The following is a 69799-nucleotide window of genomic DNA, read 5'->3' as shown; positions in this document are numbered from 1 at the left end:
GAACCGGCTATCTGGGACAGCAGAGGTCAGGGCCTGGGGCTGCCAAGGTCAAGGACTGCGCCAGGTTGTGGCTGAGTTGGGAGGTCCGAGGCTGCCAGCCAGCCGGCCCGCACCACCTCGCGGCCCTGCTCTCAAGTCTGCACGCCAGGGAAGGGAAAGGAGCTGGGCCCCTGCAGCAGGGGGTCGTGGCTGAAGACAGAGTCGCTGGAGGAGCAGGTGCTGCTGACGTCCTCACCGGCAGGGGAGTAGGGCCCGAAGGTCAGGCGGAGGTCGAGATACTGCGGGGGGACAGGATGCCACAGGTCCAGGTGGTCAGATAGGCTGAGGCCGGGGGGGCTGGGCGGAGGAGGGCAGTTTCGGGGGAGGTCCTGGGACAGGAAGGGGAGCAGCACCTCCTCGGAGACGGCTAGCAGCACCTTGTCCAGCGCCTCCACCAGCTGCTTGAAAGTGGGCCTCTGGGAGGGCGCAGCGTGCCAGCACTCACGCATCAGCCCGTACCTGGGACAGGCGGGCGGAGGTCAGGAGGGGCTTTGGGCCGCGGGGGAGGCAGGGCTGTGGGGTCCCCAGGAGAGGAAGTCACGGCCCCCGGGTGGGGGTTAGAGGAGCGGGCTGGGGGGCCTTTGAGCGGATGTGTGCAGAAGCCAGGTCAAGGCCACCAGGCTAGGCTGAGAGGGTGGGGGCAGGGGCGGGGGTGAGTTTACTGCTCTCCTCCCAGCCAACATGACCTACCCCAGAGTCAAAACCAAAGGCTAAGGTCCAGGCGGAGGAGGACTGGGAAGTGGGGGTGGGGTAGGGCCTCACAGTTCTGGGGGGCACTGCGGGGGCCGGTCCATGCGGTGCCCCTCCCGCAGCAGAGAGAAGAGCTCCTCCACCGGGATGCCAGGGTATGGGGAGCCCCCGAGGGTGAAGATCTCCCACAGCAGGATCCCGAACGACCACCTGGGGGCAAGGCCAGACTCAGCAGGGGGCAACTGTGCTCCCTGCTCCCGGGGGGGGGCTGGGAGGGGACCCTGCTTCACCACGGGAGATGGGAGCACGGGTCCCAGGTCAGATCGGAAGGAGCCCTGGAGTACAGAGCACCCAGGGCTGTGTGACCCTGGGCCAGTGCCTTGCCCTCTCTGTGCCATTAAATAGAGCTGAAAGCCTGCCAACAGGCAGACACCCCAGTCCCCCAGCTTCCAGGACTCACACATCACTCTGGTGTGTGTAGACACGGTCGAACAAGGCTTCAGGCGCCATCCACTTGACCGGCAGGCGGCCCTGGAGGGGAGAGGAAGGGGCATCGGGGTAACTAGCTGCCCGCCACCCCCAGGCCCTGCCCTGTCCTTACGCCTCCCCTCCCCCGCCGGTCCCCCCCAGCTCTGCCCAGCCTCCCTCACGTTGCTGGTTTTCTTGTAGTAGTCGATGTGATGGACGCCACGGGCCAGCCCAAAGTCAGCAATTTTCATCACATTGTCCTCTGTCACCAGCACGTTGCGGGCAGCCAGGTCCCGGTGGATGCACTGGGGGCGGGGAGCGGGGGAGAGGACGGGGACTTAGGCTCACTGAGACCCAAAGCCAGGAGCTGTGCACATACCACCCCACCCGTCTCACAGAGGAGGAAGGTGAGGCTTCCGCCGCCCGGCCTCAGGGCCCGCACCCTCTGCCCTGCAGGGCGTCTCCAGCGCCCTGCTGACGGGTTAGGTACGGGGGACATCCCGTGCCAGCTGTGTCCAGAGCAGGGAGGGGAGGCCTTGGGGCCGTTTAGAGGGGGTGATGGAGAGGGAGAGAGAGGGAGGAGCTGGGGGGTGGCCTCCTGCCGGCTACCTTCCGCGACTCCAGGTACTGCATGCCGCGGGCCACCTGGTAGGCGCAGGAGACCAGGGCGGGGAAGGGGAGCGGCCCCTCGCTGCTCCGAGGCCCGTCGGGGCTGAGGTCGGGGCCGGGAGGGCGCCGGGCGCGCAGGAACTCCCGCAGGTTCCCCTTGGCGGCGCACTCCACGATCACGTACAAAGGCCCTGCGGGGGCAAGGCCAGGCGGCGAGGGGGGCGACTGCGGCCGCGCTCGGCGCCCCGGCGCCCCGGGCCCCTGGCCTGCGCCCGACCCACCTTCCTGGGTGCAGACGCCGAGCAGGTTGATGATGTTCTTGTGTCGGCCGATCAGCTTCATCACCTCCATCTCCGAGACCAGGTCGGCCAAGTCCTTGTCGGAGGCGTTATCTGCAAGGGGCGCCGTGGCGGTGAGGGAGCGGCTTTCCGATCACACAGGGAGGCAGCACGGGCCGGGTGAGGCCTGGGGCTGAATCCCTGAGAGGCTGTGTGGCCTTGAGAAAGTCTCCTAACCTCTCTGAGCCTCTTGTGGGAAATGGGACGGCGAACCGTGCCCTACCTCTCCCGGCAGTTCCAAGGATCTAAAAGAGGTGGGCCTTCCTGTGCGTAGGCCCAGAAAACAGGAGAGAGTGGGGAGCCCCAAACAGGAAGGCGGCTTCGTCGGGAGGAGTTGGCCTTGGTCCCTGAACGGGGCGAGAGCTCCTGGGGGCGGGAAGCAGGCTGGCGCCCTGAGGTCTGACCAGGCCCTGGCGTCCATCTGGCCTGCGAACTCAGGGAGCTGCCAGCGGGGGCCCGGCTCGGGGAGGCTGGGGAAAAGGCCGTGGACCGAGGGCCGGGGCCCTGGGCCAGACGTTTGCCTCCCCCTCCCCGGGGCTCGGACCTCGCTCTGCACATTTCTCAATCCCTGCCTCCCAGCGCGGGCCAGGTGGTCCCAGCTGTGCAGAGAGGACGGAGGGGGCAGGACAGCGGCCTGGAGCGCGCCTGCCAAGGGAGCCGGGGGACAAGAGGCCCCGAGGCGCAGGGCCCTTAGATTGTCCTGCGGAGTTCCCTGGGGCTTGCGGGGGTCTGAGATGGAATTTACGCAGCGGAGCTGTCCTCCCAGGGGGGCGGACACGGCGGACAGACTGAGGGTCCCCGGGGGATGAGGCGGAAGACTCGTGAGGCCGAAAGATGGGAGAATGGGGCCCATGTGGGGCCACAGCTGAGGGCGGCTAGAACCCGTCACCCCCAACCTTCTCAGTCCTCACCCCGTAATAGTCCAGGCAGGCTTCCCGAGCCCTGCCGACGCTCCGGGAGCCTCGGGCTGGGAGGTAGGGGCTATTAGCTATCCCAGGTCCCATGCGAGGAAACCGAGGCTCCGAAGGGACTTGGCCAGGGTCAGTAGCAGAGCTGGCCCCCACGTGTCGCCCTCACGCCCCCAAGTGTCAGCCGGTAGCCCCAGGAGCCCCTTCCGCCCGTCCTAGCGCCCGGCGCCCCCGCAGGCCGCCACACCCACCTTTGAGCATTTTGACGGCCACCGTGCTGGCGCGGTCAGGCTGGGCGGGGTCCACGCCGAAGGCCTCGGCCCGCACCACCTGCCCAAAGCAGCCCTCGCCCAGAGGCTTCCCCAGCACCAGCCTGGAGAGCAAGGAAGCCGAGACCTGAACGCAGACGCCTCCGCCTCCCGCCCGCACGGGGCCGGGTCCCCCCCGGGTGGAGCCCGCAACCCCAACCCCGCTCCCGCTCAGCCTACCTGTCTCGGGGAAACTCCCACAGCGGGTCCAGAGGGAGGTCCAGACTCACGAGACCAGCCAGCAAGGGGGGGCCGCTGGAGGACAGGCGGACGCCCCGCACCAGGGACGAGCTCGACTTGCCCGAGGAGCCGGACTCCAAGGAGAACTGCAAAAGGGGGCAGGCAGACCGCGCTCGCCGGCGTCGGGCTGCGGCGGGAAGGCAGGCTGAGGGTCCCTCGGGGGCACCGGGCACGGTACCTGTCGGGCCAGGGGGAAGCGGGACAGCTTCTGCACGGCGGCGGGCTGGCGCGGGGCCCGGCCGTGGAGCACCTGCCGGCGATAGAGCCCCGCCAGCAGCAGGAACACCGCCAGGGCCAGGGCGCCCGACACGTAGAGGATGACGTCCGTGTACCTGGCCTCGGGCGCCGCCGCCGTCCACACGAGGTCCTCCTCTGCCCCCGCGGGTGGACACGCACACAGACAGACAAACTGAGTGATCGGCGGCCAGACCAGCCTGCCCCATCCCTGTGAACCCAGACGCTCCCAGCTCCCAGCACACAGGCGCACGCGCACACAGCGAAAGCTACACCTCTACCCTGCGGGCACTGGACGTGCGCAGAGGGATCGCCACGGAGAGAATCCAACCCAAGATGACACACGCCGCGTCCGAAACCCAGACCCCACATGCCAGATCCCGCTGCCCTGCAGAGCAGCCTTTCCTTGCCCCCCACCCGCCAGCCCCCCAGGGGCCCACCTGGCAGCACCGTGAGCCAGGCCGACTGGTAGGACAGGCCGATGGAGTTGCCCGCCAGGCAGGTGTACTCGCCTGCGTCCTCGGCCGACACGTTCCGCAGGTACAGGACCTCCACCTCTGAGCTATTGATATCTGCCGTCTGGGAGCGGGGGACACACTTCAGGCGTGACCCCGTGGCCGGCAGGGGAGCCAGGGGCACGCCCAGGGTGGGGGGGGGGAGCTGGACCTTCAGGACTTGCACGTAGGGGAAGCCGTCTGCCCCGAAGCTGCTGCCGTTGATGACAATGTGTTTCAGCCACTGGATGTGGGGCTGCGCGTCGCTGTACACCTTGCACAGCAGTTCCACATCGCTGCCCGCGACGGCGGTGGTGTTGGCCGGGAGCCCTGCCTGCAGGATGGGCCGGTGCGGGGACCGCTCTGGGGGCCGGGCCGGGCCGTCAGCCCTGACCAGTGGCATCCACGGAGGCACCCGTTCCCCTCCCTCCAGCCTCCCCCGAATGACTGGAGGGACCTTTCCGGCAGGCAGCTCAGATCTCCTCCACCCCCTTGCTTAAAGCTTCCATGGCTCCCCAGTGCCCTGGAGGGAAAGGCCAACTTCTCCGCCTGGCATTTAAACCGCCCCCACCCCCCACGGCCTGGCTCCCCTCTTAGACACCATACCCCTCCTCGCCAATGCGCCGCGCTCTTCACGCTGGGTGCCTGCCCTCAGCCTGCGCCCGATACCTTTCTCAGCAGACTCCCGCTCCTCAAGCCCGCACTGCCCACTGCGCTTCCCTCTGACCCATCTGGCCACTCTCAGTTGCGTGAATCAGCGAAGGCTGAGTCCATCGCACCTGCCAAATTGGGTCCTACCTGAGGGCAGGACTGAGCCCGAGTCAGGCCTCCAGCCACTCTCGGCTGTCTCCCCTGCCCGTCCGCTCACCCAGCACATCCAGCAGGTAGCTGTAGCGGATGCTGCCCACGGAGTTCTCCACGAGGCAGGTGTACGTGCCGCGGTCTGAAGGCACCACGCTTTCCATCACCAGGCTCCAGTGCTGGTGGCGCAGCTGGGGGCAGGGGAAGTGTCCAGAGGGGCCACGGGACCAGGCACATCCGGGGCATGGGGAGGCTAGATCCTGCCCACCGGGCTCTTCTCTAGCTCTCCAGGCCCAGCCAGGCCAAGGCCAGGGACCTTGAAACAAAGGGGTCGGCTCCAAGAACTCAGGGCCCTGGGTTTGAGTCTTTTTGAGTTTTCTCTCTCCCTCACTGTGCAATCTTGAGCCAGTCTTTGACCTCTCTGATCCTCAGCTTCCTCACGAGAATCTGGAGCCAACCCTTCGGGGTCTCATTAAGAGAACGAGAGCTGGGAAAGCTTCTTGGTACCCATCAGTCAGTGCTTCTTTCCCTTTTACAAATGGAAGTCACCAAGGCTGAGAGGTTAAGCCACTCGCCAGTGAGTGGCAGAAGGGAAACTTGAATTCAGGGCTCCGGTCCACTGTCTTGGGCTCTTTCTGGGGCCCTGCAGCTGCCTTCGCCATTAGAGAAGGCACTGTAGGTGAGTTGTAGGTATGAGGGGTGCAGGCGGGGGGATGGAAATGAGGGCGCAGGTGCTCTTGGGAGGTGGAGGCTCACCCGAATGCCTCCAATGCGCTGCTCCCCATGGAAGTCCTCTCCATCCTTGAGCCAGCGGATGGTGGGCGTGGGGTTGCCCGCAGCCGGGCAGCGGAACTTGACAGTGTTCCCTGCTGGCACCGCGTGCAGTTTCTTCTCCATGCGCTGGGGATGCGTCCAGTAGGGCGCTGGAAGGGAGGGACGGGAGGGCATAGGGTCCCCAGGACGGCCACCTGCAGCCGCCCACACCGTGATCAGGTGGGGCGGGGGAGACCTAAGTCCTTGGGGTCTCGTACCAACCTTGCTGGGGGTACTCGTGCCCATCCGAGAGCCCCCTGAGGGCGCTCGGGTCCTCATCGTCATTGCTGGAGGTCAAGGGGTCTAGGTCAGGGACAGAGGGGGGTGTCTGAGGTCCAGGAGAGGGGGTGCACCTCTTACCAGCCCTCTTACCCCAGACCCTCTTACCAGCCACAACCAGGGTGAGATTGTGTAGGAGCAGCATGGAGCCTCGTGCCAGGCAGAGGTAGCGGCCAGCATCCTTGGGGAGGAAGCTGGCAATCTCCAAACGGCCCCTCCAGCTCCGAACCCGGCCGGCAGCTGCCAGGCGGACGCCCTCGTGGTACCAGTGGCCGCCACGCTCGGCCCGCCCACAGCAGAGGCGCACGGGCTGTCCGAGGGCCACGGTCAGCTCCTGCTCCTGCCGCTCGGGGCCAGGGGCCAGGCAGGGCTCTGTGGGTCAAGGGCAGAGGTCAGAGAGCCCCACGGTCCCGGCGGAGCCAGCACGGAGAACATGCGGCCCACGCAGGACCCCCAGGCGCCCCCGCAACGCGAGTGCGCACGCGCACACAGCCGCATGCTGCAGATGCCGCGGACGCCGCGCGCAGGGCCAACGCCACGCCTCCGGGGCCACGTCACTCCCACACCGCACATCCCACGCATGCTGGGCATGCCTCTGACCCAGACACGCCCGCGGCACAGGCCGGAGGTGCCCCACGCGGGGCCCATCACGCTCACACTGCGTCTAGCACGCGTGCCACCTGGGCCTCCCAAGCCCTCTGCGTCGAGCACACACACAGTACACCCTCAGCCAAGGGGCTCACCACCAGCTCGCAGCGCTTCCCCCTGCAAAGCCAGGCCTCTCTCTCGGACACAGAGATAGGTGGGCACTTGCTGGGAGCCAGATACCGAGTCTCAGCGCCTGGGTCCTGCCCTGCTGCCGCCCCCCCCCGCAGGGCCGGGCCAGGATCCTCCCTGACTACCTCAGCCAGCCGCCCCCTCCTGCTGTTTCCACCCCCAGCCGCCCTCTCCCACTCAGGGGGCCGTCATACCCAGCTCCACTTCCTCAGAGGCTTCCAAGGACAAGGCTGGGGCCCTGGGCGCCCCCAGCAGGAGCCCCAGCAGGGCCAACAGCAGCTGCATCTCCTTCCTGTGGCTCACCAGGGCCTGGGATGGCTTTCCCACAGACGGCCTTCCTGAAACAGGGAAGGAGAAAAGCTCCTGCCACTCGCCCGCCTGGACCAGCATATCCCCTCCGATTTGCAGAGGAGGAAACTGAGGCCGAACATGGTCATCAGATTTGGCCCTCCGGCCAGGCAGAGACTAGAACCGTCTCTGCTATGGCCAGAGCTCACAGGCCTCTCCACCTCAGGGTGGGCAGGGGGTGGGCTTCCTGCTCTCCTCTGGGTCCTGCTGAGACCTTGGCAGGAGTTCATAGAAAAGGGCAGTTGGGGGGGGGGTGGTTCTTTCCTTGGAGGGACGCAGAGAACAGAGGCACATCTTCCGCTCACTCTCAGCACACATAATTTATTTTTTGCTGAATCAATGAATTCACTGCTGAAGAGCAAAAAAAACAAAAAAAAACCTCTGAAATATAGTTTCAGGCCAAACTTCAGTCTTTGGCAGTTATCTGATCGGACCCCCAAGCCTGTGACACTGCTGACATTTCTGGGACCTGCTTTGGATACCTCCAGTGGCAGCACACTCTGTGTCAAGCAGCAAGTCTTCCTTATTTGAACCAGAGTTGTCCCGCTCATATACCACCCCCCCATAACTCCATCTGCGGCAACACGGGGTTTTGTGAAGAATGCAGACTCTAGTGTCAGACAGAGCCAATTTCAAATCCTGACTCTCTGCAATCTGCAAGTCTCTCTCCCTCTCTGGGCCACTTTCTTCCCAGGACTGCTTTGAAAACAAAAGAGAGAATGTGTGTAGGGGCTGGTTCCACAGGACATCGAGGTTCCCCACCCCAGGTCTGCTGGATGCACCCTCCCCATCCAGGTGACTCTCTCCCAGATGTCACCAGAGCTGGTGTGCCCTCCAAAAGGAACACTGAGGCTGTTGGGGCAGGGGAAGGGGCTGACCACCAAAGGCCCAGGACTGGGTAACAGCCAGGGGCATCGGTGGCTCTGGCTCTTCCTTGCCCAGGGAGCTCAGCCCTCCCTCTTCTCAGCCACTGTTCCTCATCCAGCTCCAGGTCAGGGGCAGGGGACATTCAGCTTGTCCCCATCAAAAACAGCATCTCTCCCTTCAAATGATCCCTGGATGGTCCCTGCAGTAAACTGCCCGATCACCGGGGTCAGCAGCTGGGCCATCACCCCCACTCCTTCCCGAGGACCCCACATTTGGCCCACGTTGTCTCTTCAGTCCTTTTCCTGTCCCTCCCCATTCCCTGTCCTGACCTAGGGCAGGTCACGGTCTTCTCTCCCACGTGGGCCTTTGCAAACATTTCCTCCCAGGGCTCTTCAGCCTCCACCCTCTCTAAAAACTACAAGTAGACATGTCACCCTCCTGCCTAGGAGCCCTTAATGGCTACCTGTGTCCTGCAGGATCAAGTCCACGCTGCTTATCCAGCATCCCAGGCCACCCTCCCTGCCCTTCTCGCTCATCTCTGCTCTCACTGCCCATTCAGGAGCACTGAAAGCGTGGGCTTCCAAAACTGGACACGCCTGCTCTCCTGCCCCACGCCTCCTCCACTTGGCTCAGACTCAGATGCCACTGTCCCTGTGCTCCCTCCCCTCCTCTGAATAAGCCCCCTCTCCACCTTCCCTTTGCACGGAGGACAAAGGGCGGGAGGAGAGGGGAGAGGCGTGGGGATTTCGTTCCCATTCTCACTTCCCTGACCTCGGAATCTCGGGGCCCTTGGCCGGCTCACCCGCGGCCGCTGACCGCGGGCCCAATGCAGTGAGGGCGGCCGGCACGAGCGGAGAAGGAACCAACTCTAGCATCAGGCAGTCCCGGGTTCTCCTCCCGCCTCCGGCACTCACGCGCTGGGGGACACTAGGCAAGCCGCTGCACCACTCGGAGCCTCAGCTTTCTCATCGCTGTGCCGGGCACGCAGACGGTCCAGCAGCCCCCGGACGAGCGCGTCCGTCCTCCCCCACGCTACCGGGCCACCCTAGGGGAAGGGGCGGGCCAGTGCTTCCCGAGGGGGAGCAGCATTAGGCCGGCCCGCCCGCCCCCGCCGCGGTAGGCAATGAGTAACCAGCTCCGAGGCCAGGGTGCTCTTTGGACAGAGCGGGACAAAAGGCCCTGTGTGCGCCGCGGGTTACTGATTTACCGCCCCCCTCTACCACCCCGCCAGGCGGACGCCCGGGTCCGCTGGGCTGGGAGGGGGCGCCCCTGGAGCCCCGCCGCCGCTCGCCCCCTGGCGGCTGGGAGCGCAGCCCGGGCCGGCCCAGGGTCCCGGCTCACCTCGGGCCTCGGTGGCTCCGCTCCCGGCACCAGGGTTCGGGCTCACCCGGCCACTCCGCGGCCCCGACCCCGCGCCCGGCTGGGCCCGCAGACTCAGCCCGGGGCTGCAGAGCCAAAACTGCACCCGCTGTAGCCGCGTGGCCGCGGGCGGCCCAGAGCCCCGCCCCCGGCCCCGCCCACCCGGCCCCGCCCCGCCCCGCCCGGACCAGCTCTGCCCTGACAGCGGCCCCGCCCACCTCGGGCCCCGCCCACCTCGGGCCCCGCCCCGCTCAGGCCCGGGCTGCGCACTCGCTGGCCGCGGCGAGCCGCACTGGGCCCGCCCAATCCCAAGGCCCCGCCCCAGCCTGCGGCCCGCCCCCTCAGGCTCCGCCTCTTTCGCGGCCCTTCCAAGTTCGAGGCTGCTTCTCCAGCCCGCTAGACCCTCTGCCCTTCTCCCCGCAGTCCCGGCCCGCCCGCCTTAAGCAGACCTTGGCCCAGCCTGGCTCCATGTCTTCTGCGCTTTCGCCGTGGAGCGCATAAGAGACGGGTCCCCGTCCCCAAATTCCTTCTCAGCGCATATTTAAAAGACAAATCTATCAATCACCCCATCACAATTTCCAATGGCATCTATAAAGATGGCAAGCTCTATAAAGATGGCAAGACCTGGCCCCTGCTCGTTTACACCTGCCGTTCCCCTTTCTGGAATGCTCTTTTTCTCCACTGTCCCCTCTTGGGCTGGTTAGTTCCACGTCATTCTTAGGTCTTAGCTCCAACAACACTTCCTCTGGGAAGCCCTCTGGACTTGCTCGGGTCTCATTAAATAAATGGCTTCTCTCCAGCTTGTGGGGCTGGACCCTGTGAGCTCAAATCTCAGCACCGGCGCGCGCTCACGCACGACCTTGGCGGGTAACTTCGTCTCTGTCTATTCATTTTCTCGTTAGTAAAATGGGACTAACGATAGGACAATTCTCAAGAGGTTGTTGCAAAGAGTAGACGTGTTAGGATGCGTAAGCCTTCAGAACCCCTGGCAGATAGTATGTGCTTTGTAATGATTATTTAGGACACATTCTTTTTCATCACACTTGCCAGAATTGTAACTAAGCGGTTAATTGTGTAAATAGTCATGTAATGTTAAGTTCTTGGAAGACAGGAAATGTTCCTGCATTCCTCACCATCATATATCTCAAGTGTCTGCCTGGCCCAGGAGATGCCTTGCAGGTAGCTCCTCTCCCACCTGGCTCAGGTCAGACTCACCTGCAAGCTCTTCTCTCCTCAGCATCTCGACTGTGACCAAATTAGGGGGCTGGTCCACCTCTGCCCTCTGTACCCACCGCTCACCTGAAGTGCAAGCCCTGGGCTGGGCTCATCTGAAGGTTCCTAGAGAAGAAGGGAAACCCCTCCTCTGGCCGCTGAGGTACACCCCTGCTATCCCCGGAGCTGGTAGAGATCCTGCCCCGCAGGAAACAGAGGCTTTCTTATTATTATGCGGAAGAATCTGCTGCTTCCCTTCCTCGCTCCCAATGAGAGAGCAGCTTTACTTTTGCATAACCAAAAGATTGAGTACAGCGATTTCTTTTTCTCTTGCCAACAAAAGAATGCTTTCCTCTCAAAGATAAGCCAGAAAACCATTGTCTGTCTTTAAAAAGCAGCTTGTCCTGATTCCCATCGTTGGAGACCTCGCCTGCTGGAGCACCCGTAAAGGATGAGGTGTCTGGCACTGGGGACGCCCAAGCAAGTGGGAGCTGCCTGCCAGGCCTCCTGGACTCCTGCGGCGGCTCCCACCCCCGGCCCTCCCCAGCTCCGCTTAGTGTATAGATTGTTAGGAGGCAAGGCAGGCGCTGGCAGGGGCTGGACCCAGAGAGCTCGCACTCAACCTCCAGGCCATCTCCTGGGTTTTCCTGAGCCGGAGGTGAACGGAAGCTGTCCTAGCCTAGGTGGGGCAACCTCCCCGTCTCCTGAAATGCCCTGCGATCCCGAGCCCTAAGCCCCCGTCCCCCAGGACCCCGTGTAAGAAGGTGTTTCCCACACCCCTTGTCCCGCCCTCTGCCCTCTCACACCCCAAGTTTCCCACACCCAGCCTCTGCGGAGTCTGACACTCTCTCACGAGGTCATTCATTCATCCACTCATTCATTCACGAAGTGTTTAGAGAAGGTTCGCTGGGAGGCACACACTGTTCTAAATCCTGGGGATGAAGCAGTGAATCAGCCATGGCCTCTGCCGCTGGAAGAGCTGCTGACGTCGTGGGAAGAGGAAAACAAGGAAAGAGTTTACCATGCGGAGGAAGACATGCTGAGGAAGTCTGGGAGAGGCACCCAAGCCCGTCTCTCACGGTCTCCCTTTTTTTGCTAACATACAGTTTTTCACCAGTCATAGATGTGCTCTCTCTCTCAGACTTTCAAACACACACACGAACAACAGACACACACACGAACACCACTTCCTCTCACCTGGCAGAGAACCAGGGGCCTGCCATCCTAAGACCCTGCCTCTGCCTCAGTTTCCCCAGGCCAGACACGCTCCTGCAGCCATCTTCCCAGGGGTGTTTGGAGGGGGCAAATGCATTCGAGAGGAGCTGGACCTAAGGAGGAAGGCTGTGTCCCGCCCGAGCCCCTCTCCGTACAGGGCCCTGTGCGAGCAGTCAGACATGGCTATATCCTCTTCTCCTTCCACCGCGTGGTGCGGGAATCCTTCGTTCTGCTTGGCAGGAGAGGAAACAGAAGCTCAGGCCGCTGGCGCAACGTGCCTGCACGCAGAGCGAGTGAGCAGAATGGGGGCTCGGACCCTCGTCCTCCAGGGCCCACCGGGAGAAGCCAGGGGGACTTCCCACAGACTTGGGGTGACTGATGCCACCACTGCTGCCCACTCTCTGCCTCCATCCCCGACCACGGCCTGGGGAGGTGGAGACTCAGCCGGAGGTGAGCGGTGGGCGTGGGGCCCAGCCCTGCTCTCACCCTTGAGGGCGCCGCCCCGCGAAGACCCAGGCCTAGGGCACCGGTGGGCAGACTCTGGGCTACCCGAGCGCCAGGCTGGGCCAGGAGGGGCTCCCAGGGGCAGGCCCTACCTGCCGAGGAGCAGAGCCGGGGGCGGGGAAGCAGGCCTTGCCAGGGCACGGCGATGTTGCTCTTGGATGGCAGCGGGGCCGGGAACACTGCGGCTCTTGTGTGGAAGGGCTGCCGCGGCGCCAGCCCGGCCCCTGCCCAGGCGCCGCGCCAGCCCCGGCCCCCCCCCCCCCCCCCCCCCCCCGGCCCCATCCTCAGCCCCGGCCTGCTGCTTTCTTTTCTTCTCTCTTTCCTTTTTTTCAGAGAGAGAGAGTTTAAAAATCTAGAACAAGTACAAACAGGGTAAAATCACAACACCCATACTCAGAGCTGACAATTGTTACGATAGTACCTTTTTTCTTTTTTTTAAGCCTCTTTTCTACCCTGGCTCCTCCCACGGGCTCCTGCGAAGGCAGAACGGAAGCAACGTTGACAGCCTCGAAATAGAGGTTGAGTCTCAGAGCTTGACAAACCGGGTTTGGACTCCTGAAAACGAATGGGGTTTGTGACCTTGGACAAGTCACTTCACCCCGTGGCTTAATTTCATTTTCTGCAAAATGAGGAGAATGATGCCTCTTCCATGAGGCCTTGGGGTGATGATGTATATGAAGCCCAGTGCCTGGCACAGCGCGAGTGCTCAGCATAGGGCGGCCGAAAATAATATCAGCACCTACGGACCCTGGGGCTGGGTCCATTAGGCAACGCCCTCCAGGCCCTCCCGAGGTGAGGTCAACGGGGAGGGACCGTGAGGGCCACCAGCCCTCTCTACCTCCTACTCCCTCCCCATCCTGGATTCCCAGCATAGCTCGACTTCCTCCCTGGAGGCAACAAAACCCTGAGTTGCCCATAGCCTGGCAGTGGAGGTGGGGAGCTCCGCTCTGATGGCGGTGGCTGAGGAGAGCTCTGGTCCCTTACGGGGCTCACTCCTTGCACGTGGGGCTCCCCTATGCAGGGACACCCCTGCATCGCAGAGCACTCCCTGCGCGCATCAGCACTGTGCATGGGCCAGCTCCACATGGGTCAAGGAGGCCCGGGGTTTGAATCGCGGACCTCCCATGTGTAGGCGGACGCCCTAACCACTGGGTCAAGTCCACTTCCCTACAGCTGGTTCTTGACATGCACGTTTATTTGGAGTGGGGAGGGGGCCAGGACAGCTAGGGAATGGGAAGGGGCTGGGCAGGAAGGGTAAGGGGGTCAGTGTCGAAGAGAAGCAGAAAACAAGCCTTGGCAAGGCTTACACCTCTCTCTTTATCTTGCTCAATGTCCGCTTGGACCATGTAGGACTTTGTTTGACCACAAATATTGGAAAACTTAAAGCGACAAGGGTTGCATTCTGCCCTCACTCAGTCCCAAATCTGGAGGTGGGTGAGGGTGGGGCTGGAGTCTCTTCAATTCCCTAGACCTTTCCCTCTAAGTTGCAAGATGGCAGCTTCGGTTCCTGCCATCACATTTGTGTTCAGGTAGGAAGAAGAAAGGCCATGAAGGGAAGCAGATTTGGCTCAACTGACAGAGCATCCGCCTACCACGTAGGATGTCCAAGGTCCAGGGCTTCCTTGCCCCGTGTGGAGCTGGCCCATGCGCAGTGCTGATGCGCGCAAGGAGTGCCCTGCCACACAGGGGTGGCCCCGCGTAGGGGAGCCCCACGTGCAAGGAGTGCACCCATAAGGAGAGCCGCCCAGCGCGAGAGAAAGTGCAGCCTGCCCAGGAGTGGGGCTGCACAAAGAAAAAAAAAAAAAAGAGGTCGTGAAGAGCTGAGCTCCTTGTCCAGACTGTGACCCTCACCCCAGCTGCAAAGAAGCTTGGGAAGTGCCTTCATTGTCCTGGACACGGCGACCTCCCCTGACAAAACCAGGGTCTGTTCAAAGGAAGAAAAGATGACTGAGCATTGGGCAGACACCCAACAATCTCTGCCTCGTCCATCCCCCCTCCAGCCCCCAAAGGACTTCTTTAAGTCGCTCATCAGCTTTAACTACAGTCCCCATCCTGGGTCCCAGCTGGTCAGCCTGGCACCTGGCATTTAGGAATCTTCAGAACTGGACTCTGCTGCTCTCTTCTGTTTTCCAGCAGCACTGAGCTCCAGGCAGGCTCCCCTTCTCTTCCCCCTAATGTGCCGATTGGCTTACACCTTGGTGCTTTTTGCACATGCTGCTCTTTTTTTTTTTTTAAGATTATTTATTTATTTTATTTCTACCCCCGGCTCCTCATTGTTTGTGCTCACTGCCTGCTCTCTGTGTGTATTCTCTGTGTGCTTGTCGACTTTTTTTTTTTTTTTAGGAGGCATGGGAACTGAACCTGGGACCTCCAGTGTGGGAGGGAGAGGCCTAATTGCTTGAGCCACCTCCACTCCCTGCTTGTTGTGCTTCTCATTGTGTTTTCCTTGTTGTGTCTCTCATTGTGTTTTCCTTGTTGTGTCCCTTCTTTGCATCATGTTGCTGCATCATCTTACTCTATCACTTTACTGTGCCAGCCTGTTGCAAGAGCTTGCTGTTTTGCTCATCTTTAAGAGGCACCAGGAACTGAACCCGGGACCTCCCATGAGGTAGGCAGGTGCCCAGCATCTTGAGTCACATTTGCTTCCTACCTGCTGCTCTGGGTGTCCACAGCGCCCTTCCTCTGACCTGCTCACCCCTCCACCCTGTCCTCCATCCCACCACCAGTCTACCATTCAGCTTTCCGGACTCCTCTCAAGCATTCCCTCTTCTCTGAGATCCTTCTGACCACCCTGCCCTGGACACCTGAACCCTTTCCCTCACTCTGCTAACAGCCTCCACACTTGCCTTTGCGGCCTGGCCCTTCCCCACTCCAAGCCCACAGGGTTCGGTGGGGCCAACTCCTGTCCTTGGCTCCTGTTGGGCTGTGCCCAGACCTGTCTAATGAGCACAGCCCACCCCTCCCGGGCCATTGGGACTGGGCGAGGGATGACAGCATGTGACCCAAGAAGGTCAAGGAGCCAGTTTGGGGCTTTTATTGGAACTGCTGGAAGACTAACACTCTCAGAGTCACGGAGCTGTGAACAGGAAAGCCTAGACCTGCTTAGGAGAGGCTGCCCGTGAAGGAAGCCATCACGGAGAACAACAGAACCCAGAGACTGAGTGAGCACGCCCGTGTCCAGCCATCCCTGAAGCCAAACATTCCTGCTTTGAGCATTTCATTTCATTTATTTGAGCCAAAGATTTTTATTTTTTAAGCTAATTTGACCTTTTATTTTATCCTTTATAAATGAAAGCGTCCTAATGAGTGACCTCTTTCCTTTCTTCATCTTTTTTTTTTTAAGATTTATTTATTTATTTATTTCTCTCCCCTCCCCCCCCACCCTGGTTGTCTGTTCTCTGTGTCTATTTGCTGCGTCCTCTTCTTTGTCCGCTTCTGTTGTTGTCAGCGGCACGGGAATCTGTGTCTCTTTTTGTTGCGTCATCTTGTTGTGTCAGCTCTCCATGTATGCGGCACCATTCCTGGGCAGGCTGCACTTTCTCTCGCGCTGGGCGGCTCTCCTTACGGGGCGCACTCCTTGCGCGTGGGGCTCCCCTACGCGGGGACACCCCTGCATGGCAGGGCACTCCTTGCGCGCATCAGCACTGCGCAAGGGGCAGCTCCACACGAGTCAAGGAGGCCCGGGGTTTGAACCCTGGACCTCCCATGTGGTAGACGGATGCCCTAACCACTGGGCCAAGCCCGCTTCCCTCCATTGCTTATAGAATAAAAATAAAAACTGGCATTGGTTAGCTCTTGCTGCATAACAAATTATCCCCCAAATTAGTAACTTTAAAGGAACAAACATTTATTTTCTCATAGTTTGTGTGGGCTGGGAGTTCGGAATGGCTTAGCTGTGCGTCTCTCATGGCTCAGGTTCTCTCATGAGCTTGCAGTTATCAGCTGGCACTGAAAGCTTGTCAGGGGCCGAAGGATCTGCTTCCAAGAAGGGTCACTCCCGGCTGGTGGAGGTCTCCGTTCCTTGCTGGCTGTTGGTCGGAGACTTCTCTTTCTTTTCACGCGAGCCTCTCCATAGAGCTGCTTGAGTGTCCCTCAAGACATGTCAACTGGCCTCCCTCAGAACGGGTGATCCGAGAGAGACAGAAGCGGCAATGCCTTTTATGACTGACTCCCAGCAGCCACACCGCTCCGCTTCTGCCTTCATCTCTTAGTTAGAACTAAGAGTCACTAATTACCACCTCACTCAAGCAGAGGGGAATGGAGCGTGACTTCTTGAAGGGAGGAATGTATAATTTGTGGACATGTTTTAGAGCCACCACGGGACCAAATCTTACCTTGGCCTTGCCCTATAGAGGGGATATTTGTCACCTGAACCCTTTTTTAAGTTTGGGGAATATTGTGTTTTGTGTGGCGGAGTTCACCTCCTATGATAGAAGCTGAAAATGCTGTCTGTCACTCCCCCCGTTTCCCTTCCAGCTAAGGCTGAGGCTCTGCCAGCCAGTGGTGTCCCCTGAGGGCTAGTGGCACAGGATTGGGGCTTGGGAGGACCAGGAGGAGTGTTCTTTGGTGGGGGCTATGGTGAGAAGAACTCCTGGGGCGCAGGGCAGCGTCCTGGGCACCGTGCCTGGTTTCCAGGCTGGCTGGCTAGCGGCACAGATGGCAGTGTCCAGAGCGTGGTGTTGGCTGAGACAACAATGAACTTCTGAAGCAGCGCTGTGGTGTGACTTGGGTAGGATGTTGGTTACGCAGCCTGATCCCAGTTCTCTGGCACTCTTGATGGTTCTGTGAACATAAACCAGCGAGCATTTGTTTTTTTTAAGATTTTCTTTTTTTAATTTCTCTCCCCTTCCCTCCCCTCCCCTTTGTCTGCCCTCTGTGTCGGTTCGCTGTGTGTTCTTCTGTGTCTGCTTGGATTCTTGTCAGTGACACTGGGAATCTGTGTCTCTCTTTGTTGCGTCATCTTGCTGCGTCAGCTCTCCGTGTGTGCGGCGCCATTCCTGGGCAGGCCAGGCTCTTTTTGTGCTGGGTGGCTCTCCTTAGGGGGGCACTCCTTGCGCGTGGGGCTCCCCTACGCGGGGACACCCCTGCGTGGCACGGCACTCCTTGCGCGCATCAGCACTGCTCATGCGCCAGCTCCACACGGGTCAGGAGGCCCGGGGTTTGAACCCTGGACCTCCCACGTGGTAGGCAGACGCTCTATCATTTGAGCAAAATCTGCTTCCCAGGCATTTGTTTTTGTTGTTTACCATAGAAACCCCTGGCTGATGTGACCTACAGGACCTGGTTCCTGAGCCTTCTCTCTTCTTACCTGGTGCCACATTCTCCCTTCCTCCGGATGACAAGCATCTTCCTGCCTCAGGGCCTTGGCACTTGCTCTTCCCTTTGCTGGGAACACCCCCATATCTCTTCCATCCCCACCCATCTGCTGGCCAATTCCTACTCACACTTTAAGGCTCAGCTTAAATGCCACCTCCTCGGGGAGACCTTCGTCCCCCACCCCCAGCCTAGGTTTAGCCCCCCCGTTATATGCGCTTGCTGCTCTGATATTTTCCTCTGCAGCAGGTTATCCTAACCGCAGTGAGTCATTTGTACCCCTGAGGACCTGCAGACAGAGACTGTGTCTGATTCATCTCCACGTTTCCGAGGCCCTAGTATACAGCAGGGCCTGAGGAGCAGTGGATTTCCTTTCCCACATTCTCCAGGAGTCCCTCCGCTGCTCTACCCTAGGCACCCTCTGCGGGAATTCCCAGCCCCTATCACACGCCCTGATCCCCAGCAAGCATCCTCATTCAGTTGCAAGTAACAGATAGCCCAACGCAAATGCGATTGAACAGAACAGAGAACTTACGGGTTCACGCAATGGAGAAGTCCTGGGGTGGGTCACGCTTTGGGAACAGCTAGATGCTGGGGGGCCCCACAGTGAGGTCAAGACGTGTTCTCTTCTCGGCTTTCTTCCTCAGGGCTCTATTCCCAGGCAGCTGTTCCCCAAGAGGTGACAAAAAAGGCCACCAACCGTCTGGGCTCAAGGCCTTCCCCTTCGCTAGAACATTTTCCAGTTGTTCTAGCAAACGCTCCAGAGGGTGGAGATCAGTCCCACCCAGACCAAAGGAACTGAGGGTGGGGTTCCTTCAGGAAAATTCCATTGTAAGAAGAGAGAGAGATACAGAGGGCAAAACAAACACACACACACACAAACACAGTCACACTACTTGCTGATATGGTGAGTCTTTACAAACGTACAAACTCCACATCTCAGTGACTTAAGACAACAGCAGTTCATCCTTTCTCCCGAGTCTGTGGATTAGCTGGGCCCAGCCGGGCACATCTTCTGCGGGTCTCTCCCGAGGCCACTGATGCTGGTGGCTGGGCCGTGGTGGCGCGGCTAAGATGGCCTTCTGCGACGTCTGTCCAGAGTCTCTCATCTTCAGGTAGCACAGCCAAGGCTTCCTTCCGTAGAGGCAGGAGAGGACGTTCTTAAGTCCTAGCCTGGGAAGTCAACAACGTCGCTTCACTACATTCTCTGGCCAAAGCCAAGTACAAGGCCAGGCAGACTCACGGGGCGGGGAGGTGGACTCCACCTCTTAGTGGGAGCAGCAGCAGAGGCACCTTGCACGGGGGCATGGACCCAGGTGGCAAGATTCACTGGAGGCCATTATCGGGACAATTTGCCAGCCCCCTCCCCCAACCCATCCCCACCAGGTCTGTTTAGGAACCCCCCTCGCACCACCAGCCTGGCTCCTTTGACCTTCCTAAGCATTGGAGGCCAAGGCTTTATTGCGATCCCTACCAGCACATACCCACATTTTAAAGTTTTATTTAAAGATTTACTTAATTAATTTCTCCCCTCCCCTTTGCTATTTGCACTTACTGTGTCTGTTTGTTGTGTGCTTGTTTTCTTTTTTTTCAAGAGGCGCTGGGAACTGAACCCAGGACCTTCCATGTGGGAGGAAGGCACCTAAATGCTTGAGCCACTTCCACCCTCCGCTTTGTTGTATCTCTCATTATGTTTTCCTCCGTGTGTCTCTTGCTGCATCATCTTGTTGCATTAGCTCTCTGTGCCAGCCTGTGTCAGCTCACCGTGCCAGCCTGTCATGTCAGCTCTCTGTCTTGCTCATCTTCTTTGGGGGGCACCAGGAACTGAACCCGAAAGCTCCCATTTGGTAGGCAGGAACTCAACAGCTTGAGCCACGTCTGCTTCCCAATCCACTTTTCTTCATTCAGCCACTAATTTATTCCATCACCAGCAGTTAGTAAAATGTGATCATAGTCCTAGGCTGGGCATCAGGGTCCCAGTATGACAAATAAGACCCAGGTACTGCTCTCAAAGAGCTTCTAGTCTAAAAGTGGAGAGGGAATTAAACAGGTCATTGTCACAGCACATTAAGGGTAATGACTGAGCCAGCACAGGGCATCTGGGAGCACAGAAGGGCAGCCAACTTGAGGGTGAGTCATCTTTTCAGGATGCGTGGAGGTCTCTAGGTTGACAGGAGGAGCTGGAGGGAGCGGATAGAGCTCAAGTGGTTGAGTGCCTGCTTCCTAGGTATGAGGTCTCCTGTTCAATCCCCAGTACCTCCTAAACACAAAAAAAACAAACATTTGGGGAGCAGATGTAGTGCAAGTGGTTGGGCACCTGCTTCCCATGTATGAGGTCCTGGGTTCAATCTCTGGTACCTCCTAAAAAAGAGAAAAAAGGAGCTGGAGCAGAACTCTTAGTTGTGAGGAAAACCAACTCGAACGGACTTGAGGTAGAGGAGTATTTATTGGCTCCCGTAACTAAAATGTCCTGGGCGGGTATTAACTTCAGGAATGGCAGGATTCAGGTGCTCATCAGAAAGCAGTCTCTTCCCATCTCTCAGCTCTGCGCTCTTCTGTGTTGGCTTAAATCTCAGGTAGACCATCCTAACGTGGTGGCAACGAGGGCCACGAATTGCTCCAGACTTTTGATTCTGATGGCCCAGGCTTGGGTCACAGGCTCACCCCTGGAATCCGGAAGTTGAATCAGCCACCTAGAACACTTAAGAATGGGGCAGAAAGTTTCCCTAAGGAAAAGAAGAAAGTCTGCTGAGCAGCAAGATAGCAGAGTGCTCCCAGGCAGGTGACTCAATTACAGCCCTCGAAAAGGTGTCCTCCTGCAGGGAAATGTCCCGCGGGAAGGGCGTGGTGGTCTTAGGAAGCAGAGGTAGCAGAGGTGCTCAGAAAGAATCCCGAGAGGTCGGAGACCGGTGGCGCCAGCTAGATTTGGGGTCAAATCTCTCCACGCTCTGTGTTGATTGTGTAAGCTCTGCAAGGTTTCGCCCCTCTTTGAGTCTCAGTTTCTCCTGTGAAATTGAGCCTTTTCTGTTAGAAACAGAGGGGCTCAGGCAAAGTCTAGAAATAGAAAGCTCAGGAAAAATTGCCCTATTTTCTTCCCCAATTTTCTTTGGCCTTAAGTTCCTCTGGCCCGTCTACCCTGCCCCGGAGCACTCTCCACCTAGCGGCCACCGGGCTGATTGCGCTGTGGAGTTGGCCCAGTTACAGAACTGAGGGTTTCTTCCTTGTTCTGAAGGTGTCCCTGGACAGGCGAACAGCATTATGGAGGAGAGGGAGCCTGGGAGCCCCAGGACAGGGGACAGGTCTGCCTTGTGCAGTCACAATGTCTCCTCGGCCACCCCTCACGGCTGCTCTACGGGCTCGTATACAAACGTGTGTCTGCACTGAGGGGTTACAAGCACATGCCGTGTCCCATTGTGTCCTCTGCTCAGGTGTCATGGGCCACAGAGCCTGGGCGGCCTGGAGTAAGCTGCGATGTCCTCCTGAAGGGGGACCGCTTGCTGGAGTCCAGGAAAAGGCCACCTCCGACCAGCATGTCCCTTTTTTTTTTACCCTTCAATCAGATTGAAGGAAATCATTTCTTAAATCATTGAGTCTTAATCTCAAAACCATCTGCTTGTGCAATCACCTCCCCAGGTTGCCGCAGGGGCTTACATCAGGTGACTAACCTAACAGCAGCAGCCGTCACTTATCCGTAGCATTTATCATGGGTCAGCCACTGTAATTATTTCACATATATCTATTGTTTTCGCACAATAACCCTACAAGGGTCAGCCACTGTAATTATTTCACATATATCTATTGTTTTCGCACAATAACCCTACAAACTAGCTACTAATATTTAACCCTGAGGCACAGAGAGGTTACGCTAAGATCACACAGCCCCATAATAGCAGAGCTGGGACGTGAACCCTGGCTGCCTGATTCCGGAGTCTGGGTTCCTTGCCACTACACTAGACTGTCTTTCCAGGACAATTTCCAGGACAATTGCTCATGGCTCTCCATGACATGGGCCGTCAGAGCCAAGGACTGGGACTCCCTTGGATGTTCACCTGCTGCATTGTGGGCTCTGGACACAGATGCTAGAGACCATTCCAGACTGGAGCAGTTCGAACCTGGCCTTAGGGGTGCTCAGAGGAAGAGGGGCACTGGTTTGAAGTCTGGACCTTGGGTTCAAATTCCTGGTTGTCACCAGAAAGATCAAAATTAAAATGTCTGATGAAACCAGGGGGTGAAAAGACTGTGGAGCAATTGGATCCCTTATATATTTCTGGTGGGAATGTGAACAGGTAGAACCACTTTGGAAAACCATTTGGCAGGGTCTAGATAAGCTAAACATACCTATGCTGTGACACAGCAATTTGTCTCCTGGGTATGTATGCACCTGGGCACTAAATGACACATAGAGAATTTTCATAGCAACTTTATTTACGTAGCCAGAAACTAAATGACCCAACTGTCTGTCAATGGTACCATGGCTTGTGGTCTAGCCATTTAATGGACTGCTATATCACATGGAAAAAAATAAATTTGATACACAACATGGGTCAATCTCACAGCTATACTATGGAGCAAAAGAGCTTTTATATGTGATTCCATTTTTACAAAATCCAAGCACAAGCCAAACTAATCTATGGTGTTAGAAGGGGATATTGATGAGGAAGGGGCACGAGGGAACTTTCTGGAAGTTCTGTCTTGACCTGGAGGGTGATTGCAGAGAGAGGTTATTAAAAAAAATTAATTTCTCCCCACCCCCTCATTGTTTGCACTTGCTGTGAGCTGTCTTTAGGAAGCACTGGTAACTGAACTTGGGACCTCCAATGTGGGAGGGAGGTGCGCAATGCTTGAGCCACATCCACTCCCTGCTTTGCCATGCCTCTCGTTGTTTGTTCGTGTCTCTTGTTGCACCACCTTGTTGTGTCAGCTTGCTGCGCCCACCCGCCACGCCAGCTGTCTTCTTTAGGAGGACCCGGGAACCAACCACAGGCCTCCCGTGTGGTATGTGGAAGCCCAGTCACCTGAGCCACACCTGCGTCCCTAAATATGTGATCAAGGATTCACCAAACTGTACCCTAAAATTTGGTGCACATATATCAAAGGTAGGCAGCATCTCAAAAAGTTAGGGGGAAAAAAAAAAGGAAATGGTTAAAGAAAAAACAATTCCTGGATATTGTAGGCAACAGCTGTTTATCCACCCAGCATCCATCCCCCCTTTAACCTGGTGGGAACTGCACACTTTTTTTGGGGGTGCATCTCTCCGTCTTTCCCAATGTGTCTTAGTTGAGCTAACTCCTGCCTGGCTTTAGGCGTGAACACGTGACCGAGGCCCCAAACCAGAGAACCATTTCTCCCCAGCCATGGCGACTGCTTTAGGGCTGGGACTAGGACCGGGCTGGCTAATGAGTCAGTTCCAGAGCTTTTGTTGGCATTAGTGGAAAATGTTCTTTTCACTGTGGCTGCTCATCCATCAGGACATAAGTCTGGAGCTCTCACTGGCCATCTTGCTGCCCCTTGGAGACAGCCTGCTTGGGAAACTGTCCACACAGAGGGAAGCAGTAGAGGATGAAATTGATGATGACAGACTCTGGGATCCAGTCATCCCTGTACCTTGATTTTTCGTTAGGTGAACCAGTCCATCCTTTTTAAAGCTAACTACCTTGATTTGGGTTGCTTATAGTTAAAACTGTTGTCTAATACACTGGAAATCTGGGGTAAAATTATGAAAGCTATGGGGCACTAGGAATATAAAATAAACATTGCGCTTCATCCAAGCTGTTGCCACCCTGTGTGGATTCTCGTACTGTGCCCATGGCCCTGCAAGGAGATGGGCGAGTTGGACCTCAGGGGGTCCTAAGAAGGACTCTGGTCTAAGTTTGGAAAGGTTCTGGATTAGCAGTATAGAGAATCGGATTCTACGTTCCATTTCTGCCTCTTCCTAGCTGGGAGACCTTGGGCAAATCAGTACACCTCCTTGAACCTGGCTCCTTCTGTAGGGAGATTATCACCTGGTTCAAAAGGCTGTTATGCAGAGGAGCCTGTTTTTTCTGCACCCCGGGCATTCCTGGCTCAACCTGGCTGGCCCTGTCACAGTGATCTTTAACATCGGGGTGGCTACTCAAGGGCAGGAAGGAGCTCATCTTGGTATGCTCACACCCAAACAGGGCTGGGTACTCAGACACAGGGACCCCTCCCTCCAGACCGAGGTCCTGCCGGCCCAGGGCTCACAGGAGCAGACCCTGCGCTCTCTTGCCTGGAGGACGGGGCTGATCCCAACACCCTGGGAAGGGTAGCAGGACTCTGGGGCAATTGCTCGGTCAGTGTGGGAAGCTGAGAGCCCAGAATCCACCCTAAGGGCAATTATCAGGTGTTTTCCAGCTGGTAAAGAGCTGGAGGTTTGTAACAAAACTGAGGCCATGACACTCCCTCAGCTCTTCTGAGAATCACCAGGCCTGTCACAAGTCCCACAGGAACAAAACCTGTGTGAGCTGAGCAGGAAGAGGCCACCTCTGCTCAAGTACCTTCATTTATTCATTCCACTCAACCACCACACTGGAAGTATAGATAAATGAGGGTGGGTCCCTGCTCTGAAGGCATCAGCCTGAAGGAGCCTCCATGCTGACCTGCGTCCCTTCTCCCCTCAGCAACCAGAATGATCCTTTCGAATGTAAAGCAGCCCCCAGCTTAAATCCGCCTGGGACAGGGGGGGTGGGCGAGGCTTTGTTGATCTGGGGCACCTGGGAGACCTGCACAGGGTTGCCAGGCTGTCTGGATTTCTGTCTCTGTCCCACCTCTGAGGAGGGTCCCGGGAGTCGGAGTGTGGTGGAGGTGAGGCATCAGGACAGACATGCTATTAATAGATCCACTATGCCCCCATTTTCAGGTTTGTTAAATTGCACACTGGTTCATGGGAGAAACTCTTTATTTGGAAGTTTCGGTGACCAAGCAGCAGAGCGTAAGCACACGCACACACACACCCACACACAATCCACAAAGGCATGTCATCGGCGAAGGGCTAGGGTGTGATGGGAGGAGGCCACAAGAGTGGCTAAGGGCATCTTTGATGCAATGAAGAGAGGCCTCTGATGGTGACACTCCCTGGAATTCTTGCTTTAGTCACCAGGAGAAATCCACTCCCAGTGAAGTCCCAGGCCACCATATGCAGCAGAATTGGAGAAAATGGGTTTGAGGCCCAAGGCATATCTATCTCCTTGCTGCAGAAACCTGCATCAGCTCCCCACTTCTTTCCCTGGAGGCCCCATCTGGCTCCTTGGTCCCCCAAAACTCCTGGTGGATGGTGGGGGAAGGCTAGCACCACAATGACCTCGGCAGGTGGCCTGCTGTACACAGGGAAGGAGAGGCCAGTAGGGTTGAAGGGCAGCAAAGAATCTCTGGGCTGGCTGGCACGAGGCCGTTTGCCTTTAAGGGCAAAGAACCGTCATGGAAACGTGCATGTGGGGGACTTTCCTACATGATCCTGGGTCAGGGCACCTCTGATGACAGAGGGAAGGGCCCCACTGGAGTGTCCTATGATCCCACTGGGTAACGAGTCCTCCTCCAGCTCCAGCCTGCCCTCGGCTGCTGCAGCTCCTTAGCACCATCAGGAACTGGGGCGGGGGACTGGGCCAGCAGCACTCTGCCCACACGGAAGCACTGCTCCAGGAGGCTGCACGGTGGGCAGAAACCTGCACGGTTGGCTGGCATCTGGTCCCAGGCTCAGGAGAGCCTGTCCTTTTTGGGGGAGAGGGTAGTGTCACATCAGCTCTAAGCTCCCAAGTGGCACCCACTTTCACCAGCTGTTTTCTGCCCTGGCCAAAGTCTGGCATGAGAGACCCAGGTTTCCCTGGAGATGCCTCGACTCCGAGCTTTGAGTTCTTTAGCAGCAGGGACTGGTCCAAAACTGATCTTCAGAGCAAAGATAGGCTCTGGGGCCTCGGGACAGATGACCCAGAGGGACTGGGGAAGAAAGAATGCCACCTTCCAAACTACTGCCCGGGAGGCTCCAAGTCCTCTCAAGCCCCGCTTCCCGTCCTGATCTACAGGAACCCACCAAAGGGAGGAGCAGGAGTGGGGGCAAACTGCAGTGGCCGACAACTGCGACTGCCTGGCTCGCCGCAGGCTGCCTGCGGCCCAAGCTGCCTCAGGCCTGTGTCCTCTCCTGGTGAAGGAGGAAGAGGGAGCCAAGGCTGACCGGTCACGGGAAGCTGGCTCCTGGCTGGTCCAGCCTGGAGTGCTGGGCAGAAACCCCTCTAGTCTTCCAAGGTGGCTGAGTCTTTCTGAACAGGTTGTCCATGCACTGGAATCTGACCCAGGGGTGAGACCATTACTTTTGGAGACCTGTAATTTGAGAAGGAACAAAAGGACAGAGTCAGTTTGTAGCATGGTTGTGATGGCACTCCAGGTGGCTTATTTGAAGGACATAACGGCTCTTCTAGGGCCTTGAAGCAATAACCAGGGAGCTCTCTTTCACTGAGGTCCACTGCATGCTGGCTATGATGCTGGATGCTTCACTTACACCATCCTAGTTCATCCTCATAGCAATATGGAGATTAGCCTTCCCTCCATTTTATATACAAGGAAATGAAAGTACAGAAAGTGTAAGTGATTTACCCAAATAAGCTAGTAGGTGGGCGGTTCAGGAGTGAAGCCCATGGCCTTCCACTATGCCACACTGTTTGCTCTAGCTCAGCTTGACCTGGCGGGTGCCACTTCACCAACCCCACCCACTCAAAAGGGGCTCTTCTCCCACTCTCTGGGCACCTCCTACCACCTCTTATGATATTATTTGATTATGGATTTGTTTAGGATTTTTTTTTTAAAGATTTTTAAATTTATTTCTCCCCTCCCCCACCCCTTGTCTGCTCTGTCCATTTGCTGTGTGTTCTATCCTTATCAGCGGCACCAGGAATCTGTGTTTCTTTTTGTTGTGTCATCTTGTTATGTCAGCTCTCTGTGTGTGCGGCACCATTCCTGGGCAGGCTGCACTTTTCTTTCGCGCTGGGCGGCTCTCCTCACGGGCGCACTCTTTGCACGTGGGGCTCCCCTACGCAGGGACACCCCTGTGTGGCAGGGCACTCCTTGCGCGCATCAGCACTGCACGTGGGCCAGCTCCACACAGGTCAAGGAGGCCCGGGGTTTGAACCGTGGACCTCCCATGCGGTAGACGGACGCCCTAACCACTGGGCCAAGTCCGTTTCCCTTGTTCAGGATTTGCCTCTACCACCAGAGGGAGGTTCCTACTGTAGCCCCAGTGCCCAGAACAGGGCCTGGCACATAGAAGGCGCTCAGTGAATATTTGTGGAATGAATGAAAGCTTCTAATAACTTTCCGGTCCTAGGCACTTCACATATACTACTTCTAGCCCTCACATCAGGCTGAGAGGTAAGGTTAATTAAGTTCTATTGAGAAGTGGCTCAGCAAAATGAATGGGTGTTGGAGTCAAACAGGTTTGAACCCTGGATCTACCTCCAAAAGTAACGTGACTTTGGGCAAGTCACTTAAGCTACATGACATTAGGCTTCCTTGGGTTGTAAAATTCAGAGATCTTCTTGAAAATTAAATTATATTGAATTAGATGGTCCACAAATTGTAGCTATTATTGTTACTGAAAAGGAATTAGAGGCTCAAAGGGGTTTATAAACATGTCCCAGAACACATAGCTGGAAAGTGGTAGGAGGACTAAAACAAACAGAAAACACTTCCAAAGTGTTAATAATAATGGGGGGGTATATGGGAGGGCTGTATTTTTTTTTTTTTAAGAATAACTTTCCATGTGAATATATTGAAAATTTTTTCTTTATTAGTTATGGATTTACAGAACAATCATGCATAAAATAGAAAAGCTGTACTTTTTACTTGACTTTTCTGTAAACCTACAGATTCTCTAATTAAAAAAATTGATAGAAAGAAAACAAAAACCAAATCTTCTTTGAAAATAAAGAACAAACAAACATACCGGCACTTTCAAGTCTGGGGAGCTCCAGGGCAGTGCCAGAAGATGCCTAAATGCTAGGGCTCTGGCTGTTTCCAGGTGTCTGCAGACACTGCCATCAGCCAAGCCACAAGGGGAGAATGCTGAAGCACTGTAAGCCCCCGGCGGGGTTGCTGGGGCTTGTCTCATGGGTACCTCAAATTAAAACATACCACTGATAAAGGGGAAGATCTGCTCCAGTGTGAGAGAGGAGACTCCAGGCAGAGTTGAGCAGATCAGGGACAGTGTCAGATCCAACACTCTGTGTTTCCCCACCTTTAGTTCATTTGCCTCAACATGCAACGCAGAATAACCACCAAAGTGAAAGCAATCATTTCAGCAGAAAGGCCTGAAAATCAGTTTCCTCATCTGTCAAATGAGGACAACAATTTCTTCCACCCAGGGTTACTATGAGGATTACCCCAGAGAATGTGCTTGGCATGTGGCCTGCAACACACAGGGGCTCAGAGACTGTTAGCCAATTTTAAGATTAGGAGCTGTGAGACCAGCAGGACCCTCTGTTCCTGTTTTTTTTTTTTTTTTTTTTAATCAATTTGTAATTACTGGCTGTTTACTTGCTTATTGTCTGCCTTCTCCCATCAGAATGTAAGGCATGTGAGCAGGGAATGGGTCTGTATCGGCCACCACTTAGGAAATATTCAATAAACCTTCTATCAAGGAAATATTGAATAAATCTATCAATGAATGAAAGGACCTGGTCATATATGGCAATGACCTATAGAGGGAACTCCTGTCACAAAACTGATGGCAGCAGAGAAAGGTCTTCAGATCAGTGAAAAAATATTTCTCTGTCCTGGTTGCTAAAGGCCAAGAAATCCAGGTACTCTAGGGGACCACCAAGGAAATCTTCTGTGCCTCTTTATTGAAACCTTCACCCAGGAGGTTCAAAGGCTGGGGAGGAGCTGATGGGAGAAAAATTTACAGAGGAGACAGACAACCTTTTCCTGTTAACCGATTTATCTTCTGTTGATTGAGAAGAGGCTCCCAGGATTCCATTTTAGTTGAGGAGCACCTGGCTTTTGTTCTGACTCAGAGGCCCCGAGCTCCTGCTGCAGACCCTTGAATTTCAAAGGATGGTTACTCACTGGTTCTTGTGCTTGAAGCCGCTGACATGAGCTTGGTACTGTTCTATGGAGTTCAGCACTATCTTACACGTCTTGCAGGGATAGCCCTTTCCAGCTGAAATACACACCAAAACCAAGAGGCTTGGTTATCCAAGAAGGGGCTTGGGGACTGCTGCTTTTGAAAGCATGTGCAAATGCCCTTCTGAGGACTGACAGGTCAGGTAAGGTCAAGTGGTTGGTCCTGCTGGGAATCCCAGAAACCTCAATGCTAAGAAGGTACATACTGTGTACCTGAGTGCTTCTTAGGGTTGGGAACCTTGTCACCCCCCTCTGGGCCCCTAATTTCAGCAGAGAGCGTGGCTCAAAGTAAGTGTATATAGAAGGATGACAGAACAAAGAGATGGCATTTGGTGCGACTGTCTTCTCCACCTTCACTGTACTAAGTGGCCTCATTAAGAATGCCTGGAATCTCTGGGAAGGTGCCACTCTCCTCGGGCTTGCAATAATAGTAATTAATGAGAATGTCTGTTATGAAAAGCAATCTGTCATTCTACCTTAGGGCTCACAGACACTCTGTCTCACTTAAACGGCTGCTCCAACAACCATGTGGCCTTTCTCCACATGATCTAGCAGAGAGTGGCCCAAGGACCAAGATATGGCTGGACTCCTGGCCGCGCCTTCCTGTGACCTTGGCTAAATCCCTTTCCCTCTCTGATCCTCAGCTTTCCCCAACTGCAAACCAATTAAACCATAATTTATAATTATATTTATAATAAAAAAACAACTACTATTTACCAAATGCCTGATACAGGCCATGCACTTGATTTAATTTTGTTTGGTTCTCATAATGATCCTTATTTTATAGATGAGAAAATAAGGCATGGTCGCATGTCCAAGAACACAGTGCCAGGAAGTGGCAAACTCAGGCTTAGCTGCCTTGAAAAGCCGTACCGATTCTAGCATGCCAGGCACTAACTGTACAAGAAGGGTGGCTGAACACATGACTTCAAAGCCCTTCCAGCTGATACCCAATGAATCACCTGCCACCCTAAAGTCTCAGCTTTGGAGCAAGATCACCTAGGTTCAAATCCCAGCTAAATCATTTCTTAGGTGTGGGACCATAGACCAATGACTTAACGTCTTTGAGATTTGATTTCCTGGTTTGTAAAATGGGGTTTCTCTGAGAGTCAAGTTCTTTACCTATAAAAATGGGTTAATAACAGTTTCAACCTCAAAAGATTATTTTAACAGTTTACATAATAAACATTTGATACACAGGAACTTCTCAGTTATGGTGACCTCTAAAAACAGTCACCTTTTCACTTTCCTGGGCTCTGTGAGTCATGCCATCAAAGAGAGAGAGATGGAAAGTATCTTTTTTTTTCTTTTTCTTTTTAACCGGGGCTGGGGATTGAACCTGGGACCTTGTGAGTGAGAAGCTGGTGCTCAACCACTAAGCCACATTGGCTCTCTGAGTTGGTTTTCTCATGTTTGCTTGTCATTTGCCTTTGTTTTTAGGAGGATCTGGAAACAGACCCTGGTACCTCCCATGTGGGAAGCAGGTGCTCAACTGCTTGAGCCACCTCCACTCCCCTTTTAAACAATCTTCTGTAGCAGCTTTAGTTGCCCATAACACAGATGATCTCCTTTTCTATAATAAGTTAGCTGATGTTCCCAGCTACATTTGTTTCCCTTGTACCTTCAAGTACTTCCGGAACATACATCCCTTGGAAGCATTTAAGGGGGAAATTATTGCACTCAGAACTCAAAGGGTTTTTTAGACATCTAAAGCCAGAACACAAGGTTCAACTTAACAGGGAAAAGACATCATAAAGGAAGAGCAGAACCACCCCCCATCCAAGGTCAGGAGTGGGGGGGGGGATGATGACCACTAATGGTTAAGAGTCACTGATGCTCAGCCCACTTAGGATCTACTAAGCACCAAGCATCACGCCAGGGCTTTGTATTTTATATTTTATATATGTATTTATATTTTATATCCTTGGATCTATACAACAACCCTGCAAGATACGTGGTTATTACTTCCATTTTTCAAGGCAGGAAACAGGCTCACAGACATAAGTGGCTTACCTGGGATTTACCCCCTGGTATGACCGGGAAGCCCCTGTTCTTCCCTCCACACCACCCATCTCTGGACTCTCCTACATGCCCTGTAAGGTATAAGATCTCAGCACACTATTTGCTGACTGGTAAACTAGATTCAACTCCTCACTTGGGGCAACTGTGGAATATATTATGCTTCTTAAAAAATGAGTATGTCCGGGATCTACACCAATGAATTTTTTTTTCTCTTTTAAATTTTTATTTTGAAATAATTTCAAATGTACAGGATAGTTTCAAAAATACAAAACCCATACAGAGAACTCCAACATACCCCCACAAAGATACCCAGTATCCACCAGTTTTAACATTTTGCCCCATTTGCTGTGAATGATTCTATTCATTAATCCATCTATCTAGCTATGTATCTATCAACCTTCTGAACATCTGAGAGTGTACTGCATACACTGCGTTCCTTGAACAAATACTTCCACCTACATTTCCACAGAACAAGGATAATTTGTTCTTAGGAAAAAGAACTTGATAACTGCACCTAAGATTCTGTAACCACCTTAAGTGCAGTTATCAAGTTCAAGGACTTTTTAACACTGATGTAAGGCTTATGGTCTATATTCCAATTTTTTCCATATGCCCCAATAATGTCCTTTTGGGCCTTTGTGTCTCCGTAATTAGATCCAGTCCAGGATCATGCACTGTATTTGTCATTATTTTTAAGTGTGGAGGCACGTATATAACATAACCTTTCCCATCTCAACTACTCCAAAGCATACCATTCAGTGGGATTAATCACATTCACAATGTTGTGCTACCCTCACCATCATTCATTGCCAGAATTTCCAATCACCCCAAAGAGAAACCCTTCATCCCTTAAACATTAACTCACCATTACCCCTCTTCCCCGCCCCTGGAAACTGCACTATACTTTCTGTCTACCATTTGCATATTCTAGGTATTTCACGTAAGTGGAATTATGCAATATTAGTTCCTTTGTGTCTGACTTCTCAACACAATGTCTTCAAGGTTCATTCATGTAGAGACACGTATCAGAATTTTGTTCCTTCTTAAATAATATTCCATTGTATATACATAACACTAATGAATTTTCACCTCCTTATTGTTTTATATGTTTGATATTATGGATCACCTGGTAGTTTTTATGAACTATAGGTCACTAGAGCTGATTTTTAAATATCTGGTTCATTTGGATAAGGACCTGTATCAGAATAAAGTTACCTTTCTCAAGTTGGCTCAAGTTTTTTTCATCCATTTCCCTCTCTTGCCAGCTATCCCCTTATTCTCTCCTCCCTTTCACTGCTATGTCTTTGTTTTCCCCAATATATACAGACCACACAAAATGTCACATTAAAAAATATAAGAGGTTCCCATATACCCCACTCCTCATAACCCCCACTCCTCCCACACTGACAACTTCTTTCATTAGTGTGGTATATTCACTGCATTTGATGAGCACATTTTGGAACACTGCTATACCACATGGATTATAGTTTATGTTGTAGTTTACACTCTCTCCCAGTCCATTCAATGGGTTATGGTGGGATACGTAATGTCCTGCATCTGTCCCTGCAATATCACTGAGGACAACTCCAAGTCCCAAAAATGCCCCAATATCACACCTTTTTCCCTCTCCCTGCCCTCAGCGACTCCTGTGGCCACAGTCTCCACATCAGTGATATAATTTCTTTCATTGCTAGAGGAAGAATAATTCTATAGTAGAATACCAATAAGTCCACTCTGATCCATATTTTATTCCTCTGTCCTGAGGACCCTGGGATGGCGATGCCCACTCTGCCTCTAAATTGAGAATGAAAGAGACATCTATACTTGCTCTTCCATTTCCTAGCTTCCCAAATACTTTGCAACCTACCCTCCAGGCTCCCTCCCCCACCAAACAAATGTTCTTTGGTCAATGGTGGCTTCCGTGTATCTAAATGTAATGGACCAACTGGATACTTAGTAGGTAGGCCTCATTCTATCTACCCTCTCAGTAGCACCTGCCAGGACCAATTATTCCTTCCTTTTTCAAACTTTCCCAGCCCTTGGCTTTCAGCATGCCACACTCTTGTGATTTTTCTCCTTCTCTGGTTGTTCTTCTTGGTCTTTTTCGCTGGCTTCTACTTTACCCTACCATTAAATACTGGCATGCCAGAAAGCTCAATCCTACATGCTTAGCTGTTCTTTCTCTAAACTCTCTAAGGGATCTCATTCATTCTCCCTGACTTCAATTACCATCTATTAGGCTACAACATAAGAAACTATCAATATTCAATAGTTTCTGACCTACAAAAATGGCAATTTCATATGATTCTCCCTAACATATGAAGAAAACACCAATTTTCCTCTCTAATCTAGACCTCTCCTTTGAGCTCTAGACTTGAACATCGAACTGCCTCTTTATAATCACTACTTGGATGTCTCACAGGCATCATAAACTCAATCGGACAATATGTGGTCACCCAAGTAACTGCTTAAGCCCAAACCTTGGCACTACCCTAGACTGCTCCCTGTCCCTTATCTTTCACATTGGATGGCCCAGTCCCGACACCACCACTTCCTATGTACCTCTTGAATCCATCTATTTCTGCCCATCTCCTTCACTGTTACCTTAGTCCAAGCTCCCATCTGCTCTAGGCTGAATGATGACTATAGCCTCATAGCTGGTCTCTCTCCACTATCTTTCTGCCCCATTCCAAACTATTCTCCACATTGTAACCAGGATGCTCTATCAATACTGCTTAAATTATCAAGGCTTCCATGCTTTAATCCAAATCTTCACCATGCCCACAATGCCATGCCTGGACACTTGCTCACTTCCCCCTCTGGATCTCCCCCTTGCCCTCTAGGAGGACTTCCTTGATCTCTGCCCACACATCTTGAAGTTACTGCCCCTTGTTTTATGTGCCATAATATCCCAACTGTCTCCTTTTCGAAGGCTTGTCACAGTTGTAATTATTTGCTCAATGCCTGTCTTCTCAGCTAGACTCTAATTACCATGAGAACATGGACAACACTTATTTTGTTAACTGCCATATATACAATGTCTGGCATTTATCAGGAAAGAGTTCAACAGATATTTACTGACTACAAGTGAATTTAATGAATTTAACAAACCCTGTCCTATGTATAGGAGTTGAAGAAACTGGGAGACCAGCAAGGGGGTTAGAAAGTAGCCCTGCTCTGTGTAGAAAGCAAGGGCCTAGGTAAGGGGAGAAAGTGACAGGGTGAGGCATAGGAGCGTCCCAACAACCCAGAGTGGATGCTGAGTGTCCTGTGGACTGAAAGGATTTGGCTGCCAAAATGATACACAGGTTTTACATCTGTACTTCTTGGATAAATGTAAATCTATGAGAAATGTTAGGTCTGGCATAGGAAAATGAGCTCCAAGTCTTGCCGATCTGATTTTAGATGCTGCCTCTGCCCTTGGCGGGAGGAGTCTGGACATTCTAGGTCATCTCATCTGAAGAGACCCATACTTATCATGAGACACTTGCCAGGGACCCTGTTGAGAACTATTCTCTGCTCTTAACATAGAAATTCATTTGGTTTTCAAAGCTGGCTCTGGCTCTGTCCCTCTCTAGCATGGGACCCTGGAAAAGCACTTCATTTTTCTGATTTCTGATCCTAAAGTCCTCACCTGTAAAATGGGGATAATCAAACATGCACAACAGAGTTGTTGTGAGGAATAAATAAGGTAAAATGTAGAAAGCACCTAGTCAATGCCTGGGCCACAGCAGCCATTGGTAAGTGTCAGATGACTGAATGGATGAACAAAGAAACAAGCTTTGACTGAAGCTGGCAGGAAGAAATAAAGCTGCTAACAAACCTTTCTTTTGCTAAAGCAGAATCCCAGTCAGTTGAAGTCACTGTCCCACCCTAGGTTAACACTCTACCTGTGAGTAAGAAGGAGGTCAGAGTAAGCTTACTGCCTCTGCTGAAAGTCCTGAATTCAGAAAGCCTCCTTCTAAGTACACTCAGAACTCCCAGGCAGGAGGAAGGCGTCAGAATAGAAGTAGAGACCCATGAGAATATTGGCCACTTATTAACATCATGGACATATCAACCTGAACAAGTTGCTCTGAGAGTCAACTTTTTAATTTGTGAAGTGGGAAAATCATATCCACTTAGAGGAATGCTGTAGGAATTAAGTTATAAAGCATGTATTATTATCAAAAGGGAACATAATCCCCCTGTCCCTCTGCTTAGGTTTTCATGAAAGATTTTGGCTGACCTGTAGAGCAGTCAATTGCTTTGAGCATGAAAAAAGCATCAAGGCTACAACTTGAGGATTAAGTGTGGGTAATTTAGCCTTAGACAAATGGAGGAGGAGAGCAGATATAAGAAAAAGGCTTTGGCTTGAGATTAAATAATAACTGGATACAAGTTTAGATAAGCAGTTAAAAAAATTGAGTGCCTGAGTCTTGCCCTGATAAGAGATAAAGAGGGAATGGGGAGGGTCAACTGCAAGAGAACCCTAGGTTGTGCCAGATGGAATGCAATGGGTTTCCAATTGCAGGTCAAAATAGAAGATCCTTGTGAGCAGAGAGTTCTGAGTGGCTTGGTTGTAAGGTTTCCAGATTCTTCAGCATGTGCAAGTGAGCCTGTTAAACCGAGATGTCCCTGCCCTGTGTGGAAATGGTAAGGAACTATCAGGCCTCCCTTCCCTCTTGTGGAGGGGCAGTCCTTGACACCCTGGCCTGTGGTCTGCTCCCCTCCGCTTCCTCGCTGTTGCTTTGCACCAGTCTCATCTGTGTCAGTATGGCCCCGAACGGCCTGTGTCGTTTGGCTGCCTTTGTGTTCAGGGGGTTGTTGGAGAGGCAGGATCCTTTCCCCATACATGGTCAGAAATACTCAGTTCACCTGGGTATCCCCCTCTCCAGGACTGTAAGGAGAGCACAGATGAGTCTGGGCAGCAGCTGCCCTGAGACTGAGTTGCTTTGCACTTGGATGCTGTGGGGCCGCAAGGACCAGCTGTCTGGTGCTGCATCTCTAGGGCCCGGGGAGGAAGCCCAGTGGCTGTGGGAGCCCTGAGGACCAACACCGATGTCTGTGGACTCCCTGAAGCAGGGACTGCGCCAGGGAGGGAGCACTGAAGGTGCTCAATAAATACTGCATGAATGAAAGAGAAAATAATCATGTTCCCCAGCCCCTCCTGTGAGTGGTTGACTGGATAACAGTGGCAAACTTTTGGTGAATGCTCACTTCTGTGATCCTCACTGGAATCCTGAGGTCTGGGAAATGGCCAAATATCCTCCAAGCTTGAGCGGGCTCCTCCTTTACCATGTTATCCCAGGGATATAGGCAGGCCTCAATTGCTGCAGCCTTCTCACAAGGAATGTGAGGTTTGCCACACATTTGGCTCATAGTCTTTTTAAAAATTTTAAATTAGTTGCACATTTAAAAATCAAGGTTATTGCTATACAAATCTGGCCTTCCAGAGCCTCCTGAAAAATGGAAAGATATGGTAACAACTGGCTAGAGCTGGTGAGAAGGGGCATGTACTCTCCGCTGACCACACTCCCTCCTGCCTCTCCTGCTCATTTACATTTCCTGTCTGGCATCTGAATTTGCAACCCCTGCTCTAGAAGACCTGAAGAGGAAGCATAGCCTCAGCTGGTTAGGGGAGGCCCAGTAGCCCAGCCCTTCTCTGGCTCCCCTTAGAGCCTGCTCTGGGTGTCAGCTGGGCCCCCTCACCTGAAGAGTCAGTGACAGCAGGGTCCGCCAGCCGTCCATAGTGCGCCATGAGTTTGAGCTTGGTCTCCTGTTTCCTGTGTTTCTTGCCCACATAATGTTGTTGAGCCATGACAGGGTCGTTGAAAGTCGCATGGCAGAGGCTGCAGAACTTGTCTGGGTCTATCATTTCTCTGTTCTGGTGCAAGGCTAAGGTGGAGGCCACAAGGAAAGGGTTTGTAAGGCGTTTCGACAGAGCTGCGGTGAGAGAGTTCAAACAGAAACAATGAAAAAACCCAGAAGGTGCCAGGCTTTCGAGTATGCTGAATGGGAAGAAAAGCTGGAGTCACTAGTTAATCACACTTGCAGATGTGGCACTGCCTGTGTGAATCACACAGTGAACACCTTCTCTAATTGGGAAAACTGGAAGACATGGGGAGCCCAAAGACCAGCAAACAAATCCTGATTTTCTCGTACTCTGAGGCAGTTTTGAGCCTCTGCTCTCAAGCTGCCAAATTACAACAGAGTGGGATGTACATACTTGCAGTCTTTTCATCCCTCAGAATTCCCTGGAATGTGTGGCAAGTGGGACAAGAAGTTTGGGTATTTTATTTCCATTTTCAAAGTATCCCAGGTACAGACCTGGGAGCCAATGCACAGATGCATAAATTGAAGGCCTGGGAGCCTGGAGCTCATACAAGGTCATTTGGAAAAGGCAACTGTCCTAGGGGTGCCTTTTAGACTACACCGCCTTCTAGGCTGTGTAACTAACATTTAGTTACATGCTTTGTATGCACATTTTCTCCTTTGGTCCTCATAATCACCCATGAGGATCACTTTGCCACATCACAGAGAAAAATCAAGATACAGAAGGGTGAAGTACCTTGCCCAAGATCACTGAGCTAGTGAGGGAACCCAGGTCTAGGTGACCCTAGAGCCCATGCCTTTTTGTAATACCAGGAAGAGTGTGGCAGGGAGATCTGAGGACTACAGCTCATGTTTTCACCTTCGGAAACCATCTTTGACTCTGGTCAATGAACTCAGTTAATCAGAGCCTGGTGGCAGCCTGTAGAATGTGCCTTGTGGTCTCAAAGTGGATGCCCAGACTCACTAACAAGTCTACACAATGTAGCCCAGGCCCCTGCCAATGGTGGAGCGGGTGGGGCTCAGCAGCACTCACAGACAGATGATGGCACAATCTGCTCAGATACTCTTTCAGCCCTGTACCACTTCTGTGGGGGGTTTTGGCAATTTTCAGCCAGCCACAAGAAACCTGCTGGCTTTTCCAGTATACCGCTCTTCTGGTATAGGGATTCTCAATTCCCTGGCCATTGCTTTTATTTCAGCTATTTACTTGAAAAGTAATGGAGATGTTGTACAATATTTAGTAATATGAGAAAATCTTCAGTATGGATTGTTGAATGAAAACAGCAGGTTAGAAAGCGATCTGTTTCTTATGGCCTCAATTTTGTAGAACAACAAAAACCATACAGGTTATGCATGGAAAAAAGACCCAACACATAGACAGTTAAAGAGTGCTTTTCTGTTTTTTTTCCTAGTCTTTCTATAATGAATGTAGATTTTTGATATCAGGAAAGGCATCATAATGGTTGTTCAGAGATAAAGGTCATTCTTTAAAGAACAAGAGACGCATCAGAGGCGAATAGTTAACTAAAATTGGATGACCTGCTTAAGGGGCTATTAGGCTTTCAGTAAAAAGAGAGCTGTGGTAGTCTTCTCTAGGAAATAACCTGAAATATGGAAAGAGTATTCTATAGGGATGTTCACCATAATGTTTTTTATAATGCCAAAAAACCATTAGAGGAATGGGTAATTGTGGTGTGATGGGATGTTATGTAGTCACTAAAAATGTTTATGAAAAAGCTTTACTACGATGGGAAAATCCAAATGTCATGTTAAAAGAAAAAAATTATAAAATAAAATTTTACATACAATATATCATTTTTTGAAAGATATATGTGCAACAAATATGCATATACTAGTATTCTGAAATGTCACCAATACAAGAACAGTTTCTATTTTATTGGTAGGCTTTGGGGCTTATTTTTACTTTCTTCTTTATATCTTTTGCATTGTTTGAATCAGAATTATTCATAATGAGTATAAATATGCATTTTTATTAAAACAATAAAGCTAAGTATTCTATATTTATATGTATATATACAGAGATTTAATCTATATATAAAAACAAATGTACACACAAACACATGTACATATAACAAAAGACTAAAAGAGAAATAGTACTTTAGATGTAAAAAGTGATCATCTCTGAACGGTAAAATTATGATAATTTTTCTTTCTGCTTATCTATATTTTCCTTATTTTCTACAGCATGCTTGTATTACTTTTACATTAAGGAAATATATTTAATTTCAGAACTAGAATTATAAATTCATGTAATATATGCAAATGTGATTAAACAACATAAAATGAAAAAAAAAAGAAGCAGGATATAAATGGTAAGGTGCTGTGTGAAAACATATCTGCATGTGGCAAAGGCCAAAAACGAATATGGAAAATAACCTCAAATATGGCATCTTTAGGACCAGGCATATTCCTGGGAATTTTCCCTTTTGTGGAACGAGAAGTCTGTGACCTTCCTAATGTCCTTAGGCTAGTGTCCCTTGGGCCTAATTCTTAATCTTTTCTGTGCCATGGTATATAGCTCAACAATGACTTTAAACAAAAGCAATTAATACTAGTAAGGCTTAATGATGAATGAACTCGTGTAAGCAAGGCCAGAGACATGCTCCAGGTGGTGGATGCCTATCCAACTCCCGCATTTTATGGGGGAGATTCCATGCAGTCTTGATGGTGATAATGATAACAGTAGTAACAATAGCAGCTGTCATTTACTGAGCATCTGTTACATCCTAGGTGCTTTATATACATTATTTCATCCTCACATTCTATGAAGTAGATATTATCTAAATTTATAGATGAAGAAACAGACACAAAGGTATTAAGCCACACGGATGGTAAATAGTGCGAGGATTTAAACCTGGATCTCTGTGATGTCAAGGCCCATATTTTGTTGTTTCATTCCATGGAAAACTAGCTTTGGGTATGATAAGAGGGTTAATTATGAGTAATTTTTTTTACCCTATCACCAAAGCCTCCCAAAACATTATCTTTTTTTTCATATTAGAATAATATAAAAAAAGGATCCTAAGTATTATAGATAGTGTAGTATACTCCTTGGTCCAAAATAAAGAAACAAAAATTACCAAGAAGAAATTAAATCAAGATCAAAGAACTTTCAATTGAATAACTGCACAAATTTCAATGGACTCAATGCAGTGAGCAGAGGTTAAAAATCCCAGAAAGTCAGGAGCTAATGAGAGGAAAGCGAGGGCTGAGCCCCAGTGGTGACAAGACAAAGGGGGCTATTTTAGAAGTCACTGCACTGAGAATGAACTCATGGCGCCTGCCAAGAGAGCTTACTGGGCAATAGTAGCAGCACTGAAGAATGCAGCTTTGAAAAGCAGGTCCCTCATCTTGAGAACAGCCAGATTTTAAGGATAAAAGTGAACAGGGCATAACCTGAGCACTTGAAAAAGACAAGGATTTGGCTTTCAACTTGGGATACATGGTGATAAGGGCAGGGGGAGGCTGGGAGAGAAAAATCCAAGTGGGAGTGGTAGGGGATAGAATGCTCTCACCGTGTGTGTGCACGGCCTAGAGGACTTTGGCACTTCTGAGTTATAATTATTAGTCAGGACAAAAGCTCGGGGCTAAGAAGCTTCTATAGAGAGACCTGATATAACCAAAGAAAGGAAGGTTAGGTCAGCACAACTCTGAGGCTCCATTTCAATGAAGCTGGCTTTACTTTGATATTTTTGAGGGCTTCTCAAGAGCAATCTAATCTGTCCAAGTCTGTGGCCCCAGTGAGCATCTCTGGGAGCACCTGGCATTGGTGCCCTGAGGATGGAAGGGGTCCCATATAGCACTACTCAGGAAAACCAGTACCTTCCACCTTAGTGGATTGCTGCTTCAGCTTTAAGTTCTTTGCGTGGGTCTTCCCCAGGTAGTGCGACTGGGCCACGACAGGGGAGGAAAAGGTCATGTTACAGATGGGGCAGCACTGGTTCTTGTCTTTGCTTCTGCTGCTCTTCTGGTTGGGAGAGAGAACAGAGGTCTGATCACGCTACTGTCCGGCCAGAGAACTCTTCAATGGTTCCCACTGCCCATAAGAAAATGGGCATTCAAGGCCCCTTCACAAGCTGACCCCAACCTACCTTTCTGGATTCATCTTCAACTATTTTGTCCCAGGCTCTACTCACCATTCCCCACTTTGTTCTCTGACGCTTCCTTGCTTTGCTTGGGCCATTTCTGAAGCCTAGAATGCTCTTCCTTTCCTGCCTGGCAAATACCTGCTTAGCCTTCAAGGCCCAGTTTAAGTATCACCTCTTCTGGGAGACCTTTATTCAAGAAAATCATTCAGCAAACAAATTATCAAGCCCTTATGTACGAATATTCCAGAATTAAATCTGGCTCCTCCACTGTATTGCTAGAGCACTTTACATAGACCTCTATTGTACCACTTGCCTCCCTAAAATAACATTGTCATAGCTCAGGGGACTCTTCCGTGTAATAAAGTGTGACACTTGGGCACGGACTGTTTAATTCATCATTTGCTATCCTTAGCACCCAGCTGGAGTCTGGCACATAGTAGATGCTTTAGGGTTTGTAAGCAAACATAACCCTGGTTTTATTTGTTGATTATGATTAGGCCAGAGAACAAGGCATTTCAAGCTTATACTCAGGGCTCCCAGCCTCTCTCTGAGAAAGTCTGACCTGTGAATAGGGTATGTACTCTAAGACAGGGTTTCTCAACCTAGGCACTACTGACATTTGGGCTGGATAATTCTTTATTGTGGAGGGCTGTCCTGTGCACTACAGGACATTCAGCAGCAACCGTGGCCTCTACCCACTAGGTGTCAGTAGCACTCCTCCAAGTTGTAACAACAGAAAATGTCCTCTGGGGGCAAAATCGCTCAATTGAGAATCACTGCTGCTGTAAGGTAATCCTCTATCTAGATAAGGAAGGAGAATGAGGACTGGATGTTAACAACCCCTTACAGATATTGGATCTTAGTTTTCGTAATCCCTGAATATATGCGATCTCATCTGAACTACCTGAGAGGTGAAGGAACCGAGGTGCAAAGAGGCTAGCTAAGTGACTTGCCCAGGTCACAGAGTGACCAGTGGACCATCAGGACTCCTGTCCTCCTGAATTCTAAATCATAATGAGAAGGGCAGCCAGGGGATGACACCAGTGTAGTTGGAGAAGGCACCAGCAAGGCCCTTCTAAATCTGCAGTTACTCTGATAGGAGGAAGCAGTTTGTGGAGTAAACTCCAATTTACTGAGCATCTACTAGGAGCTGGAATTTCTCCCCACAATACCCTTGAGAGGTAAGAATTATTAGCTCCACTTTAAAGGATGAGGTTCAGAGAGATTACACAAAGTCACATAACCTGTTAAGCTGCAGAGCCATTGTTGGGCCTGCAACTACTAACTTCTGACCCCATGACCTTTGCACTGCTTTCCCTGGAACCAAAATAATGGTCCCCCCAGGAAGGGGGGGGGGCATGTTTTGGCATAATTCTCACAGTATTTCTAGCCAACAAGCAAATGTGATTATATCTTGGTCAGAGCACACATCTGGAAAGGTGTTCCACTTATTTTTCAAAGCATTCAAGTGACAAACTCAGCATTTACCCCCAATCTCAAGAAAGCCGGCAGTCTTACTTCCTTTCATTTTCTCTTAAGTAGCGAATGGGAAGCTTTTTATCCTGCTACAACAAACCCCTGGTGGTAACTTGTAACACTAGCTCTGTTTACTGAGCCCCTACTATGTGCCAGGTGTTGGGTGCTTTTTATAAACCCTCCCTTATTTCAGTTTGGAAAAATCCTAAAAGGTAGTTGGTATTAGCATCCTAATTTTCACAGAGGAAGAAATCGAGGCCTAAATCACACAACAGGGCTGGGGTTTGAAGTCAAGTCGGTCTGACTCAAAGCCCACGCTCGTTCTACCACACCAACCTGCCTGCTGGCTTCACCAGGAAGCAAGTGGTCTCAACACGGCAGCTGTATTACCTGATCTGAGTCTAGCTTCTTCGTTTCCCCCTTTAATGTCTCCATTCCATGGATTGCTAGGTATCTCTTCACTTTGTTGGCATGTTTTTTGCTCTGCAAGAACCCAGGAAAAAGATCAAAGATAGCCAAATGCCATTTCATATCTAAGGTGCTCAAAACACTTACTAGGTTTTCATTTGACAACACTTACTAGGTTTTCATCTGACTCATCCTCATAAAAACTTCTGAGGAGAAGAGGGTGGGGGAAGAAAGCTAGTTTGAGTTCCTACTCTGTGCAAGGCACTTTACATGCTGTCCAATTTAATCGTCACCACAAATTTATGAGAAAATTATCATCCCTGACAGACGAGGAAACGGAAGCTGAAGATGGTAAAGTTTCTTGCCCAAGATGAGGAGCGGAGCTGTGATTCAAACTTAGAGGTCTATTTAAAGCCAAAGCTCCTACTTTCTACTATACCAAGCTGCAAGGGAAGATAAAGCCTAACAATCCTGGTTTAGATGGGAGAGAGGAGTCAATCTTCAAGTCACAAGCCAACATGCACAGAGGTAACATCTGGGTAGCTAAGAAGGAATTATATTTTGCCATGCGAGCCAGGGAGCAGTGGGGATTTGGAGTAAAGCAGTTTTGGAGGTACAACAGCATACCTGGTAATGGGCCAGCTTCTGGGACTCGGAAATGAGCAAGGCACAGCAAACCTTACACTGGGTGTTGGTGAAGAGACACTGGTTCTTCTGGATCATGTGTTCCACTACAGAAGGGAAAATAAAAAAATGTCTGAGTTAATAAACACCTGCCTACACAGCACTGTCTTTGAACTCTGCCTCAAGTGTGGGCACTGAGCACCTGACAAAGTCAGCAAACCTCAGTCACCCTTTCTGTACTACCTTGATGACCTATACTATGTACCCACACCATCTAGACTATTACTTAGTAAATTTACATAAGTCAACTTTCTCTGCAGAATACATTCTTTTAAAAAGGAACCTTTAGATCATTACCTCAATTCTAGCCAGACAATTGTTTTAGAAGGCTTGGAGCTCTCTGTTTAAGAGGAAGACTAGGGGAGCAGCAACTTTTAGAAGTATTAAAAACATGAAAGGGAAGTGCATGTGGCTCAACCGATAGAGCATCTGTCTACCATATGGAGGGTCCAGGGTTCAATCCCCAGGGCCTCCTGATCCATGTGGTAAGCTGGCCCACTCAGTGCTGCCGCATACAAGGAGTGCTGTGCCATACAGGGGTGTCCCCGTGTAGGGGAGCCCTACGCGCAAAGAGTACGCACTGCAAGGAGAACCGCTCTGCGTGAAAAAAGCACATGCTGCCCAGGAGTGGCACTGCACACACGGAAAGTTGACATAGCAAGATGACACAACAAAAAAGAGATGCAATTTCCCAGTGTTACTGGGTAACACAAGCAGGTGCAGAACACACAGCGAATGGACGCAGAGAGCAGACGATGGGGGGAAGGGGAGAGACATAAATAAAAAGTAGATCTTTAAAAAAAAACAAAACAAAAAAAACCATGGTAGTACCCAACTGAAACTTTCTCCCTGATGGAATGAGAAGGATTCAAAGACTTGAAAAGGGAATGACTTTCTCACTGTTCTTGATTTGACTTTGAAACATCTAAGACCGCCACAGTATTCACCTGGGGTTGACTGTTGGGCTTGGGGTACAAAGCCTTACCTCTTTGACGAGGGAGTGAAATCTCACCCAAGGCATGAGTTGCATCATGGAACTAAAAATCTGAGGTAGAGTCCAGAAACCTGGGAGGGGCTGGAAAACACAGGTTTTTTTTCTTTCCTGGTCTGGACCAAAAAGTTATCAAGATGCCCTGGAGGGAGATCCTTGGTGGGTGTGTTTTTTTTTTTTTGCTGTTGTTGCGTCATCTTGTTGTGCCAGCTCTCTATGTGTGGTGCCATTCCTGGGCAGCTTTCCTTACGGGGCGCACTCCTACGCGGGGAACATCCCTGCATGGGAGGGCACTCCTTACGCGCATCAGCACTGTGCATGGGCCAGCTCCACATGGATTAAGGAGGCCTGCGAGCTCCACATGGATCAAGGAGGCCCGGGGTATGAATCTTGGGAGTCTCTGAATTTATAAGTCAGGAAGAGGAAGTGAAGTTGAAATGAAGTTGAAAATAAAACAAGGTGAGTAAAGTAGGGGAATTTCTGGCTATAGCAGAGTAAGGAGATCTTTTCTCCAAAAGCAACTATTAAACTGCACTGTGGAAGAACTGGATGTGGCTCAAGCGACTGGGCTCCCATCTACCATATGGGAGGTCCAGGGTTCAATTCCTGGGGGCTTCTGGTGAAGGTGAGCTGGCCCACGTGGCGAACTGGCCCATGTGGAGTGCTGGCCTGCAAGAGAGCTGGTGCAGCAAGATGACGCAACGAAAAGAGACACAGAGGAGAGATAATAAGAGTCACAGCAGATCAGGGAGCTGAGGTGGCACAAGAGAATGATCGCCTCTCTCCTACTCTGGAAGGTCCCTGGATTGGTTCATGCCATCTAGAGAAAAGACAAGCAGACACAGAAGAACACGCAGTGAATGGACACAGAGAGCAGACAGCAAGTGCTCAATGGGGGGAGGGGGGGAGAAATAAATTAAAACAACAACAACAACACAAAACTTCCCTTAGGGAAGTGGGTATCGCTACGTGGTTGAGCACCTGCTTCCAATGTACAAGTTCCTGAGTTCAATCCCCAGTACCTCCTTAAAACAACAACAAACTGGACACAACTGACAAAAACAACCATTTCAGCACTCTAGAAATTGATCAAAGGCATACAACAATTTGGGAAGCATTTATGATTGCAAAATGGCTGAGTGTTGGGTAAGAACAGTGGGAACCTGTGGCTTTCTTACCTGGGGCTGCTCCCATCACCTCCACAAGTGTAGAAATTTTGCCAGGATGGGGCAGGCAGTGTGAACCAATAGCTTCCCAAAGGAAAGGGCTCACTTGCTTTTGAGTGGTGGGCAATGCCCATACCCAGCAATGTCATTGGTAGAAGTACTGATCTTAGAGGCAGGAGTGCAGGGAGGGTCATAGGCTCTACCAACCTGAGGTTGCAGTCGTGGCTGGGGCAAGCATTTCCCTGGCTGAGAATGCAAGACAATGGAGACCTAAGAGGGTCCCGGTGTGTCACTTACTCCTGGCCTTGAGGCTGCACACATAGGTACAAGAGAGGCAAAAGGGCCCAGTGGAAATTAAAAGCCAGGGCAGACTTCAACATGGCCTGAACTTTGAATGTATTTTCCTATCCACAGATGACAGATGCCTTACGGGTTCCAGGGGTTGGGAAACAAATTCTGTCCAATCACTGGTTGACTGCTGAGCAATAGACAGATGAAGATAGAAATTATTTTTTAAAAATCCATAAATGGTAAATATTTGCTAGAGCCTTAGCCACGATGTAAGTGGTCTGACTGCTGAGTCCACTAATACTTTGGGAAAGCCCAAACTATTCCACGCATGAAGACCAGGTGAGGAGGCCCTGACCCTCCATGGAAAGATGCCTGGCCAGCACCCAGAAACCCCACAACTTGCTGTTCTGGCTCTAACCACCAGTTGACTGAAACTGCCTACGAGACCTTGATTTAGAACTGTTCAGCCAAGTCTCTACCAAATCCCTGGTCCAAGAAACCCTGAGAGGTTTATGAGGCTGAAGGAAGTTAAGACCGACACAAGTTATCAGAGGGAAAAAGAACCTACCTGAATCATCAGAATTCCGAGAGGCTAGACTGACTGCATATTCCTGCTGTCCGATATCCACACACAACTCTAAGCAACCACCAACTACCTCTCTGCAGAACAGGGTTTCTTAACCTCTTCTGTTCCATGGACCGCTTTGCCAGTTAGCTGGAAACTGGAGAACGCTTACTAAGTCCAGACTACACTATGCATTATTTCATAAATATATCACACCCGCACCAACATGTCCCCACAAGAATAATGGTTTTTTGAATTTCAATTCAAGCTCATGGATCCCTGGTCAAGAACCCCTGCCGAAGAGGAACAGATATGAAATCAGATGCTTGGAAGGGGTACCAAGTTGGGCTTCCAGAAACATCTCATGAACAGTGCATAACTGTTTCAACAGGTGAGCTACTATGTGACGCTTTCACTGCAGTCTCTCAACCCAAGCTGGAGAACAAATGCTGGAACCCTGAGATAGGAAGATCTCATAGTTCCGTGACCTTTCTTGCCAGTTACAAAAGCCAAGAGCCACAGGAATATAGGCTTAATATTTCTGCCTTATGAGAAGACGTCTAATTGGCAGAATCTAATTTGTATCCATACTATAAGCCATTAGAAAATATATGGGGCAGAGGGTGAAAAGAGTCAATCCAGAATATGAACAAGGTGAGTGAAGTAGGGGCACTGAGAGCTAGTGTGGGACAGCAAGCTAATTCATAAACTTAAAGAATTTAGGAGAATCAATTATCCGGGAGACAAAATTATCAAGACACTTCAATCCAGGCAACTACTGTACATTGAATGGGTGACTCAGGGTATCTTAAGTTGCCTTAGGATGACGTAAGCCAGGATGGCAGGTCACAGCATGACTAAACCACTTCCTATATTCCAGCTAATGGTAAACCTTACTAACTGACAATGACTTACTATTCTCTGGGTCTAGATGTGGCCTTAGAATCTTCAATTCAGCTTTACAGAAATTCACCAGTTGACTGCAGTTTGTCCTTAGGGAGGACTGGAATCAATTTACTATTCTGCTTATTAGGAGGCAGTGGGTTTCTACGTCTGGTTATGATTGGAAAACAGTAAACAACAAAAGATTCTAGGAAAGGGAGGCTGGATATAATCTGCACGTATATCAGACTGTTTAAGCAGTGTAGTCCAATCGGCAAGGTGATCTATAAGAATTAACAGTTAGCCCCATTAAGGTCATTTAGGTTTAGCACTCATATCTAACTATTTTGTGAATCCACATAGTTGACGGTCTCAAGAAGTTTAAATTTTTATCATAGGAACAGACGTGGCTCAACTGATAGAGCATCCGTCTGCCATATGGAGGGTCCAGAGTTTGATCCCCAGGGCCTCCTGACCCATGTGGTGAGCTGGCCCACACGCAGTGCTGCCACTGCCACGCACAAGGAGTGCTATGCCAAGCGGGGGCGCCCCCGCATAGGGGGCCTCATGCACAAGGTGTGTGCCCCACAAGGAGAACCACCCCTCATGAAAAAAAGTGCAGCCCGCCCAGGAGTGGCGTCGCACGCATGGAGACTGATGCAGCAAGATGATGCAACAAAAAGAGATGAAGTTTCCCAGTGCCGCCAGATAATGCAAGTGGATGCAGAAGAACATACAGTGAATGGATACAGAGAGCAGACAAAGGGGGGGAAGGGGAGAGAAATAAAATAAACCTTAAAAAAAATTTTTTTTAAATCATATGAAAAAGGCTTAAAGAAAGCAAATATAAGAGAGCTGATGATGTGGCGCTAACAGTTTTCTACTTAGAATATGTGTAGAAAAGACCAGTGGTAATTCTGGAGTTGAAAAGTACAATGAATGAAATGAAAAATTCAACAGAATTTGGCGCAGTAAGATTCAAAATGTCAGAAGGAAGACTGAGTGAACTTATAGACAGAGTGATAGAAAATAGTCACTCTGAAGAACAGAGAGAAGAGAGTCAAGAATAATAAACAGAGGCTCAGAGACCAGTGACATAACATCAAGCATGCCAACATATATACAATAGGAATCCCAGAAGGAGGGAAGGGAAAGAAAGGGACAGAAAAAAAAAAATCAAAGAAATAATGTTTGCAAACCCCTCAAGTTTGATGAAAAACATTAATCTACACATCCAAAAATTCTGACAAACTCAAAGTATGATAAATACAAAGATCTACACCTAATCACCTCATAGTCAAATTGTTAAAAGAGGAAATCTTGAAGACAACAAGAGAAAAATGACTTATCACATACAGTGGAACAACAAGAAGATTAATGACTTCTCATTTGAAACAATGGAGGCCTGAAGGCAGTGGAACGAAATATCCAAAGTGGTGATAAACAACAAAACTGCCAACCAAGACCCTATATCTAGCAAAACTATCCTTCAAACTTTTTGCTAAATGAAAGAAGTCAGTCACAAAAGGCCACATATTAGATGATTCCATTTATATGAAGTTTCCATAGGTAAATCCATAGAAACAGAAAAAGAGTAGTAGTTGCTAGGGGTTGGGGGCAAGAGGATAGAGAGTAACTGCCAATTGGGTACAGGGTTTCTTTCTGGGGTGAAGAAACTGTTGGATAGTGGTGATGGTTGCAAAACTCTGAACATACCAAAAACCATTGAAAAGGTTGAATACTTTGAAAGGATGAAATTATGGTATTTGCTCCTCCTTTGTTTTGTGGGTTTTTTTTTTGCTTTGTTTTTTAGAAGGTACTGGGGATTGAACCCAGGGCCTCATACATGGGAAGCAGGTACTTAACCACTTGAGCTACATAAGCTCTCCTGGTACTTGAATTATGTACCAATAAAACTACTATTTTAAAAAAATCTATCCTTTAAGAAAGAAGACAAAATAAAGACATTCCCCTGTAAACAATGAGAGAATGCACTGCTAGCAGGCCTGCCTTACAAGAAGTTCAAAGGAAGACTTTCAAGCTGAAAGGAAATAACACCAGATGGTAACTTAAATCCACAAGAAGAAACAGAGCACTAGAAATGATAAACATGTGACTTAATGGAAAGACATAATATTGTATAAAGCAATAATTATGACAATGTTTCATTAGGTTATAACATATATATATAATATATGTGAAAACATAAGCATAAAGGAAGGGAACAAAATGGAGCCATATTATAGAAATGTGTTTATATTTTACCAAAGTTAAGTTAGTATTAATCTGAAGTAGACTGTTGTTGCCGCCTTTCTCCACCCCTCCTCCCCTTCCAGCTCCCGCCGTCCTTCCCGCCAGTCCCGCCCATATTGCCAACCCACAATCTGCCCTCTTCCCCAGTAACTGCTTACCTCAGGTCTATCCATCAGCTTCAGCCTGTCCACAGCCGCCCCTTAGCCAACCCTCCCTTCATCACGCCCCTCCCTCTACCCAACCCTATATAGCTAAGTGTACTTCCGTAATAAAGCAGACCTGTTCTTGCGCTCAAGCGGTCTCCGTGGTTTTTCCCCAACCGCGCATCCCCCACGCCTGGAGAACCGGTGCTCCCTCTTGGGGCACCCCCCGCCGGCTGATCGGCAGGAGCAAGCCCCCCCGACTCTTGGGCCTGAGCAAGGACGAAACCCCCACGCTCAGCTACAGACTGTGATGCACATTATAATCCCTAGAGTTCCACTAAGTAAATAATAATTAAAAAAAATCAACAAGGGAGGGTGGTGCATGTGGCTCAAGCGGTTGGGTGCCCACCTCCCAAATGGGAGATCCCGGGTTCAGTTCCCCGTGCCTCGTAAAGAAGATGAGCAGACATCGAGCTGATGCAAAGAACTGATGTGATGAGGAGATACAAGAAGCAGGAAGCAGATGTGGCTCAAGCAGTTGGGCCCCACCCTCCACATGGAGAGCCTGGGTTTGGGTCCCAGTGCCTCCTAAAGAAGATGAGCAGACCCAGCGAGCAGGAATAGCTAGCACACAATATGGATACACAGAGAGCAGACAGTGAGCACAAACAATGAGCAGATAGATGAGGGAACCATCTCGGAGGGTAGGGAATAAATTTAAAAAATCTTTAAAAAAAATCAGCAGGGGAATTAAAATTTTATACTAAAATAGACTTAACACAAAAAAAGCCCAAAAAAGAAGGAAAAGAAAACAAAACAAAAATCTGTATTTTTTGCATGATTTTTTGGCAAACCTACAACTCCTCTAATTAAAAGAAAAACAAAACAGGAGAAAAAAGAAAATGGAAATCTGGCTATATTGATAATTAAATTAAATGTGAATGGTCTAAATATCCCACTCAGAGACAAAGATTGTCAGACTGGATAAAAAAGCAAGACCCAATATATGTTGTCTATACACACCTCAGATTCAAAGATACAAACAGGTTGAGAATAAAAGAATAGAAAAAGTTAAACCATACGAAAGTAACCATAAAAGAGCTAATGTGGCTAGATTAATTTCAGATAAAATAGACTTCAGGGCAAGAAATATTATTTGAGACAAAGAAGGATATGTCATAATGACAAAAAGGGGCAATATGCAGGAAGACATAAAAATTATAAATGTACATCCATCTGACAAGAACCTCAAAATAAATAAAAAACTGATAGATTTAAAGGAAAAACAGACAAACCAACATTAATAGAGATTTCAATACCTTACTCTCAATAACTGATTAACAGTTAGAAAATCAACAAGGGTTTAGAAGAACACTATTAAATGACTTGACCCAAGTGATATATTAATATATAAAACACTCCACCAAAAACTGCAGAATACACATTGTTTTCTAGCACACCTGGAATAATCTCCAGGAAAGACCACATGTTAAGCTATTAAACCAGTTTCACTACATTTAAAAGGACTGAAGTCATATACAGTATGTTTTCTGAACACAATGGAATTTAGTTAGAAATCAGCAACAGAAGCAAATCTAAGAAATTCTCAAATATACTAAACAACTTAAGTCAAAGAGGAAATTTCAGTGGAAATTAGAATTACTTTGAACTAAATTAAAATGAAAACGTAACATATAAAAATGTATATACAGCTAAAGTAGTACTTAAAAGGTAAATTTGTAGCTTTAAACATCTCTATTAGAAATAGTCTTAAACCAATAAAATAAGTTTCCATCTCAAGAAACTAGAAAAGATCAACAAAACTGACACTCTTAGCTGGACAGGGTAAGAAAATAAACAGGAAGACACAAATGAACAAAATCAAGAATGAAAGAAGGTAAGAATTTCTTCAGGAATTTAAAGGATTATAAGGGAATCTTACGTGCAATTACATGCCAAGAAATCAGACAATGTATATGAAGTGGTCAAATCCTTAGAAAGATATAAATTACCCAAACTGACAAAAAACCTCAATATACCTATAACGAATAAAGAAACTGAATTAATGATTAGACATCTTCCCTCAAGGAAAAGCCCAGGCTCAGGTGGTGACCTCTATCAAATATTTTAGGAAGAAATAATACTAATCCTTTGCAACTTTTTCAGAAAATATAGAAGGAACACTTCCAAACTTATTTGATGAGGCTAATATTCCCTGATATGAAAGCCAAACAATGATATCACAAAGCGCAATCTACTATCCTACTTAGTGATTACAGAAGCAAAAATCTTTAAAAGTATTAGCAAACCAAATCCAGCAATCTATAAAAAGAAGTATACATCATGACCAAGTAGAAACATGCAAAGTTGCTTTAACATCTGAAAATCAATTAATGTAATACAACATTTAAAAAACTACTGGGCAAAAGCCATATGATCACCTGATTAGATGCAGAAAAAGTATTGGATAAAATCTAAATTCAACATAAAAGCTCTCAAAACTATAATTAAAAATAACTTTTTCAACCTGATAAAGGACATTTATGAAAAATCTCATAGCTAGTAGCATACTTAATGGTGAAAAACTCAAATGTTTTCCCCCTGAGATAGAATATTCATTCTTGCCACTTCTATTCAACATTGTACTGAAGTTTCTAGTCAGTGCAGTAAAACTATAACAAAACCAAAAAATCATCCTAATTGGAAAGGAAGAGGTAAAACTCCTAATTTTGCAAGGCCATGATCCTGTATGTAGAAAATTCCACACACACACACACACACACAAACTATTAGATCAAATAAATAAATTTAGTAAGGCTGCAGGACACAAGACAATATACAAAAATCTAGTATATTTCTCTATATAAGTAATGATCAATCTAATAATTAAGTAAATAATTCCATTTATAATAACATCAAAAAGAATAAAATACTTAGGAATAAACCTAACAAAAGAAATAGAAAGACTTGTACACTGAAACTACTAATGAAAAAAATTAGAATTCTAAATAAATGGACAGATATTCTGGGTTGGAAGACTCAGCATTGTCACAATAGCAATTTGCCCAGAATTTAATTCAATGCAATCTCTATCAAAATCCCAGTTTTTTAAAAAAATAGAAATCAACAAACTGATTCTAAAATTTATATAGAACTGAAAAGAACCTAGGAGGATAGCCAAGTAATTTTGAAAGAGAACAGAGTTGGAGGACTTACACTGCCGTATTTTAAAATTTACTATAAAGCCACAGTTTGTCTGACTTATCAAGACAGTTTGGATAAATATACAGATCAATGGAACTGAACTGAGAGTTCAGAAATCCTTATATTTATGGCCACCTGATTTTTTTTAGGAGGTACCAGCGATTAAACCCAGGACCTTATACATGGGAAGGAGGTGCTCAACCATGGAGGTACGTCTGCTCCCCAATGAGAGTGGGGTTTTCCATTTGTTTTTAGGAGGTACTAGGGGTTGAACCCAGGACCTTGTACATGGGAAGCAGGCACTCAACCACTTGAGGTACATCTGCTCCTCTTGATTTTTCAAAATATAGATATTTTTTATTAGAGAAGTTGTGAGGTTACAAAACAATCATGCATCATGTGCAGATTTCTCATACATCTCCCCTCCACCAGTACCTTACATTGTTGTGGAACATTTGTTACAGATTATGAAAGAACATCATCGGACTATTTATTACCACTGATTGTGGTCAATAGCTTAATATTTGATATATTTTTTCCAGATACCTCCTATTATTAAACCATGTATTAATACTGTACATTTGTTATGGTTCATGAGAGAACACGCTCATATTTCTACTGTTAACCACAGTCCATCTTTCACCACATGGTTCACTGCTTTGTACAATCTATCCAAGTGTACACTCAGTGGCTTTTACTTTCATCACAGAGTTGTGCAGTCATTACCTAAGTAAATTTTTGAATGGGCACTTTTTATTTGTTTTTGAGGTACCAGAGGCTGGGGATTGAACCCAGGACCTCATATATGGGAAGCTGGTGCTCAACCACTGAACCACATTGGCTTCCCTGAGTTGTTTTCTTCATTCGTTTTGCTTGTTGTTTGTTTCTGTGTTTTCAAGAGGTACCGGGAACCAAACCCTGGACCTTCCATGCAACAGGCAGGCACTCAACTGCTCAAGCCACATCAGCTCCTGTCACTTGATTTTTTTTTTTTTGGCTTTTTTATACAGGGTATTTAAAAATATGGAATGCTTCATGAGTTTGCATGTCATCCTTGCGCAGGGGTCATGCTAATCTCTGTATCATTCCAATTTTAGTATACATGCTGCCGAAGTGAGCAGCCATCACTTGATTTTTAACAAAGATATCAAGAGAATTCAACATGGAAAGGACATCTTTTCAAAACATACTGCTAGGACAATTGGATAACTCAAACCCCAAAACTTAGAACCTTACTGCTGCACTAGTCAGCAATTGGTTGCCTCAAAGGGAAGGCGAAGCAGAACTATTTATGAAATAAAGGACAGAGAGAGAGAGACATAAGAGAGGAAATAAAGATGGGACCAGGAGAATCACAGCTTCTGGAACTGAGAGCCTCAACCCTAGTTTCCACATAGTATTTATTTAGAAACTAACAATCAGCTGTTTGCTATCAGAACAGCAACATCATCTACAATAACAAGAAGCAACTGCAACAGCTACAATAACAGGAAGCAACTGCAACATTTACAATAAGGCAACATCTACAATAACAGGAAGCAACAAATAGGGGACAGGTAAGCCAGTTTCCCACAACACCTTACTTCATACATTACACAAAACTAACTCAAAATGGTTCATAGATCAAAATGTAAAAGTTAGAACTATAAAAAGTCTAGAAGAAAATATATGGGAAGCAGGTGCTCCCATGTACACCAAGTGTTGGTGAGGATGTTAAGAAACTGGAACTCTCAAAACCTGCTGGTGTGAATGTAAAATCGTGAAACCATTTTGAAAAAGTTTGGCAGTACCTCAAAATCTTAAACCTAGAGTTATCATATGACTCAACAATTCTATTCTTAGGTTTATACCCGAGAAATGAAAACATATGTCCACATAAAAACCTGTACACAAATGTTTTTTTTGTTTTTTAAAGATTTATTTATTTATTTAATTTCCCCCCCTCCCCTGGTTGTCTGTTCTTGGTGTCTATTTGCTGTGTCTTGTTTCTTTGTCCGCTTCTGTTGTTGTCAGCGGCATAGGAAGTGTGGGCGGCGCCATTCCTCGGCAGGCTGCACTTTCTTTTCACGCTGGGCGGCTTTCCTCACGGGCGCACTCCTTGCGCGTGGGGCTCCCCCACGCAGGGGACACCCTTGCGTGGCACGGCACTCCTTGCGCGCATCAGCACTGCGCATGGCCAGCTCCACACGGGTCAAGGAGGCCCGGGGTTTGAACCGCGGGCCTCCCATTACAAATGTTAATAGCAATATTGTAAGAGTTCCACTGCAAGCAATTCAAATGTCCATCAATTAATGAATGGATATACAAAATATGGTATATCCAGGCAATGGAATTCTATTCAGCAATAGAAACAAATGAACTACTAATACATTCTACAATGTGAACCTCAAAAACAGCTAAGTGAAAAAAGTCAAATGCAGAAGACTAATGTTGCAGGATTCCATTTATGTGAAATGTTCTAAAAAGGCAAATTTAAGAGATAGAAAATACATCAAAAGCTGCCTAGGGCAACGGGTGGGAGTGGGGATTTACTACAAATGAAATGTTCTAAAATCGGATTGTGGCTATGGTTGCACAACTATACCTTTAGTAGAAACACTGAATTGCACACTTATAATAGGCGAATTTTATGGCCTGAAAATTATAACTCAATACAGCTGTTAAAAAAGATGACCAAAGTAAGTAGAGCTTGGTGTTTCATGTATTTATCTGTACCTTATAAATATGGGAGACGTGAGTTCAGGAAAATGAACTAGATCGTGACTCTGAACATTCACACACACACATATACAGACAGTTCACTTTGCAGAGCACAGGTGCTGTGTTTACTGCGTTGAGGTCCAGGGCATGTCTCCCCTTTCCTCCTAGGGCAAAGGCCACCTTTTCTTTGTGTACCCCCAACTCTTCGATATTCCTCTTCACTACACCTATCCCCCTATACTGAAATTGTTCTGGTGGACCCCACCGCAAACTACTCCAGGACAAGGACGGTACCTTCCTTTACCTCTGTAGCTCTAGAGTCCAGTCAGTCCTGGGAAGAGAACAGACATCAGAGAATGTCTGTCAAGTTCATGAAAAGAAAGCTGGGTGGGGGCAACTCTGTACCAAGAAAGTTTGAAAGCATATAGGAGCCAGGAGACCCAGAAATAGTATACATATTAATTGAGGAATCAGACTAGATCTTTTACACTAGAAAATATACACCAGGGCATAGGTTGTGCAGCGCCCCACTTCCTTGGATGTGGTCAAAAATTCAATTTTATGTCAGAACAGTCAGTTCACAAACAGCCTATTAAGCTTTCCAAAATTAGTCTGCCCAGCAAGTAAGCAAACCGTTAGAGAAACCCATTTCCCTGCAGATAACCCGACGGGATTAGCGCAGCAGCCTAGATGGTTCTTGCACACCTGGGCTAGAGCTATCTAGCTGTGCAAAAGGACTGCAGAGGGGTCACACAACCAGGTCAGGCCGGCTCTAATTCCTCTTCCCAGCTCCACCTTCTCCAGGTGCCAGGTCAAAGGCCGACCTGGGAAGCCTCGGTCTAGAGGTGACCCCCCAAACGGGCCTTGTGTATACTTTTGCTCAGGATCCTGACCCCCATTTCAGAAAAGAGCCGCAGCTATTTGATACCAGACACCGAGAAACGGGGGTAAGCCGGGCTCCGTCACCAAAGCCAAAAGGAAGACAGGGGTCGGCTTGAGAGCATGGAGGCCAGGAGAGAAGAGAGACTAAGGGTGGGAGGAGCCAGGGGATGTGAGGAGTCAGGGAGGAAGGTGCGGGCTATTCGCCTGGGTCCGGGGGCGTCCCAGCCAGCGTGGGTGAGACCCACAGTCCTCGAGCTTGGGATGCGATGCTCTCCGGCTGAGGAGGAAGGGCACAAACCCGGGGCGTGAGTGGGGGTAGGTTCTGGACCTTTTGCGCGCGAGGGTCAGATTCTGGGGACCCGCGATCTTGACTTCCGTCGAGAACTCCGCCGGCGAGCACGAAGCGCGGAGGCGCGGGCCCCGCCAGGGGGCGTGACCGGGGCCCGGGGTCCGGCCCGCGGCCCCGCCCGGCGCTCCCGCCACTCCCCGCGGGCCGAGCGGGCGGGTAAAGGGCTGCCTGCCTCCCAGGACCCCGGACTCACCTTCCTCCCTCCCCACCGGCTGGGCCCCGGACACCGCTTCCCACAGGCGGCGCGCCCTCTCGCGGTCGAAGCGCACCCCGTCCGGCTCCCGGCCCTCCCGCTCCTCCGAGCTGGGGTACGGCTCGGCCCCTCCGCCGTCAGTGGCTTCCACGGTGCCTAACGCGGAATACTCCATCTTCCCCGCCAGCCCTAACCGGCTGAGAGCCGCTCACACTTCTCGGGTCTCGCGAGATCTGAGACGGCAGCGACTTTGCGCTCCCAGCAAATCTCGCGAGATTTAGGCGCTGCAGACCGCGTCCTGGAGCCATCGTTGGCGCTTCCCTTTCATTCGTGCCCCTCTGGCCTCGCAACGTGTGGTGTGGTTGAGAAAACCGGTTGCCGGCGACGCACCAGTGCTTTCCCTTAGGGACGTGCTCTTGTGGTCTGTGGCACTGAATTCTCACTTTGCAAATGGTCAGCCTTTAACACTTAGCTTTTCGTTCTTAAGAAGGCCTCGTTATGTGAGGATATTTTTTCCCATTTTACTGGTAGGGAAACTGAGGCCCAATCTAGGAAGTGGTTTAATCAAGAGTTGGATTGTCTTCACACACGTCATGTCCTTTCCTGCTTTATTTTTTCCCCCTGAACACTTAGCAGTATTAGGCGTAGTGTGTATATGTGTGTGTTTATAAAATTTAATTTGTGGTAATAAATAATATAAAATTTGCTATTTTAACCATCTTCTTGACCACAATTAAGTGGCCTGAATGACATTCACAATGTTGTGCCATCACCACCATCCATTACCAAAACTTTCCCATCATCCCAAACAGAAACTCTGTACCATTAAGCAAAACTCTCCATTCCTTCCTTCCCCAGCCAGCCTTTGGTAACTTTTTTCTTAACAAGGGGTCTGTGACCTTGGATTTAAATTTAAAAAACAACATTATTCTTGTGGGGACACGTTGGTGCAGGTGTGATATATTTATTAAATAACGCAGTATAATGTGGACTTACTGAGGGCTCCGTGGGTTTCACCTGACTGGCTAAGTGGTCCATTGAACAAAAAAGGTTAAGAACCCCTGTAATCTAATCTCTTCTGTCTCTGTCAATTTTCTTATTCTGGATATTTCATGTAAGTGGACTCATACAATGTTTGTTCTTTTGTGACTGGCATATTTCACTTGGAATAATGTTTCCATGGTTTATCCATGTTGTAGCATGTAGCCAAACTTCATTCCTTTTTGTGACTGATGGATACTTGCCTATTATGAATAATACTGTTACGAACATTGGCATACAAGTATTTGTTTGAGTCCGTATTTTCAATTCTTTTGGCTATATACTTGGGAGTGAAATTGCTGAGTCATATGATAATTCTATGCTTACCTTTTTTTTTTTTTTTTTTAGGAGGTACCAGGGATTGAACCCGTGACCTCATCGATAGGAAGCAGGCGCTCAACCACTGAGCTACACCCACTCCCCGCTATGCTTAATTTTTTGAGGAACTGCTGAACTGTTTAGACATAGTCTATATATTTTTTAAGATTTATTTATTTGTTTATATATTTATTTTTTAAAATCCCGCCCCCTGAGATGGCTTCCTCATCTATGTGCTCACCATGTCTGCTCGTTTTCTGCTTATTTTCTCTGGGAGACACAAGGAACTGAACCTGGGACCTCCCACATGGGAGGCGAGTGCCCAGCTGCCTGAGCCACATCTACTCCCCGCTGGCTGTGTCATCTGCTAGTTGGGTCGCCTGCTGATTGTGTAGTCTATTGCTTGTGTTGTCTGCTGGCTGCGGCATCTGCTTGTTGTAGTGTCTGCTGGTTGCAGCATCTACTGATTGCAGTGTTTGCTTGTTGTGGCGTCTGCTGGTTGCAGCATCTGCTCATTGTGGCATCTGGTTGTACCAGTTGTGGCACCTGCTTGTTGTGGCATCTATTCTTTGTGGTGGTTTCCTGTTGTGGCATCTGCTCAACTTCTTTAGGAGGCACCAGGAACTGAACCCAGGACCTCCCATGTGAGAGGCGGGTGCCCTACTGCTTGATCATATTCTCTCCCCGTATATATTTTATTTTTGAGATTTTTATCTATTTTGTTATCAGCTCAATCTCCAGTGACTAGAAATACAGTCTGGCCCATAGTAGATATATGCTAGATATTTGTTGAATGAATGAAGCTTTTAACCTCATTTATTCAAATATTTACTGTGTTTACTATGAGCTAGGTGATGGTTTGAGCATTGGAATACTAGTAGAGGAGAATATAATAAATAAGTCAACAGATAAGATCATTTCAGAGAGTAAAAAGTGCTAAGGAGAAAATAAAACAAGAATACAAACTGGGTGAATGTGTGGGAAGAACATTAGATAGGTTGATTGGGGAAAGCTTCTGAAAAAATGACGTTTGATCTATGGCCTAATTGATGAGATGAGTTTGCCATGCAAAGAGCTGGAGAAGAGTGTTCCAGGAAGAAGGAAGAGCAGGTACAAAGGCCCTGAACCAGGAGGGAGCCTGGTGTTTTGGAGGAACTGGTAAAAGGTTAGGATGGCTGAATTAGGGAACAAGAGGAAAGTAGTATCAGAGGAGACCAAAGAAAGACAGAGATTATTCTTGTCGTAGATCACACACCTCATCAATGGAATTTACTCACTTATACTACAAATATTGATCACCAGTTAGTTCTATGTTAGGTCTCATGCCAGGCTTCAGAGCTTTTAATGCAGTAGATGAGTGATGTTTATGCAGTGCTTTACAATTTATAAAGCATCTTTAACATGTAACACTCCTCAGGACTGTTCTCCTATGGGAAATTATTTTCATATTTGACCAATGAAGAAACAGATAGAGAGATGAAGGTTTTACCAGGGTCATACAACTAATTATACAAAGAAACTGTGCTTATTCATTGGTCCTCAGACTGCAAATGTCCTTTTGTTGTACCAGAAGACTGGCCTAAAACTCAGTGACTATATATTACTGGTCTTAAGGAAGAGGTCTAAGTACCTATATTTGCACAGCATGGATTATTCAGCTAAAAATCCCAAAGGACAGAGGGCATTTTCATTCAAGTCTCAAAACCCACAAGGGTATTTTTGAACACCGTAGAGTAAATCCAGGGAGTGGAGTACTTAAGTTGCTGTGCATATTACTGGAAAACACTCCCTTTCCCCTCTCCCAATCCAATTAGATGCTCAAAATAATTTTCATTATTCTCCAGTGATGCCTTCAGGGTTCATCCTCTGTGCCCCTGAGCCCGGGTCCATAGCTACAGCACTGTATCTAACGTCCTCCACTGTCACTTGCTTTCTGCCCTTTCCTTGTTTAAGTACTTCCAGGTACAGCCCAGGTCTGAGTTCCTTGCTGGGACCTGGCAGTAAAGGTGATGTCATGGACTCGTTGGATTTGGTTTTATTTCTTCCCTGGGGAAAATGAGAACCGTTTTCCAACATGTTCTGCTGTGTATTGTTGCTGTGGAAGATGAACAATCCCAGGGAAATGGCTTTGCCAAGGGACAGGAATTGGCCACAGTTCAGCAGACTTTTTGGTTGAGTAAACACTGCTTCTGTGTGTGTGTGTGTGTGTGTGTGTGTGTGCGTGTGCACGCGTGCAAACCTATACTCCAGAGTTTAGTAAATTATAGTTCCTGCTCTCAGGGAGATTAAACCCTTGTGAGAGAGGTAGAGATGCTTACTGCATACATAAAATCAGAGTACGAATTAGCTGCTGGAGTAGGGGTGACAACCTCGGCTAGCGCGGATGGGGCGGGACAGTGAATCCACAGTGTGTGGATCACGGATGGTGTCTGGGTTGTCCCATCTGAGGTTTTCTACTTCTCAGCTCTGGGCATAGCCATCTCTAGCTGTTAGAGGTGGTCATGGATTAGGCTTTTGTAATGGGATGTGCAGAGGTGCTGTCTGATTCAGAACCTGAGATTGATCCAGAGCAAAAGCTTCTGAGGAAAACTGTGGAAGAGCCACATGGGGGGTGGGGGTGGAGGTGGGGATGGCATATTTTTGCTGAAGTCCTAGTCCACTTCTTGGATTGGAACATTTTATAGTGGCTTCAGGACTGCAGGGAAGCAGTGTCTTCAAAGAATGACCAGGTTAATTCAGAGGCTTTCCAAGGACAGATTGAGGGTATAGTAGATTTTGCTGATTACAGAATGGGATTTCCAGAGGATTTAGAGAAAAAGGGGAAGGAGGAGAATTGGATTAAATTTAGATAGTGCTTCCCAACTTTTTCCACATCATAACCAAGGTTAGAAAATGAGCGTATCAGTAAGGCACATGAGATTAAACAGACAAGGCTGCTCCCTCTCACCCAGTGATGGTCTAGGGACTCCAGCCGTTCCAGGCTGCTGGGCCACCTTTGGGGCTGGAGGCATGGGTGTTCAGAGCCACATGGAGATCAAAGTCTAGCTCCCAGTGGATGGCCATGATGGCTTTGACCCTGAACCTGTGAGTCAAGCAGGATGGGGATTAACCCTCCTAATCTCTGAGAAATAAGTAGGCCCCAAGTTAAAGCTATGAGGTGCCCACCTTGAAAACAACTCCTCCATTCTACACTCCTGTCCTAAGGGACCTTAGGTAAATTACTTGTGTAAGGCTGTAAAATGAGGAAATGATACCCACCTCATGGTTGTTGTAAAGATTAACCCAAATAATCTCCATAAACTACCTAGCACAGTGTCTGGCACATAGTAAATGGCATCTGTTACCAGTTTATCTTGAAAGTTCTAATTTTTCTGGTAATTCAACAAATTGAAATCAGGTTTGATGAACACTATCAACTAAATGCTGTTTTTCTCCATAATTTCTAGAGCGGGTTTTTTTTTTTTTTTTTTAAGATTTATTTTATTTCCCTACCCCCCCCCATTGTCTGCTCTCTGTGTCCATTCGCTGTGTGTTCTGTGTCCACTTGCGTTATCCCGCGACACTAGGAAACTGCATCTCTTTCTTGAGTTATCTTGCTGTGTCAGCTCTCCGTGTGTGCGGCGCCCCTCCTGGGCAGGCTGCTTTCACATGGGACAGCGCTCCTTGCAGAGCGCACTCCTTGCACGTGGGGCACCCCTATGCCGGGTTGCCCTGCATGGCATGGCACTCCTTGTGTGTGGCAGCACTGCGCGTGGGCCAGCTTGCCACATGGGTCAGGAGGCCCTGGGGATTGAATCCTAGACCCTCCATATGGTAGACGGACGCTCTATCATTTGAGCCACGTCCGCTTCCTGAGAGCAGGGGTTCTTAACCAGGGGTCCATGGACCAGGAGGACTGCGAGCTTGAATTGAAAAAAATCAAATTATTATCTTTATTTTCTCTGACCTCTAACTGAAATCTAGCATTTCCTTCACTTATGAATGTATATAAAAGATAAATTATAGTAATGTTCGTTTCACCTGACTGGCAAAGGGGTCTGTGGAACAAAAAAGGTTAAGAACTCCTGTTCTAGGCCAGTTTTAATTAATAATCGGTGCATTCAGGTAGGGATCAGAATAATTTAGTCTAGTTTAACACACCCAAGGAAATGTAGAGTGGCCTAAAATGATCCAGCCAAGCTCCTTCATCTCTGCTGAAGGGTTGTTAAGAAGTCAGTATAGTTCTTGGACTGGTATAATAAATCAAATCTTCAGGTTTTATTAAGGGTCTCCTACATGAAGTGTCAAGGCATTGTTCTACGTTCCTGCTTTATGTACAGCACATCGGTGGCTCTCCATTCCTGTAAGACAAGGTTAAAATGTCCCGCTGTGGTGTTAGATGCTCTCTATCGTCTGATTTCTCCTCTTTCCATCCCTTTACTCTGATTCAGCAAATATTTAATAAGCTCCAACCATGAACCAGACATTTTGTTAGGTACTAGGGAATTTCTCTTTTTTTAAAATTACTTTTTAATTGAGGTGTAATTTACATAAAGTTTACAAGTACGACTTTTGAGTAAATTTATATATATAAGCAAACCCATGTAACCAGCATGTTTGTCAAGATGTAGCCAGCATATCAGAATGCTCCCTTGTGTCTCCTCCCAGCCGTACTCACCCCAGGGAAACCATTATCCGGACCTCTATCACCATATCTTAGTTTTGCCTGATCTTGAACTTTGTATAAATGAGTTGTTTAATTTCCAGATATTTGGGGGCTTTTCTAGTTTTCTTATTTTTAATTTCTAATTTAACTCCATTGTGATTAGAGAACATCATCTGAAAGATTTTAATCTTTTGAAATGCGTTGATATTTGTTTCATGGCTCACAATGTGGTCTATCTTGGTGACCATTCCATTTGTATTTGCAAAGGATGTATATTTTGCAATTTTGGGTGTAGTGTTGCGTAAAGGTCAATTATGTCCAGGTGTATTCAGATCTTCCGCATCTTTACTGATTTTTGTCTAATTCTGTTAACATTACTGAGAGGAGTGTGTATTAATATGTCCAAGTATGATTGTGGATTTGTCTATTTCTCTTTTTGGTTCTGTTGCTTTTTTCTTCATGTATGTCATTTCAAATAAATAATGGGAAAGTCATATTTTCTAGTTATATTGACCATTTTATCAGTATGAAATGTTCCTCTTTATCCCTACTAATGCTTTTTTTTAAAGATTTATTTTTACCTACTAATGCTTTTTTAGTGTTCTTTTTTTTTTTAAAGATTTGTTTATTTATTTAAATCCTCCCCTCCTCCGGTTGTCTGTCCTCCGTGTCTGTTTGCTGCGTCTTGTTTCTTTGTCTGCTTCTGTTGTCGTCAGCGACGCGGGAAGTGTGGGCGGCGCCATTCCTGGGCAGGCTGCACTTTCCTTCACGCTGGGCGGCTCTCCTTACGGGGCACACTCCTTGCGCGTGGGGCTCCCCTACGCGGGGACACCCTTGTGTGACAAGGCACTCCTTGCGCGCATCAGCACTGTGCGTGGACCAGCTCCACACGGGTCAAGGAGGCCCGGGGTTTGAACTGCGGACCTCCCATGTGGTAGACGGACGCCCTAACCACTGGGCCAAGTCCGTTTTCCCCTTTAGTGTTCTTTTCACCTCCATATCCTTATGTTTAAAGTGCTTCTCTTGTAAATGGCATATAGTTGATTTTTTAAAAACAATTTTATTGAAATGTATCGTTCATATACGAACATACATAAACAATAAATGTATAGTAAAAGTTTGTGAATTTATAAAGCAAACATGCATATCATCATACACCGCTTCCATACATCACTGCATCACCAACACCTTGCATTGTGGTGAAACATTTATTATAAACTATGAAAAAGCATCATCAAAATATTACTGCTAATTATATCCATCTTACATTTAGTATATTTTTTCCTCAATCCACCTGCTCGTTAACACCCTGTATTTTTTTTGTTTTTGTTTTTTTATTGACACCCTGTATTAATATTAAAAATTGGTTATAGTTCATGAGAGAATGTTCTCATATTTGTCCTGTTAACCACAGTCCATCTTCCAACACTGGATTCCCTGTGTTATACAGCCCCATGTTTTGTACAGTCCATTCAAAGTGTGCGCTCAGTGGCTCTCAGGTTCATCACAGAGTAGTGCTGTCATCACCTCAGTCAATTTTAAAACGTTTTCATTACTCCAAAAGGAAAAATTCCATACCCCTTTATACCCCCAGTAGTTGTCTCTTAGAATTGATATAATGTCTTTGCCATTGCTGCAAAAATATTACAATATTACTGTTAACTATTGTCCGTAAGTTATATTAGTTGTAATTTTCCAGTGTATCACCATTTTCTTAACACTTTGTGAAAGAACATTCTTATATTTTTACTATTAACCACAATCTTCATCCACCACTGAAATCATTATTATAACACCCTAGTTTCCTTTCAATTGACATTTACATCCACAGATTATCCCTTTCAGTCACAATCTCATTTATAAATCTTCAGTATTAGTTATACTCACTCTAATGTGCTCTATTCATTTCTACACTTTTAAAATAAACCTTATTAAAAATTATACATACATTGAACATCCGCTTCCATTCTCAACCTACATTCTGTTTCCTAGTAACTGTACTTTAGAGTTTACCTCCATGAGTTCACTCATTGTATTTAACTCATATTAGTGGGACCATACTATATTTGTCTTTTTGTGTTTGTCTTTTTAAACTCAATATAATATCCTCAAGGTTCATCCATGTTGTGGTACGCATCCCAATTTCAATTTCATTTTTTCTTATAGCTGAATAGTATTCCATTTTATGTGTATACCACATTTTGTTTAGCCATTCCTTGGTTGATGGGCACTTGGGCTAGTTTCATATTTTAGTAAGTGTGAATAATGCTGCTGTGAATATCAGTGTGCAAATGTTGGTTTGTTCCTTCCTTTCAGTTCTTCCAAATATATTCCTAGTAACGGGATTGCTAGATTTTATGACAGTTCTATATTCAGCTTCTTGAGATACTGCAAAAGTGTCTTCCACAAAGGCTACACCATTCTACATTCCCACCAATGGTGAAGGAGTGTCCCTAATTCTCCACATCATCTTCAGCACATGTAGTTTTCTGTGGTTTTTAAAATTTTTTATGATTGCCATTCTATAAGGTATGAAATGGTATCTCATTATAATTTTCATCTGCATTTCCCTAGTAGCTAGTGATGTTGAACATTTTTTCATGTATTTCCTCTTTGGAGAAATGTCTTTGTAAGTTTTTTCCTTATTTTTAAATTGGGTTGCGTGTCTTTTTATCATTCATTGAGTTGTATGATCTCTTTATTTAACATGGATATCAAACTCTTGGTGAATATATGGTTTCCAAATATTTTCTCCCATTGAATTAGACTGCCTTTTTACTTTCTTGACCTCCCGACTCACTTTGAAGTCTCTTAGCCATATAAACTCATTTGTCTTTAACTTTTTCCCCCTTTATTCAAGATCTTTCTCCAGTTACATTGCTAGTTGATGCTTGGTAGTAATCCTTCAGTGCCAGGGAGGCTTATCCCTGGGAATGATGTCCCATGATGAGGAAAAAGTAATGCATTTATATGCTGAATTTGGCTTAGAGAGAGGTCACATTTGAGCAACATGGAGGCTCTCAGGAGGTAACTCTTAGGCACCCTTCAACACTAGACTGAGTTGTTTAGTTCAAGAGCAAAGGCTCATAAGCTTTATCATCAATATCAAGGGCCTATCAGAGGACCATTGTACTTCACTAGTCATTGCCCCTATACTTGGAGGATTGTTGCTCTTCCATTAAAGAATGTGGCAGAGCTCCCCAGATGGGAATTCAATATTCTTTCAGTTATTGTGTGAATCTCTATGCATTGTGACAAGGTCCCATGAACATTTGAACACATTTAAATACCTTATATGTATGCCCAGGTGAACTTCCTCCCATAATTCTTTTAATGTGCTTTTGGATTCATTTTGCAAGTATTTTGTTGAGGGTTTTTGCATCTATATTAATTAGAGAAATGGGTCTGTAATTTTCTTTCTTTGCAGTATCTTTACCTAGTTTTGATGTTAGAGTGATGTTTGCTTCATAGAATGAGTTTGGTAGCATTACTTCCTGTTCAGTTATTTGGACGAGCTTGAGCAAGATTGATATTAGATCATCTTTGAATGATTGGTAGAATTCACCTGTGATGCCTTCTGGTCCTGGGTTTTTTCATTTTGGTGATTTGTTTGATAACTGTTTCAGTCTCTCTGCTTGTGATTGGTTTGTTGAGGTCTTTTTCTTCTTGGGTCAGTGTAGGTTGTTCTTGTGTTTCTAGGAATTTGTCCATTTCATCTACATTATCTAGTTTGTTGTTATACGGTTGTTTTAGAATCCTCTTATGATCTGTGGCGTCAGAGGTAATGTTCCACCCTCACTTCTGATTTTATTTATTTGCATCTTCTCTCTTTTTTTCTTTGTCAGTCTATCTAAGGGTTTGTTGATTTTGTTGATCTCAAAAAACAACCTTTGGTTTTGCTCATACTCTCTCTTTTTTGTTCTTAGTTTCACTTATTTCTGCTCTGATCTTTATTTTTTAAAGATTTATTTTTTTAATTTCTCCCCAACCCCTTGTTGTTTTGAGCTCATTGTGTGCTCATCTTCCTTTTTTAGGAAGCAGTGGGGACTGAACCCAGGACCTCCCACTTGGGGAGGAAGTGTCTGATCACTTGAGCCACCTTTGCTCCCTGCTTTGTTGGCTCTTCCATTATGTTTTTCTTATTGTGTCTCTTGTTGTGTTACCTTGTTGCATTAGCTTCCTGCACCAACCCATCACATCAGCTCACTCTTTTCCTCATCTTCTTTGGGAGGCACCAGGAATCAAACCCAGGAACTCCCATGTGGTAGGTGGGAGCTCAGTTCCTTGAGCCACATCTACTTCCCTCTCATCTTTATTATTTCTTTCCTTCAGCTTGGTTTGGACTTGGTTTGCTGTTCTTTTTCCTTCTTCTAGATGTGCAGTTAGATCTTCATTTTAGCTCTTTTTTTTTAATGGTCAAAAAACTTATATTTAGAATTAAAATATGGAACTCTTGACAAGTTTGTTTGTCATCTTTGAACAGGGGCCATGCTAATCTTCTCAGTGTCATTCCATTTTTAGTATATGTGATGCCAAAGTGAACACTCTTTTTTTTTTTTAAGGTTTATTCTATTTATTTTTCTCCCCTTCCCTCCTGTTTGTTCTCTGTGTCCATTCACTGTGTGTTCTTCTGCGTTGGCTTGCATTATCTGGCAGCACTGGAAAACTGTGTCTCTTTTTTTGTTGTTGTTGCATCATCTTGCTGCGTCAGCTCTCCATGTGTGCAGTGCCACTCCTGGCAGGCTGCGCTTTTTATGCACGGGGAGGCTATCCTTACGGGACGCACTCCTTGAGTGTGGGGCACCCTTACGCGAGGGTGGCCCTGTGTGGCACGGCACTCCTTGCCTACGGCAGCACTGCACGTGGGCCAGCTTACCACATGGGTCAGGAGGTCCTGGGAATCGAACCCTGGATCCTCCATATGGTAGACGGATTGAGCCATGTCTGCTTCCCAACACTCATCTTTTTTAGTGTAAGTGTTGCAAGCTATAAATTTCCCTCTCAGCGCTGCCTTTGCTGTATCCAATAGTTGTTTTTGTTGTTGTTGTTGTTTTTTAAGGTACTGAAGCTGGTGATTGAACCTGGGATCTCATATGTGGGAAGCTAGCATTCAACCACTGAGCCACATTGGGTCCCCTGAGTTGGTTTTTTCATTTGTTTGCTTGTTGTGTGTTTTTTTGTTTTTAAGAGGCACCAGGAACCTGGAACCTCCCATGTGGGAAGCAGATGCTCAACTGCTTGAGCCATATTCACTCCTCCAATAGGCTTTGATATGTTGTATTGTTGTTTTCATTTGTCTCAAGATATTTACTTATTTGTTGTCTTGATATTTCTTCTTTGACCCACTGATTATTTAAGAGTGTGTTGTTTAATTTACATATATTTGTGAATTTTCCCTTTTTCTGTCCATGATTGATTTTCAGCTTCATTCCATTATGATAAGAGAAACTGTTTCATATAGTTTCCATCTTTTTACATTCATTGTGATTTAGCATATGGCCTATCCTTGAGAAGGATCCATGAGCACTTGAAAATAATGTATATCCTGCTGTTTGGGGTGTAATGTTCTATAAATAAATACCTTTTTTTCTTTTTTAAAAAATTTCTTCTCCCCCGCCATCTCATTGTTTGAGCTCGCTGTTCGCTCATTTCTTTTTAGGAGGCACCAAGAACTGAACTCAGGGCCTCCTGTATGGAAGGGAGGCACTTAATTACTTGAACCACCTCCACTCCCTGTTTTATTGTGTCTCTCATTGTATTTCCTTGCTGTGTCTCTTGGTTGCATCATCTCACTGCATCATCTTGTTGTGTCAGCTCACCATGCCAGCCCATTGTGTAAGCTTGCTGTCTTGTTCGTCTTCTTTAGAAGGCACTGGGAGGGAAGTGGATTTGACTCAACTAATAGAGCTTCTGCCTACCACATAGGAGGTCTAGGGTTCAAACCCAGGGCCTCCTGACTTGTGTGGTGAGGTGGCCCACATGCAGTGCTGACACGTGCAAGGAGTGCCGTGCCACTCAGGGATGTCCCCTGCATAGGGGAACCCCACGCTCAAGGAGTGCACCCCTAAAGGAGAGCCACCCCACACCAAAAAAGCACAGCCTGCCCAGGAGTGGCGCCACAAACATCGAGAACTGATGCAGCAAGATGACACAACAAAAAGAGACAACAGATTACCGGTGCTGCTGACAAGAATGCAAGCACACAGTGAATGTACACAGAGAGCAGACAAGTGGGGGGAAGGAAGAGAAATAAATAAAAATAAATATTAAAAAAAAAAGAAGGCACTGGAAACTGAACATGGAACCTCCCATGTGATAGGCAGGTGCCCAACTGCTTGAGCCACATCTTTTTCCCTGTAATGCTCTATAAATGTCTGTTAGTTCTGGTTCATTTATCATATTGTTCAAGCTCTCTGTTTCCTTATATATCATCTATCCAGATGTTCTATCTGATGCTGGGAATGGTGTATTGAGGTCTCCAACTATTATTGTAGAGATGTCTATTTCTCCCTTCAGTTTTGCCAGTGTGTGCCTCAAGTATCTTGGGGCACCCAGGTTAAGTGTATAAATATTTATTGTAGTTATTTCTTCTTCATGAATTGCCCTTTTATTAATATATAAATGCCATTCCTGATCTATTAAAACAGTTTTGCATTTAAAATATGTTTTGTCTCATATTAGTATTGCTACTCCTGATCTTTTTTGATGACTATTTGCATG

At 48.3% G+C, this 69799-nt stretch overlaps 2 protein-coding genes and 2 non-coding genes across 11 annotated transcripts in view; all 4 read right to left on the bottom strand.

Moving 5' to 3' along the window:
- The window catches only part of FGFR4 (fibroblast growth factor receptor 4), a 10118-nt gene extending 414 nt beyond the window's left edge, over positions 1 to 9704 (bottom strand). Inside the window, exons 1-18 of one of the 4 annotated variants that reach the window (XM_012525736.4) lie at positions 9601 to 9704; positions 7193 to 7336; positions 6330 to 6593; positions 6165 to 6245; positions 5886 to 6052; positions 5197 to 5320; positions 4501 to 4691; positions 4275 to 4413; positions 3779 to 3972; positions 3541 to 3686; positions 3304 to 3425; positions 2088 to 2198; positions 1807 to 1997; positions 1380 to 1502; positions 1190 to 1260; positions 802 to 939; positions 393 to 498; positions 1 to 278 (exon numbers count right to left, since the gene is read on the bottom strand). The exon at positions 1 to 278 is cut by the window's left edge and continues 414 nt beyond it. In XM_012525736.4, coding sequence (XP_012381190.1) covers positions 132 to 278; positions 393 to 498; positions 802 to 939; positions 1190 to 1260; positions 1380 to 1502; positions 1807 to 1997; positions 2088 to 2198; positions 3304 to 3425; positions 3541 to 3686; positions 3779 to 3972; positions 4275 to 4413; positions 4501 to 4691; positions 5197 to 5320; positions 5886 to 6052; positions 6165 to 6245; positions 6330 to 6593; positions 7193 to 7283 — 2406 coding nt within the window. In that variant the 5' untranslated portion in view covers positions 7284 to 7336; positions 9601 to 9704 and the 3' untranslated portion in view covers positions 1 to 131. Of the gene's footprint in view, positions 279 to 392; positions 499 to 801; positions 940 to 1189; positions 1261 to 1379; positions 1503 to 1806; positions 1998 to 2087; positions 2199 to 3303; positions 3426 to 3540; positions 3687 to 3778; positions 3973 to 4274; positions 4414 to 4500; positions 4692 to 5196; positions 5321 to 5885; positions 6053 to 6164; positions 6246 to 6329; positions 6594 to 7192; positions 7337 to 9015; positions 9385 to 9554 lie in introns of those variants that run through there. The other 3 variants (XM_004460019.5, XM_058282761.2, XM_058282776.2) reach the window with 3 other exon arrangements.
- A 15010-nt stretch (positions 9705 to 24714) lies between these two features.
- ZNF346 (zinc finger protein 346) lies at positions 24715 to 57301 on the bottom strand. Of its 5 annotated transcripts, none has more exons than XM_058282730.1 (7): positions 57076 to 57301; positions 43400 to 43503; positions 42755 to 42847; positions 40623 to 40767; positions 36657 to 36890; positions 28887 to 28980; positions 24715 to 26147 (listed from the first exon to the last, which is right to left on the bottom strand). In XM_058282730.1, the coding sequence occupies exons 1-7, from the start codon at positions 57248 to 57250 to the stop codon at positions 26060 to 26062; spliced, it is 933 nt and encodes a 310-aa protein (XP_058138713.1). In that variant the 5' UTR covers positions 57251 to 57301; the 3' UTR covers positions 24715 to 26059. The 5 variants fall into 5 exon arrangements, with proteins under 5 accessions (XP_058138713.1, XP_058138718.1, XP_058138729.1 ...); XM_058282735.2 differs by having other exon boundaries at positions 36657 to 36842; XM_058282746.2 differs by lacking the exon at positions 57076 to 57301 and adding an exon at positions 56862 to 56955.
- On the bottom strand, positions 53969 to 54072 carry LOC111764512 (U6 spliceosomal RNA). Its single transcript, XR_002797102.1, has one exon. It is a non-coding gene; the product is annotated as a U6 spliceosomal RNA (small nuclear RNA).
- A 10216-nt stretch (positions 57302 to 67517) lies between the features above and the next one.
- LOC111764513 (U6 spliceosomal RNA) lies at positions 67518 to 67624 on the bottom strand. The gene has a single exon (XR_002797103.2). It is a non-coding gene; the product is annotated as a U6 spliceosomal RNA (small nuclear RNA).
- Positions 67625 to 69799: the final 2175 nt, after the last annotated feature.

This window comes from Dasypus novemcinctus, chromosome 2 (assembly GCF_030445035.2).
Source record: "Dasypus novemcinctus isolate mDasNov1 chromosome 2, mDasNov1.1.hap2, whole genome shotgun sequence".
NCBI lineage: Eukaryota > Metazoa > Chordata > Mammalia > Cingulata > Dasypodidae > Dasypus > Dasypus novemcinctus.
Note: the sequence above shows the minus strand (reverse complement) of the source record. Positions and strands in the feature narration are given on the sequence as shown.

What these genes read in the sequence shown, in the direction of transcription:
- ZNF346 (XM_058282730.1), bottom strand. Translation starts at nt 57,250, where the DNA reads ATGGAGTATTCCGCGTTAGGCACCGTGGAAGCCACTGACGGCGGAGGG. An exon ending in AGAAGCTGGCCCATTACCAG is followed by an intron (nt 42,848 to 43,399) that starts GTATGCTGTTGT and finishes GGGTTCTTGCAG; the next exon opens with AGCAAAAAACATGCCAACAA. An exon ending in GGCTTCAAGCACAAGAACCA is followed by an intron (nt 26,148 to 28,886) that starts GTGAGTAACCAT and finishes CTCAAATTACAG; the next exon opens with GTCTCCAAAAGTAATGGTCT.